Source organism: Erpetoichthys calabaricus, chromosome 4 (assembly GCF_900747795.2).
Source record: "Erpetoichthys calabaricus chromosome 4, fErpCal1.3, whole genome shotgun sequence".
Taxonomy (NCBI): Eukaryota; Metazoa; Chordata; class Cladistia; order Polypteriformes; family Polypteridae; genus Erpetoichthys; species Erpetoichthys calabaricus.
The window spans coordinates 36,092,560-36,164,648 of NC_041397.2; the positions used below are offsets into that span (position 1 = coordinate 36,092,560).

The 72,089-nt window shown below is 38.1% G+C and overlaps 1 protein-coding gene and 1 long non-coding RNA gene across 3 annotated transcripts; one reads left to right on the forward strand and one right to left on the reverse strand.

Annotated features, from left to right (window-relative positions):
- Positions 1–9,334: 9,334 nt before the first annotated feature.
- hmgb1b (high mobility group box 1b) lies at positions 9,335–14,862 on the forward strand. 2 transcript variants are annotated; one of them, XM_028799338.2, is made up of 5 exons: positions 9,335–9,492; positions 11,673–11,849; positions 12,941–13,086; positions 13,279–13,453; positions 14,200–14,862. In XM_028799338.2, the coding sequence occupies exons 2-5, from the start codon at positions 11,703–11,705 to the stop codon at positions 14,365–14,367; spliced, it is 636 nt and encodes a 211-aa protein (XP_028655171.1). In that variant the 5' UTR covers positions 9,335–9,492; positions 11,673–11,702; the 3' UTR covers positions 14,368–14,862. The 2 variants fall into 2 exon arrangements, with proteins under 2 accessions (XP_028655171.1, XP_028655170.1); XM_028799337.2 differs by lacking the exon at positions 9,335–9,492 and having other exon boundaries at positions 11,652–11,849.
- Positions 14,863–19,976: 5,114 nt separating this feature from the next.
- Positions 19,977–46,991, reverse strand: LOC114649948 (uncharacterized). The gene is made up of 5 exons (XR_003715934.2): positions 46,582–46,991; positions 45,136–45,290; positions 27,976–28,282; positions 24,716–24,862; positions 19,977–20,265 (listed from the first exon to the last, which is right to left on the reverse strand). It is a non-coding gene; the product is annotated as an uncharacterized LOC114649948 (long non-coding RNA).
- Between the last annotated feature and the right edge of the window lie 25,098 nt (positions 46,992–72,089).

The window sequence follows — 72,089 nt, forward strand, 5'->3', positions numbered from 1 at the left end:
CTTGGAAATGTTGCCTATCTATTTATCACAAATACAACAGTATAGAATAATTTCTACAGCAGACAGTGAAAGAAGGTTTTGGAAAGTGGGCCAGGTTAATTACAGCAAAGACCGACTTTTACTGGTATATAATAAATGTTTCCATTAAAGATTACATCTGAGGCACAGTTGCTCATTAAGACTCAAATATCAACACACACCTCTAAAGTTCCCAATACTAGCTACTATCCATACTGCAAATACTGTCCTTTTAACAGATTGTGGAAAAATGTGATTGTCTTGCATGGGTGCGATTGACATTAACATTTCAGTTTTCAGGGGGTCTTTTGCACTGGTTCTATAGCCTAAGTGAGATGACAGCTTTGATGGTAGCATACAGAAGATTACAACAATTTTCATAGAAAAGAGGCATTCATCCCCAAAAAGCTTTCCAATCCTACTTGTCTAATTTTTCCAAAATAACACCAAGTCAAGATCTGAAACTCCCTAAAGTACCACTTTCTACCCACCACCCTAATTTTTTTGTTAAATTCCTTAACAAGTTTTCATCTTTGCCAATAATGTCTCTCAAACTTGGTTTTCTTAAATTGAAATGATCCAACTCCTTTAATTTTATTTCATATCTCATACTTTGCAGTCCTGGAATCGGCCAAGTTGCACCTCCCTGGTCATTTCTAGCACTGCTAGGTCTTTTTTTTTGGTAATATGGAGACCAAAATGGGCACAGCACTCCAGCTGAAGCCTCATCAGTGTATTATAACATAAGCAGAACCTCCATTGACTTGAACCTTACACAAATATAACGTATCATATTATCAATTTTAAAAATATTAGGACATATCAATAAAATTATATTACATATGAGGTTAATGACGTTATGTGTACCTCCCCTGTCATTTGGTTTTGTTGCTACACCAAAAAATTCCAATATTCTACTGAAACACATCTGAATCCATGCTGACTGTTTACAAATACAGTGGTGTGAAAAACTATTTGCCCCCTTCCTGATTCCTTATTCTTTTGCATGTTTGTCACACAAAATGTTTCTGATCATCAAACACATTTAACCATTAGTCAAATATAACACAAGTAAACACAAAATGCAGTTTGTAAATGGTGGTTTTTATTATTTAGGGAGAAAAAAAATCCAAACCTACATGGCCCTGTGTGAAAAAGTAATTGCCCCCTTGTTAAAAAATAACCTAACTGTGGTGTATCACACCTGAGTTCAATTTCCGTAGCCACCCCCAGGCCTGATTACTGCCACACCTGTTTCAATCAAGAAATCACTTAAATAGGAGCTGCCTGACACAGAGAAGTAGACCAAAAGCACCTCAAAAGCTAGACATCATGCCAAGATCCAAAGAAATTCAGGAACAAATGAGAACAGAAGTAATTGAGATTTATCAGTCTGGTAAAGGTTATAAAGCCATTTCCCAAGCTTTGGGACTCCAGCGAACCACAGTGAGAGCCATTATCCACAAATGGCAAAAACATGGAACAGTGGTGAACCTTCCCAGGAGTGGCCGGCCGACCAAAATTACCCCAAGAGCGCAGAGACGACTCATCCGAGAGGTCACAAAAGACCCCAGGACAACGTCCAAAGAACTGCAGGCCTCACTTGCCTCAATTAAGGTCAGTGTTCACGACTCCACCATAAGAAAGAGACTGGGCAAAAAACGGCCTGCATGGCAGATTTCCAAGACGCAAACCACTGTTAAGCAAAAAGAACATTAGGGCTCGTCTCAATTTTGCTAAGAAACATCTCAATGATTGCCAAGACTTTTGGGAAAATACCTTGTGGACTGATGAGACAAAAGTTGAACTTTTTGGAAGTCAAATGTCCCGTTACATCTGGCGTAAAAGGAACACAGCATTTCAGAAAAAGAACATCATACCAACAGTAAAATATGGTGGTGGTAGTGTGATGGTCTGGGGTTGTTTTGCTGCTTCAGGACCTGGAAGGCTTGCTGTGATAGATGGAACCATGAATTCTACTGTCTACCAAAAAATCCTGAAGGAGAATGTCCGGCCATCTGTTCGTCAACTCAAGCTGAAGCGATCTTGGGTGCTGCAACAGGACAATGACCCAAAACACACCAGCAAATCCACCTCTGAATGGCTGAAGAAAAACAAAATGAAGACTTTGGAGTGGCCTAGTCAAAGTCCTGACCTGAATCCAATTGAGATGCTATGGCATGACCTTAAAAAGGCGGTTCATGCTAGAAAACCCTCAAATAAAGCTGAATTACAACAATTTTGCAAAGATGAGTGGGCCAAAATTCCTCCAGAGCGCTGTAAAAGACTCATTGCAAGTTATCGCAAACGCTTGATTGCAGTTATTGCTGCTAAGGGTGGCCCAACCAGTTATTAGGTTCAGGGGGCAATTACTTTTTCACACAGGGCCATGTAGGTTTGGATTTTTTTTTCTCCCTAAATAATAAAAACCACCATTTACAAACTGCATTTTGTGTTTACTTGTGTTATATTTGACTAATGGTTAAATGTGTTTGATGATCAGAAACATTTTGTGTGACAAACATGCAAAAGAATAAGAAATCAGGAAGGGGGCAAATAGTTTTTCACACCACTGTACACCTGTTCTTGACGTTGTGATGATCAATTTTTTTTTCTTAACAACTGCTTCCATCAATTTACCCATGATGCAGATTAAACTTGCTGTCAATAGTTAGTTAAAATCAGCCTGACCACCTATTTTTTTAATAATAGAAATAATACTTCCTAATTTCCAATCCTTAGTAAATGGTCACATCAATTTGTTAGATTTCAGCCTATTTAATCTATGAATTAATTCTCCCTCCACAGTTTTAGAATGCCAAAAAGGAAATTCCTGAAGAGATCAGAAAAGGCTGGTGATATCCATTTGTCTGGAAAGGGATACAAAGCCATTTCAAACACTCTGGGACTGCAATGAATCACTGAGAGAGCCATAGTCTTCAAATGGAAGACACTTGAAACATTACTAAATTTTCCCAGGAGTAGCTGGCTTGCCAAAATAACTTCAAGTGTGCAGTGAAAAATCATTCAGGATGACACATGGGATCCTACAAAAAAAAATCCAAAGAACAGCAAGATTTTCTTGCCTAAGCAAAGGTCAGTGTTCACGACTCCACAGTTCATTGATAGGAACCAATACTAATCAAAAATAACAAAATAAATGCTTGTCTCTCATTTTTCAGGGAACAAGCCATTTAACAGAATATTGTACAGCAAAAAAAAAATTATATTATATATATGTATATATATTCACGGCATTCGTAGTCTGTGTCACAATCTGATTGTATGGGTGGTTACCTACCAGGTAACGCTTGTGGTTGGCCAGCAATCTGTAAACTATTTTCAACCATTCTATGATCTGCTCCTCACAAACTGAGGGCACCGTGGCGGATGTTAGCAGATTGCTGGCCAATCACAAGCGTTACCTGGTAGGTAACCACCCATACAATCAGATTGTGACACAGACTACGAATGCCGTGAATGTAATTACCCCGATCTACATGCTGTCAAATAAACGAACCACACGCCGTGGCGCAACGTTAGGGGCATCGCCTCTGGCGCCGACGTCCGAGTTTCGATTCCCGAGAGGGAGTGCAGTGGAGTGTGTACGCCTGATGAGCCCAGAATGAGGGCGAAACACGTGTTGCGTACTCTTTGCATTTATTTGACAGTAAACTATTTTCAACCAAATAAATATTATATATATATATATATATATATATATATATATATACTGTGGTGGGTTGGCACCCTGCCCAGGATTGGTTCCCTGCCTTGTGCCCTGTGTTGGCTGGGTTTGGCTCCAGCAGACCCCCGTGACCCTGTGTTCGGATTCAGCGGGTTGGAAAATGGATGGATATATATATATATATATATATATATATATATATATATATATATATATATATATATATATATATATATATATATATATATATATATACACACACACACACACACACATATATATATATATATATACACACATACACACACACCTTGGGCGACACGGTGGCGCAGTGGTAGTTCGCTTCCCGCTTCCCTGCGTGGAGCTTGCATGTTCTCCCCGTGTCTGCGTGGGTTTCCTCCGGGCGCTCCGGTTTCCTCCCACAGTCCAAAGACATGCAGGTTAGGTGGATTGGCGATTCTAAATTGGCCCTAGTGTGTGCGTGTGTTTGTGTGTGTCCTGCAGTGGGTTGGCACCCTGCCCGGGATTGGTTCCTGCCTTGTGCCCTGTGTTGGCTGGGATTGGCTCCAGCAGACCCCCGTGACCCTGTGTTCGGATTCAGCGGGTTAGAAAACGGATGGATGGATGGATATACACACCTTTCCTGATTGTATGTGTCTGATGTAAAGCAAACAACATTTCAAAGTAAGAATATGATTTTAATCAGTGCTTGAAGTGGACTGCTACCCACCAATACTCTACACTAGCACTTTCCCATTCTGCCCTTACAAGTACTAGCATTTAACGTAACCGGCACATTGTTTTTTAAAAGATGGATTGATTTTGTGGCAATCTGTTCTTTTACAGAGTTTTCAGTTCCAAGCAGGATTACCAACCTTATAATGTTCCCCCTCCCCCCATACACCAGTACTCTTTCAGACCCCATAGGAGGGAAACCCCCCCTACTTACCTCACACGCTCTTATATTATTTCTTTAATAACCAAGATTCCTGTTGCAGAGACATTATACAACAATTTTAAAATGTTTTTTACAGTATCTCTTGCCTTATGTGAACTTTCAGTGAGTGAATGTGTCTTAACTGGCACTCCCTCTCCTGATCACGTTCCTGTAAAGCATGCGTCTCATAATCTGTCATTGTTGAGTTGCCTTTCTTGCCTCCTGCCTAATTTTATACTTTGTCTTTGGAGGCGACTCTCTCCGTGTGCCTCATACATCCTTACTCCTCTTTGTGCATCTCACTTCCTCTTTCCTCATGTCACCAGATCCAAACTGACCAATCAGATTGTTCAGAGAGACTGGACTCACAGACCTTACCCTTTTATTATATAGTTGATATCAGCACACTTTCAGACCTCCAAGGGTCCCTTCCCAGTCTCTTTCAAATATGAAGTACCTCCAGCTCCATTTTTCAACTATAAGCCACCAATTAGAACAGTTAAGTATAGTGGCGGCAGTGCAATGGCTTCGAAACAGTATGCTGCCTCAGAAACTGGACAACCTGCCACAACTGATGTAGTCTTGAATTCTGCTATGTATCAGAAAATTCTTATGGAAAATATATTGTCATCCATTCATGTGATAAATGTGAAGTTATCATTGGATCATGCAGCAAGACATCGTTCCATAACACATAAGCAAGTTCACACTAAAAGCTGAAAACAGTTAAACTTAAATTTCACACTGGCACTGTCATTCTGTGGACTCAATTCTTGGGTTACTGGAATCACAGTGGGTGAAAATGTACAGACGGACATGGACTCCAAATGTGTTAAAATGTTTAACTTCACTTATACCGATTCAAATATTTTTTCTTTTAGCCTTTTGGTAAAAATTTAGCCTTTGTAATTTTGTAAGTATTATTTAATACTTAGAGCATCTTAAAAGGTTATGGTGCTAAAAAGTAGTCTGATAATTCATGATGGCTCTGATGAAATTCCTTGTATCTTGAGCATTATGTGCTTTCAATCAACACAGTAAATATATTACTCTCTAATTACAAAAGACGGGATTGGTGGTACCATAAATTGAGGAGTCCGAGTTGAAGGTTTTATAGAATGATATGGCCTAGGGCTGTGGAGTCAAGGTCCAGACCTAAATCCAAAACAGCTTATGCAGTTCGACATTAAAAAGTCAGCTAAAAATTCCTCCACAGAGATGTGAATGGTAGTCCATCCATCCATCCATTTTCCAACCCGCTGAATCCGAACACAGGGTCACGGGGGTCTGCTGGAGCCAATCCCAGCCAACACAGGGCACAAGGCAGGAACCAATCCTGGGCAGGGTGCCAACCCACCGCAGGACACGTGAATGGTAGTCGTTGCAGCTAAAAGGAGCAAAACAATTTGTTAAAGGAATACTCCACTCAAAATTATTTTTAAATCTATTACTTATTACATATTGTTAGTAGCAATGACCAAAATAAATGTTCAACCTCATGTTTTCATGGAGATAGGAAATAAAGTTTCTGATATAATGGGTTTCAATAGGGACCTCCAGCTGAACAGGAAACAATATAAAAGTGGCCACTAAGAAAATCTCAACTTGTGTTGTATAATCCTCACATTTAGTAATCATGCTGCTCAACACACCTGAAAATGAGAATAATGCAAAAGCGAATTTAAGCTTTTTTTTCATATGGGAGTTATTTACTTAGATTGTATCCATATTTGTCTACACAGAACACTCTGGAAGGAAATTGTGGATATCACATAATTGTTAATTGGCCTTATTATCCTATATTACAATGAGTATAAAATGGCTGAAACAAGAGTTACCCATTTGCCATAAACCTGCATTAAGTCCACCGTTAGGAGTTAAGACTATACTTCCAAAAGCGAGGTCAAAAAAACGACTTAATGCATGTTTCCTTTGGGTTATATTTCAGTTATTAAAATGACCAAATAAATATCTTTCTCAGCTTTTCTGTGAAGTAGGCACTGAATAATATAGCATCTTATCGATATAAATGCAGATATGACTTGAATGGGCGTATAATATCAAATCTGTTCTTAATGGCCAATTCAAGGTCACACATTGACTGGCACATCAGAACGTTCAAACCCAGCTCCATAACCATGGGATTTATGGATCTTTATTCAATACGAAATTTTATAAAATAGCTATGCACTAGATGACGAAATTGTACGTTGATATACTGTACTATTGAATAGATGATAAAAAAATAACCGAATACCAAGCAAAACCTGTTTTATGAGCACTCATGTCCTAAATCCATCAAATTACGTGAAATCGTTCAGAGAATGAGTGGTTTCCTTCAGTGAGGTGAGACGTATAAGATGTAAAGGTTGTCCGAGATCTGTAAAGGATAAATAGTGAGGACCCGGGTTTGCTTCCCGGGTCCTCCCCGCGTGGAGTTTCATGTTCTCCCCGTGTCTGCGTGGGTTTCCTCCGGGCGCTCCGGTTTTCTCCCACAGTCCAAAGACATGTAGGTTAGGTGGACTGGCGATTCTAAATTGGCCCTAGTGTGTGCTTGGTGTGTGGGTTGGAAAATGGATGGATGGATAAATAGCGAGGATACTTGGAAGGCTATTAAGATTAACGGTGTTTTCACCCCAAGACGTGCATATTTGAAAAAGAGGCTTGAAAGCTTTGCTGAAAATAGTTTCATATAGTTGATCCAAATGAATTTAATATATCATTTAATATATCAATCCATAGCAACAAATCTACAGTCAAAATTTACGAGCCCGTCAAGTAAATTCGCAACACGTTATAAGTGAGTAATAGTCGTTAAGATGCATAACTCATTAAAGTGCACTGTATAAAATACTTTTGTATTTATGGCGTGGTGCGTACATTTTATCAACTGGAAAGATTTTGTACTTCCCTCTTTCTAAACACTACGTTTTAAATGGGTTGGATATTGGGGGGGGGGGGGTTCATCACAATAGCGTCCACCTGTGGGCCGTCACTCATTCATCGTACTTTTGCCTCGAGACCCAACCATGATCTGCTTCACTAACAAATGTGCTAAGCTTTCGAATCATATCGTAACATACACTATGTAAAAACAGCCGACAACAATAAAGAAACAGCTTTGGAAACAACTTCAGTACTTTTTAGAAGTGCATTGTACAATGAAATCGTGTCGTGTGTAGCAGTACGCCTTGTACACTAACCGATAAAAGCAGCTGTTCATGTAGTCCGTCCAGCTCACTCAGGACAAAAGAGACAGCTGGTGAAGCGCAACACCACACTCCTAACGCTGATTGCTTCTTTGCAGTGGCAAAAACTAAGTTATCAGGCATATTTCTCACCTACCAATCGATATCTAGCCAAGTTTTTAATCTCACAAACACATTCCTTATGAATCTATGTGTATGAAAAGTACTGTTTAATTGCGGATTACTGTATAGTAGGTCTATTGGCTACTCTACTTTTTAACCAATATGAGAAAGTATCGTCGTGGTCGTGAGTGTGCCCTGCAATGAACCAGTGTCCCTTTTGGAATCTCTTCCTACTTTGTAGACGATTAGGTCAGGATATGCTGTGGCCCACCATACCCATTTACGGGAACAGAGGAGTTTGGGAGGTTAATGAATACATCCGTTCACATCGTTCTTATTTTGACATTAGCTAATACTGCTGTAAATGGTTGCGCCTGCTTTGTTTAGTAACTGACTCACGTAAATATCTATATGTGAATGTCTCCATTTTCTATTCTGTAACAATAATGACAGTGAATAGAGAATGCTAGTTTTGCTTAAACAGTACAGTCAAGTACTCAAGTTGCTTTCTTTTATGCAGTTTTCACTGGGCAGCACGTTATTAGTGTTAACTTTTAGGAGTTATAAATCTTTGCAAACAGTACATTTTAAAAAAAGTCTTGTTATATAAACCGTTCACCATAGTGGTGAATGCATTACGATGGCGAATCAAAGTGAAATTGAAAACATTACATACATTAGAATTTAAGGATGCACCGGAAAGTACAAATAGGTGTAGGGAAATGCGGTTTAGAGACATGTCTAACTAAGCAATTCTGTGCCAGACAAATCACGTAACAAAATCTTGATTGTGAAAAAATTAAAATAAGATTGATAAAATTCCATAATATCGAATCGACAGTTTCGTTTTGGGACTCACAGTGTGCATGTTTTATTCCTTTAAATAAACTGGGGATTTACTAAAGCAACAGTTTAAAAACAAACCTTTAAAATCGATCCTTGGAGTTTTCCGAAGCGTAAATGTACGTTCAGGATGCAGCTGGCACTTCTTTTGGAATAAATAAAGCGACTGCTACTTTCATCATAAATACCAAAAGAGCTAATTGACCAATTACCCCATTTATAGAAGCGCCTCTGGGTGTATGGGGGTGACGGGGTAGGTAGTCAGAAAAGGCCCATATCTCCATGTTCACGCTACAAGAGCCGCCACTTTTTGATCTTGAAGTTTTAAAACTCCCAACTGGTTTAAAAGCGAACGCCTTGTACACATATACTCCAGCATAGCAAACACAATTACAATGTCTCAGACAGCAGCCCGCCTGCAGCCTGACTCGACTCAGAAACTTTTTTTTTTCATATAAACGCGCCGTTTAAAAGTTTGATGACGTTTCAGCATTGATAGCCAATCCACATTCGCCTCTGATTAGGACAATGGAAAGCAGTAGCCCAATCAATTGAACAGAAGAGTTGGCGGTAGCCAATAGGGAAGCAGCTCCACTGAGAGTAATGTTACAGAGCTGAACGCTGAGGAGACTGCGTATCCCTAGCGCTCCCACATACAGCCATTGCAGTGCATTGAGATAGAGTGACAGCTTTGGGTAAGTATCGCATATAGAAATTTAAAAGTGTAGGGCAAGTGAGATACCGGCGTGCGAAGAAACAAAAAGGCGGCAGAAAAATGGTACAAAATATTTGCTTTAAGTCATTATATATTTTATAATAAATATTAAATATTTGTTTTCGGAAACGGTAAAAACAAGATCCCTTTATTAGCCTGTCTGGTTCATTGTAAAAGAATCTTTATATTTTAAGCGGAATGAAAAAGGGGAAAAATAGAATAAAATGTGCATGTATTTAAATATTTTCGCATTATTATTGAGAATTGCAAATATTAAAATGGGGAAAATTAAGTAGTGGAAATGCGTATAATCAGTACAAACAAGAGCACTAAGCATAGCCATTGCAGTATATAGAGCCAGAACGGAGAAGGCTGTCAAGTAGAGAGCAAGAAGCAGACAACTAGCAGAATCAATGACAATGCGAGGAAAAGCTCGAGCGAGATGAAAACCGAAGAAAACAAAAATGGTTAAGTCAAATGGGCCTGTCGGGCTGGGTTGTTGTGTCGGTATTGCAGGATCCGAAAAAAAATAACATAAATTACCTCAGGATCTGCGCTCTACTGTAATATGGCTGACTGTACTTGTAATAGAAAACAAGGCAGAGAGACACTGTAGGGGGAGCTGATGGCGAGAGCGCAGTTCGCTTCAACTTTTTTAAACCGTGTTTTTGGCCGAAATATCCGGTCAACTCGGAGTTTTGAGGGGCGTTAAGGAAAATTTCACCTTTTTCTGGTTAAATGACCGCTTTCGTGGGCTTGTTATTTGGTGGCGAAGGGTCGTATTTGCCGCTAGAAGTGAGGCGGGTAGCCGCGCCGCTGAGCTCTCAATTGCCTTGTAATGGCTGTGTATTGACACAAAGAGAAGGAGCCATATTCTCTGTGCGAGCAGACGAAGACAAGCGGCCATTCCGAGCTCAATGGGAAACTAACTCCATACAAACCAAGCAGAGTACAGACCCAATGTATTACTATATACACCCCGACTAGTGCATAGGCATCGGCCGACAGTGAATAGGCACCGAACTCGCCGTCCCGAGCCCATTTCTCGTCGAGAAAAGCCCAGAGGAAGGCGGGTGGAGACATTTGAAGGGGACTTTCTTTCATGAAGAAACCTTTCACAAAATGGAAGAAGAAATATTGCTGTCGTTGCTGACCTCCTTTTTTCCCCTTCGAACAAGCAGGGACCGATACGCCATTGCTTTGCTATTTGTAAAGCGCATAGCCGTCTTCTTGTACTGAATGTCACCAATTTTAAAGTTTTTTTTCGTTTTTTTTGCATTTTCATATTTTTTATCAACTTGATATTTTTCGCTTTAATTTCAAAACAAGGGCGTGCGAGAATTCTCTTTTTCATTCGAACATTTTTTTACTTTAATATAAGTTGAGGCGCACTTTTATTTTAATAGCGAATACGTTATATATGTATATAATATACATATATTTAGCGTTTTTTTTTTAAATATGCGTTTTTCACACAAAACACCCGATTATGTGCCAAACCCATATTTTCTTCCTTATGCTAAAATATATTACTTTACAAGTTTTAAACCATAATTTTAAATTCCGTATTTTTGTCAAAGTTTGATAAAAAAATTTAATGTTTTATAAGAATTAAAAGACGAAACACTGGAGAGATCATTACAACTGAAATCTTGTAGTTTACGTGCAATGGTAAAAGAATACATACATGCACATATATATAAATATATACAGTATAAAAATAAAAAATGCAGTAAAGTGTCTATAGGGGTAGAGCGGCAGGAAAGTCTTCTTAGTAGCGCTCTCGCACTTCTTTGTCCTGCCAGTCTCGATTCGAACGGAGATGCGTTCGCTTATGTCATCGTTATTACACTCTTCTTATTGTTTACTTGAAGTTTCAAAACCGGACGTATTGGGAAAGGAGGGGGAGGTGAGAAGCCGAAGTTTTGTTTTTATCCAAGCGTCAACAGATAGGAAACGGAGCCTAGCCAGTGTACATGGAGCTTAAGACAGAGTGCAACCAAGGGTTTCCACACTTGACATTTGTTTGTTTCTTTTTTTTTTTTTAATGATGGTTTAAATGTTTACATATTTTTGCATTACTTAACCATGTTAATATTTTAATTTTTTTTTGTACAAAATTTGTTTGTGTAATAGGTAATGATTTTTACTTGTCTTAAGGAAAGGAAAACAAAAAACCCAACAAGCAAGATGGGCAGAGATCCTAAAAAGCCAAGGGGCAAAATGTCCTCGTATGCCTACTTTGTTCAGACTTGCAGAGAGGAGCACAAGAAGAAGCACCCAGATGCATCTGTCAACTTCTCTGAGTTTTCAAAGAAATGCTCAGAAAGGTGGAAGGTAGGCTTTTCTACCAAAAGAAGGGATACCCTCATCCAACCGCTTGTTTTTTGGATTTAATTTAATGTTTATTCTGCTCAAACATCTCCGAAAAGCAGCTTAAAAATCTATCAAAAACCTTGCTTTTTCTTGTACTGCTCACAGAATAAGGCTACTTGAATTGATGCCTTTATCAACTAAGGTCTATTAGCAAACCTACTCCCTTTACAGTAATTTTACATTGTTCATTATTACAGTAAAAACATTTTAAAGAGATCTTTATATGAATTTTATTTTTTAAGAATGAGCGCCTGTAGTTTTAAGTGAATTTCGAAGTGAGTTGCACAAATGGCAACCTTCCAGTTTACACTCAAAAGCCATTGCTGCTACAACATGCCAGGAAGACAGAACGATGAATTTACCATTTTATTCACCAATGTTTTTCCCTGAAATGTCCCTCTTCATTTGAGATATTTTTTTTGTAGGATCTCTAGGTGCCACTCAATTGAAGGTCAATATATGACAAATGTGGAATTGCCAGTTAACATTTAAATCTTCAAGAATGTGAGAGGAAGCTAATAATCACAAAGAGAGAATATGCAAACTTTATACAGGTCATGAATAGACTAGAGATGGATCCAAGGTCCCAGAAAATGTGAGATGGCAGCATTTGTAAATCCAAGTATGGGTATTGTTAAAAACAATCACACATGCACATAAGTAGTAGGCATTACTTGTCAAGACGAAATCAACTATTAACAAGATACCAGCTTTAGGTTGTTCACTCTAAGCTGTTGTGCAACAGAATGTATTTCTAGCAGTGATCATATTTGAGCTAGAATTTTATTTTCACCGCACATTGTAGATATTGACTGTTTTTTATTTTAATGGAAAGCAAAGAAACATTACATTATGAAATCAAGTGTCTTGCATGTTTTTTCATATACTACTAAATTACCCTATTTTACAACATCTTGAATTGAAAAAGGAATACTCTTATTTGTTTTTTGCCATGGTAAGTTTTCAGAATACAAATGTTTCTTTGTTCAGAGAAACATCAGAATGCAAGCTGTTGAGCTGACACTGTCTTCCAACTCTCATATGATTTGCAGACGATGTCCGCCAAGGAAAAAGGAAAGTTTGAGGATCTAGCGAAACAGGACAAACTACGCTATGAAAGAGAGATGAAGACTTATGTTCCACCAAAAGGTGAAAAGAAGAAGAGAGCTAAAGACCCAAATGCACCAAAGAGGCCCCCGTAAGCATTATACCTTAATATTGAGTAATATATAAACAGATGTATCTAAGGAATGATTTATAATTCTGAGGTTTTTCCCATTACACATCACATTTAAAACTGTATGTCTTTTTATAAACAGGAAAACGGTTAACACCAGCATACTGTGTAAATGTGGTTATGTTTACAATTGTTTTATTCTTTTTCCTATAGATCTGCTTTTTTTATCTTCTGCTCTGACTATCGTCCTAAAATTAAAGCAGAATCCCCAGGCTTGTCCATTGGCGATGTTGCCAAGAAGCTGGGAGAGATGTGGAACAGCACTAGTGCTGAAGACAAACAGCCTTATGAAAAGAAAGCCGCAAAACTGAAGGAAAAGTATGAGAAGGTGAGTTTTTAAAGTACATTTTTTGAATATGCAGCCAATAATTCCTGATAGCAAGCGGATATGATGTGCTTCAGAATGTGTGGTGTTTTTTTTTTTCTTCTCTTTTTTTCCTTTCTCTGGAGTAGTCACTATAGAAGTTATGTGTAATAGTAAGGTGAGCTGATTTTGGTTTAGGGGCTCCAAAGGCGTTTCCTTGTATTTTTAGTAAACTTGGTGGGAACACATAATGTAGCATACATGCATACACTTGTCACATTGAAGGTTTCTCTTGCCATGCGTTTAGGTGGTTCGATATAGAATAATTATTTACCACATTAGCAATCATGTATTTGTACATTAAATCATCATTTAGTAAAACCTGAAAGCACCAATCAGTGTAACAGTTAATTATTCTAAACACAGTATTCAACTTTCTGACTATAGTTATGGGCATTTAGTTTCATTTTTTTAATAACATAAATATTAAGCTAATTTCAGTTGACGTGAAGAGAGCAAAGCCTATTTCCAGCCTACACAGATTTTGGAGAAAATAAACTTCTGTAGCTAGGAGGCATTAGTGTAAAGTCCAGATCCGCCTTTGAGGTAGTTGTGCCTATGAAAAGGACAGGCAGACTATTTTTAATGTATTATTGTACACACTGCTGTTGAAGAATATGGTAGATATTGTGAAGCTGTCGCACCAGGTCTTGCATTACAGTTTAAGGAGAAAATATACACTGAAATGAATACCAGTTTTGCTTTTGCAGGATGTTGCTGCCTATCGTGCAAAGGGCAAACCTGAATCTGCTAAGAAGGGACCTGGTAAGGCAGAGAAGACCAAGAAAAAGAGAGAGGAGGAAGAGGACGACGAAGATGAAGAGGACGAGGAAGAAGACGAGGAGGAAGAGGAGGAGGAAGATGAGGATGATGAATAGATCCGCTTTTCTTAAAGCATATTTCTTGTTTATAAAGCATTTAACCCCCCTGTACACACTTCACTCCTTTAAAAGAAAACAAAAAAATCCCAAACAATTGTAAGGCTGTGTATATGAGAATGTTTTTAAACTGTACAGTGTATTTGTATAGTTAACACACTACGAAAGTGTCTTTAGATAACCGTGTTTTCAGTGGTGTAGTTCATAGACCACTAATTCCGCCTCAGTACAGTTTAGGGGGTTGTAAAATGGCATGGAAATTGCAGTTCTTTCTGGTGGTGCACAGCACAAATCTAGTTTTACGTGGGGTTGTAGTTTGTTTCCAGTCGTCTTTGTGTTTTTATTATTTTTTTTTTTTTCCTTTTTTATTTCTCTTGGCGCATTATTGAATAATTGTTCTTTTACTCTGAAAACCACTCTGTAATTGCACAAAGTTGCAGCTGTTTATGTTGACATTCTGAATGCTTCTGAAGTTAATAAATTTTTTTTAAATAATGGTTTTGTGTTAATTGAAGGAACGTTTTATATGTCCTTTTTTGCTGAAACTTGTAGCAAATAATGCTCAATTAATCTACAAGTTTGAGACAGTTATGTCTGGTTAAATCCAATGTGTTCCACATGATGAGTACAAGGTAGACCAAATATGTACTATACTTACAAAAATCAATGCTAACCAAACCAATAATAACTTGCCATTTTTGGTAAAATTCAGCAAGGTGTATTTTGATAATTTAATTTTCAACATAAATGTGAACGTGATTACAGTTTTGATGGAGTAGAATCGACCATGGTTCCGCACAAATAAAACTGCATTTTGTGGAGGCACTATTTTGACTGCAAGAAGTAGGTAAGAAGTCTTTCTTGGCTTTTTTTTTTTTTTTTTGGGTGTTATACAAGTATTCAATTTTATTATTGACCATGTATACAACTGGTTAAAAGGTAAACCAATAATTAATTCAAGTCTTTCTTATGGCTACATCATTTCAGCTGCCTAAGTTTTCGGCATTGTTTTTAAATTAACCAGGGACTTGGTTATGTGGTTAGCCAGCAAATAAAATATACTAATGGGTTTTTCACAAATCCAAAATGCTTAAAAAAAATCTTTGCTCATTTGACTCAAGGTGCATACTTTTTTTTTTTTTTCTCTCTCTCGTCCTACTAGTGTTCTAAGGAAGGTGACAAGATGTATATAAATGAAAATTAAAGACTCATTAAATCCTTCAAGTATGATTTTAATGTGTTAGGATATCCTGTTTTGCACTGGTATCCAAACAAACGCTGAACATATATGTGAAGGTTTTCTTAACCCATTACTGTACTGTGGAAGACTTGGGGTTCCACCGTTCCTTCACATAAAATTTTGTTGAACTAATTAATTCAAGTAAAAACAGATTTGCAAATACTGGTAACCTGTTTAGCCCTTGTAAATATGGTCAGTCCATTCATTAGAATATTACAATTAAAGCTTAAAGGCAGCCCGTAATATTCTTCTATATGAGACATTTTGTAAATTCATTTAGTAGTTAGAACTGTTGCTTTATAGCTTCAGGGGCCTGGGTTTGAACTTTGCCTGGGCATTACCTGATACGTGCCCCATTGTCTGTGGAATTTTATCTTGGCTCACCAGTTTTCCACTCAGATCTCAAAGATGTACATGTTTGGTAAATTGGCCCAGTATAAGTGAGAGTGCTGTGTGAGGGATAGGCACGCAATGCTACTGGGATAAAAGTATCTATCTATCTCTAAAGGCGTTATGTAACCTTTAACTGGATAAATAAATTAGAAAATGGATGGGTGAGTATTTGGAATCATTGGTATTGTCATATCCACCTGAATCTGGTCTATTGGCAGCCTGTCATTCTTAACATAGCTCTAGTGCCTAGATTTGGGTATAGGCTGGGATTATGGTTTATATATAATGTTGAGCAAATGGTTATTTTTTTCACAGAACAGAGAAGACAAAAAAAGGACAATTTCTTAAGTGTTTTCCGTTCTGCATTTACATAAAGATTATGCATATAGACACACACACTACCAGTCAGACATTTTAGAACACCCCCAATTTTCCGCTTTCCTCCTCAGTGTAAGCAGTTACAAGTTCAGTGAATATTCTCAAATGGTATAAAGGTAATTGAGAAATTGCTGAAGGTTTAAACAAAAACTTTAGGTTACCAAAAATTGTTACACAAACGTGCCTTTTCAGAAAGCAAGTAATGGTTAACAATATTTAGTTTGACTGTGGCAATTGATGTAAATAAGCCTTGAAAGTTGGTGCAAAAAGTTCCTATAGGTGTCCCAACTTTTGTTGACAACTTCCAAACCCACTCTCTGTATAAATGCTGTGTTGGAACAAATTGTCTTGCTGCTCTCTATGAAGTATTATCTTGGCAATACTATACTGTATAATGCTTTCAAAATGGTGCAAAAAAAAAAAACAAAGGAAGATGGACAAATTTTTACAACTCTTGAATGTGTTGGTTTTTCCTTTAGAGAAACTGCAATGAAATCCAAGGTTTCCGTCAATACAGTTTCCTACACCATCAGAAGGAACTTGGAAACTAGAGGAAACTCGACAGAATCAGAAAACACATTTCTGAGAGTCAACTGTTTGTGACAAGTGCCTAACAGTACAAAAGTTTGAAGCATAATTTAACAGCTGTGCGCTATCCATATTGGCAATTGTTTATTTGGTTTGTGCTTTAATTTCAGAGTATATTGAGACTAGCAGTGGTTAATGGCCCGGACAAGCTTTTTTCCTGATTTTAGCAATGGTTTTCATGCTACTACTCAACCTGTCCAACCTGCACCACCAAATCCTATGTTCATAGCTGAAAATGAGACTTGCTTACTTTGACCAGAATATATACATTCAGGTGATGCTAAATTGGAACTTGTGTGGGGTTATGTGTGTTCATCCTGTGATGGACTGGCATCATGTGATTTCTGCAATAAGCTTGTGATACCCTATGCCCCTGCCCTGCATAAGTGGGTTAGGGAAATGGAGGGAGATTTTATATATATTACATATAAACAGTATATATATAGAGAGAGGTACACATTAGTTGCACTAAAATGGGTTGAAAACTAAGTAATCAACATAGACAACAGCATTAACGTTTGAAGTGCGTCATTTTATATATTGTAAAAGCAGTGCTAATGTTTGTGATGCACCATATATTGGAATAACAAATTCAAAGGAATTCAAGAAACCGAAAGGAGATATACATATAGTACTGAATATATACATATATCCACCCATCCATCATCCAACCTGCTATATCCTAACTACAGGGTCACGGGGGTCTGCTGGAGCCAATCCCAGCCAACACAGGGCACCAGCCCACCGCAGGGCACACACACACACACACACCAAGCAAACACGGGACAATTTCAGATTGCCAATGCACCTAGCCTGCATGTCCTTGGACTGTGGGAGGAAACCGGAGCACCCGGAGGAAACCCACGCAGACACGGGGAGAACATGCAAACTCCACACAGGGAGGACCTGGGAAGTGAATCCAGGTCTCCTTACTGTGAGGGCACAGCTTTACCACTGCGCCTCCGTGCCGCGCTATATACATATATTTACAGTATATATATGTTGGAACAGAAAATGGCCTTCAGCAAACTTCTATTGCCTCAAAATTGGAGGTGTACAACTGTCTAAAATGTCTTTGTACGCTGTAGCACTAAAAGTACCCTTCACTAGAAACCAAGGGGCCTAGCCCAGACCCTGAAAAACAGCCCAGAGTATTTTCTTTCTTTCAGAAAACTTTACAGTAGGTACTATGCAGTCCGGAAGGTAGCATTCTCCTTTCTCTGCTAAACCCAGATTTGTCCATCACACTGTCAGATGGTGAAGCATGACTCTTCAATCCAGAGAACATGTTTCCACTGCTCCGGAGTCCACTGGTGGCATGCTTTACACCACTACAGTTGATGCTTGGAATTATGCATCGTGATCTTAGGCTTGTGTGCAGTTGTCCAGCAATGGAAATCCATTTTATGAAGCTCCTGGCATATAGATCTTTTGCTCATGTTGCTTCCAGATGCAGTTCTGAACTCTGTCGTGAGTGATGGAAAAAGGGATAAGTGATTTTTACAATGCTATATGTTGCTGTTTGAGTTTGCATGGTCTACCACTTCATGTCTGAGCTGTTGTTGCTTCTAGATGCTCCCCCTTCATATTAGCAGCACTTAAATTTTACCAGGGCACATCCAGCAGAGCAGAAGTTTCATGTATTGACTTTGACAGGTAAAAGTGCCATGTTTAAACTAACTGAGCTCTGCAGTACAACCCATTCTACTGCCGATGTTGGTCAATTGAGATTGCATGATGGAGTGTTTGATTTTATCTACCTGTTAAGAAATGGGGCTGTTGAAATACAAACTCAATAATTTGCAGGGGTGTGCACATACGTTTGGACATATGGGGTATGCTTATAAGGGGTGCAAGGGGATAACGTTCAATCTCAAAGGAAGTATCAGCAGCTTGAAATGTGGTTCAAGGACTTGAAAAAACAGTAATAACTACTATGCCACTCTGAAACCCATTGAATCTAATTAAACTTTTTCAAAAGTAGTTTTAATCTTTACTTGTATACCATGAAGTACTTGGCTACTTGGGCATGAGTCACTATAAGTATTTATTTACCGGTCTATCTTATAAATATGTTTTGATGTAACTATATACAGTATATACAGTATATAAAAATCAGAATAAAAAAAGTTTTGGGGTTAAGCTGGCAACATGGTAATTAACATTCTACTGTATATAAAAACATAAATGTCACCTAAACCCCTCTTTTACTAAATTAAAGAAAAATAGACAAAGAATAATTACATTTCTTTGCAGGTATGAATTCTGTTTTTTGTAATTTCTTTCCTTCACGGACTCTAATTTTAAATCTCATTATTTGCCTTGAGTTTATGTTTGTGTTGTACACCTTTCACTTACAAAAATGACAATCAATTTATCTAAGGAGTTTTACTGTATGCTTATCTTAAGTTTTTGAGCACTGCACTACTTTTGCACAAACTGTTAGGTATATGATATATAGATTAATCCGTTTTAAGAATGCATTTGGTAAGACTAAATTGGCCCAGTGACAGGGTGTGTGTGTGTCAGTGTGCCCTGTGTCAGACTGACAGAGTACCTTGGATTGGTTCTTGCTTTGTGACCAGTGCTTCCAAGGTAGGCACAAGCACCCCCATAGCTGTGAACACAAGTGGGTTAACTGCATAATTCAGTTTTTCTCTTGAAAAACTGGAAGGAATTTGAACCAGGAAACCTGCAAGGTGGTATTTGATACCAATCACTGCATACGCTTTAGTTGCAATCTGATCAGTTCACATCTGGAAGAAATATTACATTAATTACTGAAGGCCAATTTAGACATGTCAGTTAATTTTAATTCAGACATAAAAAGGGACTGGAGCATCCAGAGAAAAATCGCATGGACATAAGGAAATATGCACATTATTGTTCAGAGGTGATTTTAAGAAGATGAAGCCACAGATACAGTTCACAATTTTCTGCTTCTCCGTTAAAATATTCTTATCAAAAACTAGCAAAATTCTGAAAGAATTACCCTTAATAAAGCATTCAGTATTTTTCATCTACCTTTATTGTACAGTATACAATGTATTTATTAAAAAAAGATACATTAACACTTATTGGAGTGAAAGTTCAACCTTCATTGCTGAAATGAGAATAATAGGAAAAAGAAAACAGCACAATAACAAAAAACAACAGAAAAACAATAACCATTAACATCTGTAGTCCTGCAGTTGTCAGTACTTTGTGTGACAACTTCTTTTTATCACCACTGCATGAAACCTCTTGCACATTGAGCCAGTGAACCTCTGAATCTGTAATTGTAGGATGTTAATGCATTCCTGAAAAAGGGAAGAATTATTTTGCTGGCTAATGGCAGTGCCAAAAGTGCCATATGGGTGTAGGGTCAGAACAGAAAGGCAGCCTAAGACAGCACCTGTACACCAGCATTCCTCAGAACAGTTGTGACAAAAACAGTGGTGTGTTTGGCCTGTCATTAAACTGCTGCATGGTTAAATATCTAACAAGTGTGAACAGAATGCCTCTAATATTTCACCTTGTTCTAAGGCCAGTAGCAGGCTATTGTCCCTCAGTGTACTGTCACAGATGAGGGCATCTATTCTCCTGGCAGTTTAAGCACTAGTATGAATGGTAGACCTGGAAAAAGCTCATTCTTGTAATTTGGTCTTACTCTGGTGTTATATCAGGACTGGTCCTGCTGGTCTGCCAAAACCATGTCTGCAGTCAATCCACAATGGAGTAGCTTAATTCATAGTGCCTGGGAACATTGGCATGACATGCCTGTGTGCACCATGCTAACATCCCACTCCCTTGTTTAAGGGAACATAAAACACATAATGTCAGACTGCTCAGAAAACTGATTAAGTAGATCCTTTGTCTTGCACTGACCCTAGGTTTGATCTAAGGCCTTTTTAAAGATAACCTAATCAGACACTGTTCCACCTGGTCTATGTCGGGTAAAAACACACCCAAGACTCTTCTGTGAGACTGGCAAGTTGCAATGCCTCACTGGAAAAGCTGCATTTTTGTCATAAGGTTTATACAAGCTACAACTACAGTTTTCCTATTTCACATATATATGAGTATACATGCACAAAATAGTATTTGCTTAAGTATTTATTGACATTTCTTGACTACACAATAGATAAGCATAATTTGGTGAGATGGCATTTTTTCAGATGTTGATATTCCAAATTAATGTATATTCATTTTATATATTAAACATTTATGCATTTTGTATTGTTAAATGTACATTTTATTTACTCCAAAATATGCAGTAAGAGATTTAAAAGTCTGTTCAATCAAAAACATAATCAATCCCATATATTGACAAAAAAATTAAGATTTAAGTATACACTGTGCAGAGGACAGAAACCAGGTGCATGTCAGGAATTAAGGACATGTCCTGCACTGATAGTCAGACAATTAAACCTGTTTAGTGTCGAACAGAGGAGACTGCATGTATGACCCAATCCAGATCTTCAAAACTCTCAATGGCAGGTAAAACCAGCCAAATTCCTTTGACTAAATGTTAAATTATGTAAATGAGGACACCAGTGGAAATTAAGGGGGAAGTGCGTTTAAGCATGAAAGCAGTTTTTTATGCAAAGTTGTGGGAATTTGGAACAAACTACTGACACATTAGTTGTAGCAGTACACCTGACAACCTTTAAGAAGTATCTGGCTAAACAAACAAGCCTGATGGACTAAGCAGTCTCTTCTCATTTGTCTAATTTCTTATGGTCTATGTATCTATTTGTAATCATAAACCACACAAAAAATAGGCCCTAATCCAAAAAAAGAGAGCTAATTAGTAATGAAAAGGGGTGTGCTGTGTTATAGTCTCATATTAACTAAAAGAATAAGAAACTTAAACTCACAGACCACTTTATTAGATACACCTGTTCAACTGCTTGTTAATGCAAATATCTAATCAACCAATCACATGGCAGCAACTCAATGCTTTTAGGCATGTAGACAGTGTCAAGACAACTTGCTAAAATTCAAGCCGAGCATTAGAATGGGGAACAAAGGTGATTTAAGTGACTTTGAACATGGCATGGTTGTTGGTGCCAGAAGGGCTGGTCTGAGTATTTCAGATTTCATGCACAACCATCTCTAGGGTTTACAGAGAATGGTCCAAAAAAGGGTCTACTGTATATCCAGTGAGCAAAAGTTCTCTGTATGAAAATGCTTTTCTGATGCCAGAGGTCGGAGGAAAATGGCAAGACTGGTTTGAGCTGATAGAAGGGCAACAGTAAATCAAATAACCACTTGTTACAATCAAGGTATGCAGAAGAGCATCTCTGAATGGACAGCATATCAAACCTTGAAGCAGATGGGCTACAGCAGCAGGAGGCCACACTGGGTGCCACTCCTGTAAGCAAAGAACAGGCAACTGCGGCTATAATTCGAACTGGCTCAACAAAATTGGAAAATTGAAGATTGGAAAAACAATGCCTGGTATGATGACTCTTGATTTCTTCTGTGACGTTTGGACTGATGTTTAAGAAATGCATAATGGCATGGGTCCATCCTGGCTTGTATCAATGGTTCAGGATGGTGGTTGTTGTGTCATGGTGTAGGGTGTATTTTCTTGGCACGCTTTGGGTTCCTAGGTACCAAATGAGCATTGTTTAAATGCCACAGCCTACCTGACTATTGTTGCTGGTCATGTAAATTCTTTTACAACAGAATTGCACCCATCTTCTGATGGCTACTTCCAGTAGGATAGTGTGCCATGTCACAAAGCTCAAATCATCGCAAACTGGTTTCTTGAACATGACAATGAGTTCACTGTACTCAAAATGGCCTCCGCAGTCACCAGTTCTCAATCCAATAGAGCACCTTTGGGATGTTGTGGAATGGGAGATTCACATCATGGATGTGCAGCCGACAAAGAACCATGCAATTGCTGCAGATATCATGTCAATATGGCCTAAAATCCCTGAGGAATGTTTCCAGCACTTAGTTGAATCTGTGCCATGGAGAATTCCAGCACTTCTGAAGGCAAAAGGGAGTCCAACCTGATAAGAGCAAAGTGTACCTAATAAAGTGGCCGGCGAGTGTATAGGAATTCCTGGCAGATACCAAAACAATCTCTGCACAATTCCATGCAATTACATTTTTTTCTATATTTAGATTATATACAGTACCATTTTCCCATTGAGGTATGGAAGATACATTAGGATTCTTTCAACTGAACAGAATTAGTCAACATGATAACAATGTGGTGTAGGAAATAATAGTTTATCACCAGTCTAAACTTATCTGAAATAACTCCAAACACTGCTGTAAGAGGATTTTCAATGATTGTAAATTCTACACTATCTGATAGATAAGAAAAAATCTTTTCCCAAAAGAGTTTTAATTTTGGACAGTCCAAAAACATAATGGATCATTCACAAGTGCAAAGTTGTTTCTGTAAAGGACCAGCAGACAGCAGTGTCTTTTATGTTGGTTCCATATTTTGAGTGAATGAAGAACAATTTGATTACTACTAAACTGAACAAATGAGCACAGCACAGAGAAAAACATGTAGAGAGGACTTCTTATTTCGTTTCTTTCTCTGCTTCCAACCAAGCAGGTGCATATTCAATACTTTCTTCTTCTTTCCATTGTCTCAGATTATTAAAACTTTCAACTCAGTACTACAGCTGAAAGTCAGGTAGCAATATGCTACTTCTGCTTTTAAATATTTGTAGTGCTGATTTTTGAATATGTGGTCTTTTCTTCTAAATGAACAATGTAGAAAAGCATGGTGACCAACACTAATGCCTCATAGGCAGGCAGGTTAAAATCTGATGCTTAATCACTGTCCATATGGAGTTTGTATGTTCTCCCTGTGTCTGTATGGGTTTTACCTCCTACGTTCCAAAACACATATATGTTAGGTTAGTTGGTTACTCTAAATTGGCCAGAGCGTGAAGTGCATGTTCGTGTGTGGACCCTGTGATGGACTGGCACCTTTTTCAAGGCTCTTTCCTGCCTTGTGTCCAGTGCTTATAGAATAGGCTCCAGTCTTCATGATCCTGACTTTGGGTATGTAAGTTTAAAAATGTTATGCAATATAATAGATAATTTACTACAATTAAAAATGGCACATATGTATGGTGAAAAGTCTTGTGCTTTGGACTTTTCTGAACGCAAATCTTTCAGCTTTATACTATGGCAAGTCCAAATAACAACCATGGTACATAGCCACCATTCACTAAGAACTTCTATAATATTGTGTCCTAAATGTGCCTTTTGAGTTGGAGTGTGGAAGATGTGACAGTCTTAGACTGTCTGTGTAATGCACTTTTCCTGATTTATCACAAAACGCATATGCACCTGAGACTTGTTAAACACCACAAATTTAGTATTTAAGTAATTCAGCTTATGTCAGTAGAATAACTTGGTGCATTTCAATAGTGATTATGTAATATCCTTTTATAAATGACTTGTAAAACACTACTTAGTCTATAAATTAAGAAAAAAAATTATGCATTTTAGCAATGTGGTAATGCCTAAAATGGACCAATATACTTGCTGGCTATTGTGAAAGCTGCTGCTATTGTGATCTGCTATCTGTGAAAGCAGATGTTCTAACATGTAAGTATGCTGAGCAATAAAATTCCAAAAAATAAGTTTTTAGCACAATTTCAAATATCAGATACTCCGAATTTCCAGATTTTTTCCTAGCACTTTAAATGATCATCATTTCTTACAAATAAATGAAATTGCTTCAAGTTTCTCATAATTGTATACAAATATATTAAATCCACTCACAATTCAGTACCTGGCCTGGTCCAATGTCAAAGCGCAGTTCCTGTGTCCTTTCCAAAGACATGACTCTTAGGTTGAATGGTGACTGTTAATTAACCTGGTGTACCTTGTACCTGATGCTGCTATAGTAGGATCCAAATCACTATGATTCTGTAATGGAAAAAGCAGGTTCAGAAAAGGGATTCATGGACTTTCAATATATTGGAATCATTTATACGAGTATAGTACAGTAACTGGCTTGGAAGCTACAGCATACATTTATTCTTATATATTGAATGATTGATAGGTATGGCCAGAAGGAATAACAGTTGACTGTTATTGAAAATGCATATATGTCCATATTGTTCAACAAGAAGGTCAGAATTCACATCTTGGGTCTCCCCAGTATACAATTTTGTATGGTCTCCTTGTATTTGGGTGGGTTTCCTCACACAGTCCAACCACATGAAGTTTAGGTGAATTGGTGATAGTAAACTGGCTGTAGTGTGTGTATGTTCACTCTGTAATGGGTTGGTGCCCTGTCCAGGGAATGTCCCTGCCTTGTGCCCTAATGCTTGCCGGGACATTCTTCAGCTGTCCTGAAACCCTGTTCAGGGTGAAAAAGGTTTGGAAGTTAAGACAGATAAACAATAAGAGTTGCAGGTTAAACTGAATGCCAGAATGTTTATTTTATACTGTATAAATATTTTTGTCATCTTGATATAACTTTCAGTTTAGCTTTTTGATTTTTAGTGCAACTAGCCAATAATCATTTTGTATTTTTTCCGCATTAGGAAAGTCTATCAAGAAGATGGATAAAGCTTTTCTACTCTTATTTGGTTGAGAGTTGGAATGAACCGGGACCTTGTTCAGGACTGGTTCCTGCAAATGACAGGATGGTCTTTGGTCTCTTGTCATCATTTAAATGTAGTGAGCAGATTCTTGAATGCTGGATGGTGGTCTCAATATTACAACTTTAGAAACACTTTGCAATAAACTTAAAATTTGACACTGAATCATTAGGTGACTACTGTAAGGTTATTAAAATACTATCATGACATATTATGAAATGGCTGAAACTAGGGTTACATCTTCTGCCTAGAAGTTCCAGAAAACCGGGATTAAACCACAGGCTTTTTAAATACCTGTTTAGAGTTTGTATGTTTTTTGGTTGTGCTGATTCTTCTCCTGTTTTACTTTTTCTTCTCAAAGTTATGTTTATTAGTTTAACTTACACCTCAGACCTAGCCCAGAATATGTATTAGTTTGTGCTTGAAGGTGCCCTATGATGACGGACATTCAATCCAGGGATGACTCCTGCCTTGTGCCTGATGCTATTCACAAAGGGTTTAGGCCCAACAACTGAATTGAAAAAGAAAAACATACAGATTATAAATGGTCACGTGAAACATTGTTTTTTTAATTTATTATTATTTTCTGTTTTCGAAATCCACTATCTTTTATTGGCTTTAGAGTCTGTTCACACCATGTGGTTTTGAAGTACTGTACACCAAAGTCATTTTTAAAATGCAGTACACGGCAGTGCTTTTTTCTTGTGGTTTACTACTGAAAAACATGCCCTCTGATGCCCTACCGTTTATATCACAATGTAAATACTCAGACTTGGTGCAGAGAGACTGCTTTGGGCAATGTTTAGTTCAATCCTTTCCTCAACTGGAAGACTTCAAGGGAACAGGAAGTCAAAGTAAAAAAGTCTGTATTATGTTAATTTTCCTTTGTATTAATGAACCTTTTTATAGTTTTATTCCTTGTTTTTATTTTTTTAAATTAGACAATTAAAAAACAAATACATGGTCAATAGTTAAAGTCTGACATACTGAGGCACATCCTAATCAATGATATTTGAATATACAATATTCATAATGTTGAAAAAAGAAAATCTGTTAATGCCATATAAATAAATGCTTTCTGGTAAATGAAAGAAATCTTTGCAAAAAACAAGAAAAACATTAGTTTTCAAAATAAACATATTAAACAGGAATATAGTACTTTTAATTCAATTAAAGAAACGATATATTTCAGTACATGGAATTTGTTGTAATACACATGAGCTGGTATGAGGTATAACAAAATCCCTACCTTGTGGTCAAATATAAAAAACATTAGATGGTAGCAACATGTTAGTACATACAAAAGGGAAATTAAGAAATTGTACTTAAGTATTTCATCTCAAAGTGGGCTAAATGTTAGCACAGTGGTTAGGGTGACTACTTGAGTGGTGTTTGCACATTCTTCCTGTGCCTTTACAAGAGCCTTTCCTTACTAATTAACACACTATCACTTTCACACTGAAGCTGCTGCTCTGTTTTAGCAATCAGTGTCATTTGCATGCATTTCTGCATGACTAATCAATAATTGTTAGTATTTAGATACTACCAAGGAAGCAACATTCACAGAAAAAGATTAATTAAAAAGAAAGTTAAAACTTAAAGCTTTGGCAAAGAGTACACTTTTCTGAATTTAATTTGCATGTAAATATGAACGCAAAATCATTGACTGAAACATGTTCTCCTCTTTATGCAATAGTATGAAGAAGAATATTGGAGGCTATCTGACCAAAATTTAAAGCTTGACTGAAACTGGATCATGCAAGAGAAAAAGGATTCCAAGCACATCTACTGAAATTGTGAAAAGAATCTGGGTTTTTGAATGAGCCCAGAACTCAACCCCCAATTATGAAATCTTAAAAAATGCAGATAAACATATCCTTAAATATCAATAAAATGAAGTATTCTAATAAAATGTGAAAATCCCTCCAATATGACGTAAGAAACGGAGAAGCTCATAAAGAAAACCTAGAAGTGATTCTATCAGCTGCTGACTTTTTCATACATAGCTTAACCATGTTGATACATTTTTAATGATTAAAAATGATTAAGCAAAGCCTGTGTTTGTCACCTTACTGTACATTAACTTAATTTTAGTACTAAATGATTATTGGTTATGTTCTGATCTGTAAAAACAATATACAATTAGAGGACATTTGTACTTTTGTATAACTATTTTTGCCTTCTTAACACTAGGGTGTTGTACCGTGTTAGCCATTATGAATGTAGAGAAAAGCCAAGCAAAATGACACCTTTTATTGGCTAACCAATAAAAGGTGTCATTTTGCTTGGCTTTTCTCTGCCTTCTTAACATAAATTCCAAACTATTCAAAAAAATTGCTACTTTTGAATGTCAATGTAATAAATTATATTTTGACAATTTAAATAATGAGTAGTTTTAAACTATGATGTGAAAAAGGTACATTCATTACCCACAAAAGATTCTAAGCAAAATCAGCATGCAGTTACATAAATGAGAGTGCTAAAGTAAACCATTTCCAGTCTGATTGCTGTCTCTTTGGAGTTTTCACACTTTCTTGTGTTGAGTTTTCATCAGATACTCCAGTCTCATCCCATGCTCCAAAATGGGACATGTAAGGTTAACAGGCATCTCTGAATAAGCCCAGTATTACTGGACATATTATGCAGATTATTGTTCTCTGTAAAACACCAACATTCCTTTCAGAGTTTTATTTTCATCCTGGACTCAATGTTGCCAGGATAGACTCTGGATTCCCATGACCTGTAATAAAAAAGTAGGTTCAGCAAAGACATAGATGGATGACTTGTATGAAACGCAATGTATAAGCATTTGAAGAGCTTACACTGAAAGAAAATCTTAAACCTTTTTATATCTTCACCATCTTACTAAAATGTTTTCTTCAGCAATAACTGCAATCTACAAAAAAATTCTTCACACTTGGGCCAAATTAATTTGTTTAATCAAACCTGAATGACATGTGCCAAATGATTCTTAATTAAAGTTATCTGTCACAAAATAGTTTTATGAATATTTTCATATTAATTTGTTATTTGCAGACTCAAAAAACTACGATATGTGGCCAAATGTTTGTGGACACCTGACCATCATACCCATATGTGCTTTTAGGATGTCTCCTTCCAAAACTATGGGCATTAATACAGAATTGGCTCCCAGGGCTCTGTGCAGGGTACTAGAGTTTCTAAACCCCAAATTCATCAAACCATGTCTTTATGAGCCTGATTTTGTACATTGGGGCAAATGATGGAAGAGAAAGATGTCTATGCAAGCTGGAAGGTAGTGGTAGGCAGTATACCAGTAGAAACAAGAAATTTGTCATCCACTAAAAATTTTTGTATATCATTTATATTGTGGTTGAATAAATCAGGAAGCTGCCTTTGTAACTTGTTGTAATAGAGATGGTCCATTGTGGGTAGTGGGCGTTCCATTAACTTCTGACATATCCAACATAACCCTTGCCCTTCCCCTCTTGCATCTAAAACGATTTACAACTGCATCTTCGGATTCTGAAGAGAACTCCTCTCACTCCCCCCAATCACCCTACCCCCACACCCTTACAAAATTAATTTTCATTTGATCACATCTTCGGATTTTAAAGAGGGCCATTCCCTCACCCCTATGATCTTTGAAAAAGCAGATAAAACAGTACAGTTATTTATTGGACTTCAAGTACTGTAAATAATGATAATAAAGTAGCCCTGGATTAACCATTAAGCACTATAAGCACATGTTTAGGGCATCAAGGGAAACGGAGCAGCAGAGTATTTGAAAAAAGTAGGAGAAAACTAAGTATAAATAAAGTTATAAAAACGCAACAAAAAGTATCTTTTTACATCATTTGATGTTGAAATGATGTGTACCTTCAAATATAAAAAGAAATGGAATAGGAGACATTGTGTTTCATGCAAATAATGATGTTTCTTCATTAGAATATATTTTTAAAAGATTTTCCACCACCATCACTTTCTGTAGAAACAGAATTCAGAAAATCAATCATGTGACAAGTGTGAAAGCTTTCTTTAGTAGTCTAAATGTATTGTAGGGCTTGGTTTGATAAAATCTGCTGAATCAGTATTCAGTCAACATAGATCTAAATATTCTTTGGGAATGGGAGATGTTTTGTTTCAAACAAAAATTATTTTTATTCATTAGAATACCATTTTAAAACATTTTCCAGCAACATCGATTTCTGTAGAAAGAGAATTTAGAAAATTGATAATGTGACAAGTATGAAAGCTTTATTTAGTTGACTGTATGTAATGTAGGGCTTGGGTTGATAGCCTCAGTACAGTCAGTATTCAGTCAACGTAGATGTAAATTTTTTTGGTTTGTCTTTACATAAATTTTTCTTTATAAAGATGTTTTGAAAGGCGATATTAAAATCTAATTATGCTTGCTTGTTGTTCCTGTTCAATGGGGATCCAAAGGAATAGTGAAGAAAACGTTTTTGGACATTTTTTATTATTAGTCTTGTTTCATTTTTTTCAACTGTATACAGTCCACTTTTTCAAACATGCTGTGTCTTTTCAATGGTATGTGTAATATATGTTTATTTCTTGTTCATTTTCATAATTTAGTTTTGCAAAATAAAGACATCTAATAAATAAGCAAGAAAGTCTGTCTTTACTGATGTTCGTCACAACACAATCACCAAGTAAAAGGAAGAGTAAATATCCAAAAACTACAGTTTCAGCGATTAATAAAAAAAATGAAATGTGTGAACATGATTAAAAAAATTAAGGAAAGCTCTAAAACAGTAAATTCTAATTGTGAGAAAAGTGTCAACACTGTCACATCATCCACACCTAATCAAAGCTACAATTCTAACTGGTATCAGAAAGGGAGAGAATGTTTTCATTCCACATATAACTATGATTTCCAATTAACTCCCTTTCAGATTCAAACAACTTCCATTTCCAATATATCTTGCATTTGCAATGTCCACAAATAAAGCGCAAGGACAATCACTTAAAGTTACTGGAGTTTACTTCAAAGAACCATGCTTTTCACACAGCCAGCTATACATCACCTGTTCAAGAGTAGGATTGGGAAAGAATTTAAATGTTTTTACTCCTAATGACGAAACGAAAAATGACATTTATCATAAGGCAATCTAAATGACTTGTAGCAACTATAATGCGCTATTTGTTAATAATGGTAGTCTGAATTTTGAACAATATTCAAATAATAAATGAACTGCCAAATAATGAATGGATTCAATTTCACTTTTTTCAAACCATGTAATAACTGGACATCCCCGCTTAGTTTTGAATATAAATTAGACCAACTGACTCAAATCTTTCTTTTAAGAACAAACTTAAAACATTTGTTCAGGAAAGCATTTAATTTAGTTTACTTCTCTGTTCAGGGGCCTTGCAAATGTGCAAAAAGAAGCTTAAAATGTAAATATGCAAATTCATTGCAAATGTTGGGATTTATAAAAGAAAACTTGATGAAGGAAATGTGCATATATTTACGGCAACACTGACCCTTACGTACGCAACAGTTCAGATATTCTGGTAAATAATCCGGAAGGGAAATGCAGCCAAACCAGCTAAATCACGGCTCACATGTATAATTCATATCACTGAGCCATTTTTGTAATCAGTGTTGACATGATAAACATAGTACACATCAAAAACAATTATTATGATGCACAGACTATATTTTGGTTCCCTTTTAAGATGGCAATGCATAGGTATTTGCACTGAAGAACTTGGATTTGCTTTTAGTCAGTTTATATTGGCTACCTGTTGTCACTTCCCAGGGAACTGGACAACAGGTCAGGAATATCTCAGTCAAGATTCACTTCATCAAGCCTGCTATGCATCAAGCCAACACTAGAACAAATGTATGTGTGTACTGTATAATATTAACAATATAAGAGCAGCTCACTACTGAAAATGGCAGATATAGGAGGCAGTTGGGCTCGAACTGGGGACTCTTGATTACAAGTCAGCAAATCTTACCGTTACGCCACGGAAACTGTTGTTTTATCCTTGAACCTTTTGTGAAAGTGTTTATTTGATCTTTGGACTTCAGACTTCACACATTATATAGTTTATGCCAACATTTTGTCATTTACTAATAAAATATGAAAATTGTTTCTGTTTTAACAATGTGTTTACACAGATTATTGTAGAAATGGAACACACATGCAATGCATGTGTTCCAAATAACGATCTATTATTTCCACTCTAAAACTCCAGCACTTCACTCCCAGATAAAGGCATGAGCTGGGAGAAATTTGTGCACGTTCTGCAGCTGTTGGGGGATGGAATAGTAGGCTGCTTGCTGCTTGTCTTTATCGCCACATTTACAGGACAAAAGACACTGACGGAGGTGCGAACTGATTTAAGGTGGGCCGGATCTACGAGTTTGTTCGATGGCTCTGGTAATTCTAGTGTTAACTGACCTGCAAGGCACTACATTCAGTTCTCATATTGTGTAGGTGTACATACATAAAAAATGTTTTTGCCAACATAAAAAAAAGCAATCTGCAACATTGTCTGGTTCTCTTCAACACAATCAAAGCAATTCACTGCACTAATATTGCAATAACCTAGAGAGAACGGAGCTGTTAAATTTGCTAACGATTGCACATGTACTTTGTCAGCGTGCCCATATCGATCAAACACATGAAGCTCTGCAGTCTACTTGTGACTTTACACTGTAGGAAGATAAATAAATAAATATAGGTAAACAATATTTGATGTGGGTTTTATATAAGTAACATATATATGTTTTTCATATAACGACCATCAAAAACATAATCACAAACAGAACTTTGCACGATACCGTGAAGAACTCTGTAGGCCCTGCTGTTTCATTGAAGGACATATGTTTGGCAGATTCACTTGCAGGATGACCCCCTAACCTCTTGCTGCATCCAAAAGGTGCTACCTTTTGCCATTATGCCTGGTGCAGCTGCGTTTTCTTATGTGTGACTGGGCATTTCTTGCAGGTAGGGCTTCTGTTCTCTTTCTCTGATGTAGAACCCTCATCCTCATCTAAGTTCACCTCTGTTATACAAAGTCTTTATTTCAAAACTAACGTGTCAGATCGGGGAGAGCATGAAAGTGACTGTAAACTAACCTTTACAAGTACCATAAATTTACACAAGCTGTTACAGACTAAAATCAAATGAATGTTTTTATTCTATAATAGTAACAATACGAGCAGCAACCAACATTTGCCCAGATCGTTGTAGACACGGAACACAAATGAAGTGCATGTATTCCAAATAACAATATACAGTATTATTTACCCTATAAAACTCCAGGCACCTCACATCCAGATAAAGAGCCTTTAGCTGGAAGAACTTCAGCTGTGTCGGTGGGGAATGGGATAGCAGGCTGCTTAGAAGCCAGTGCTGATCAACACATTTGCAAAACAAAGATGCTGATGAGGAGGTGCGAAGGAATTTAAAGTGGCCCAGGATTACAACTTTTTTTGTAGGCTTCAGGGATTCTAGTTTTAATGCAAAAGTCAGCCAAGATATTACTGGAAAACATTGTGTCTCAGTGGCTGGGTAACGATTAATTTACTTTGAGGCAAAGCAGCTTTGACAGACATGATGGTGCTGTACATTTTGGCTAGCTTGCTGGTAAGATAACTGGCTGAACCCTCAGTGTTTCATATGGCCTGTACTATTCATTGTAACAGCAATTACGTCATTAAGTTTGTCAGGTGATAGTGGCTACCCACACAGACGATGGTGCCTTATGCATGCCTTACACAAAAGAGAGGTATTATAATGCCATGCATGATCTTGCACTTTCAGTTCTGGAGCACTGCCAGATACTCTTGAATGCATGTTGTGAGGTCTCAATGTGTCAGGAGGGAGCTGCTTTACCAGCCATTGAAGTTCTGCAACATTGCGATTGCATATGTATGAGGCTGATTAATATGGTCCTTAAGAAAAGAAACACCCAATGTTAAAATCAGGCCAATAGAAACAAATAAACTGAATTCAGTCTGAAAAGTATATACACATAGATTATACAGAGAAATATACCATAACCACGATCATTTTTAATTATATTGTGATATAACTCTTTGGCCATACTGCCCACTCCTACTGGAAGGTGGTGTTCTTCTGGCATACTCCAAACTCAGATATGTCCATCAGAGTGCTAGATAGTGGGGTATAATTCATCAAACCAGAGAACACGTTTCCACTGCTCCAGTGTCCAATGGCAACGTAATCAGGTTAGGGTTAACTCTTGTATTACACATAGTAATCATAGTTTTGTATGTATGCGCCTGTTCAGTAATGTAAACTTGTTTTATGAAGCTCATAAAGCACAGTTTTTGTGCAGCCGTTGCTTCCAGTGGTAGTTTGGAAGTCTGTTGTGTCTGATGCAACAGAGGTAGGTGATTTTTTTATTTGCTAGTCTTCAGCACTTGGCAGCCCTGATATGTGAGAGTGCACGTTAGGGATGCTCCAATTAAGTTTTTAATGCCGATACCGATTTCATGTTACTTGATCAGCCGATCCCAATACCATTTCTGATTTTTTTTTCCCTTAAAAAACTTTTTACACTAAGCTCCTATGTCATAGAAGCCTTATGTCCTAAATTAAAGAGTACTTTTAAAATTAAAGTATTGATCACAGGTGTTAACTGTTCACTTTTTTATTAATAAAATTAAATCCTGTAGTTTTATTACTCAGTGACCATAAAAATATTAAAATAAAATTTCCTTAAAATTCATACAAATAAAAATGTACAAAAATATTTCAGTGTATCAGCTAGACATTCATAATTCTTGAGATGTAATTATAAATATCGATACCAGTTTAATAATGCAGTACTTGTTTCACACCAAAACGTATACTTAAAAAAAGCTGCAAATGTATCAAATGTTCATAAGTTCTTTATCAAGAAGAAGCTAACAAACTTAACAGGTTTACAAATAAAAGCCAGTTTTCTGTTACAATAACAAGACTATTGTTATTTAAGCAGCAATTACAAATTCATCATTATTTTTTTTTCCAATTGATAATGTAAACTGCTGCACTTAAACAAGCTCACTGTCGAAACTCAAATGGTGTCAGTTTTGAAGGACAAAAAAAAAAGTTCTGAATTCTTTAAAGTAGGTTTTCTTGCCATTTGTCTAACTGCACAAGACGACTTCTCCGATTCCTTTTTCTCACTTTATTATCACTTTTTTTTAACTTAAATGTAATATTCCAATCGTGTCTCTTGCTCTCTCTGTATTGTAAAACAAGCCTTGACCTGCTTTGTTTAAAGGAGCACTGCAACTAAATTACCATAAAGCCTAGAAAAGCAGGAGCTGAAAAAGATCTGTTTTTGTGATTGGCCAATTTACCGATCACACACTGAGTCTTTTTTAGTGAAAGTTGGATGATTTCGAATTGGCAGCATCTCTAGTGTCATGGCTGAATTCCCCATACTTTTGGCCATATACAGTATTTTCAATCACACGCAAATTCAGAGTTTTTATTGTCTATTGTGTAGACAATATTCTGTCCATAGGTAAATGATATCATAAACGAAGCAACTATCTAAATTGTTTTAACAGGATTTTTGATCATCGGGGCTAATGGTTCAAATGTATGAATTCTTTCTCAATGCAGAGTATGTAATGAGCCCTATAAGTTGTTGTGGATTTATCAAACAGTATGTGAAATTTAATAAGTGTGTATTAGAAATAAACAGTTTGATTATATATGTATGTATATTTACAATTCTGAGACCTATATACATGTGTGGAGATATGTTCTACGTACACATGACAATATTATTGCTACTAATAATTCTAGTACAAATGGTGATAACACTGCGGTGGGCTGGCACCCTGCCCGGGGTTTGTTTCCTGCCTTGCTCCCTGTGTTGGCTGGGATTGGCCCCAGCAGACCCCCGTGACCTTGTAGTTAGGATATATTGGGTTGGATAATGGCTGGATGGATGGTGATAACAGGTCAATGGATTACTCATCTGACCAGATTATCTTTTTTATTGAACCTTTATTTAACATTTCTTGTGTTTTTGACACTACCATTCATCCTCAATACATATTATAGGTTTAAAAAGAGATTTATCTGTTTCTGCAAAATTCTTGACAAATTGCTTTTGATAAACATATGTCAACAAATGCAGGACAATGATTCAGAGTTGATTGTCTGTTGTTGCTAACATCTTGAATAATGAAATACCATCATGGTGATGTCCATAATTTCTCTGTAGACACTGATCCCTTCCCATCGAACTCCATGCAAACATCATATTAGCTAAAATCACTTATGGAACATCCAACGTTGAATAATCCTAGTCGCTACAGGGATCTTGCTCAAAGTCAAAGAAAGCTCATCTTCAAATCACACTAGCTAATATAACAAGTTACTGGGATTTCTACTGTATACATGATAAGTATAATGGGGTATAAGTATAAGAGGTGTTCAATAATTTATCTACCCGAGTAAGAAAGAAAGTAGTAAGCATGTTGAAACAAGTCTGGGCATGTTGTGACATGTCATGTCACAGTGTGGCTCACTGCAAGTCTAACATTCAAAGAGACAGGATGTCAGGACAGTCCTCATGTGAATCAAGTAAGAAAGTGCAAGATTTGGAGCAACGTTCAGTGATAAAATTTCTCAGAAAAGAATGGAAAAGGCCAAAGGAGATCCATGAACACATGACTGCAGTTTAAGGTGAGTCTGCTCCATCATCCTACAAAATAAAATTCTGGAGCAAGCAATTTAAGGGGGAGTAGAGAATCCACCGAAGATGACCCTCGCACTGGACGGCCTGTGGAAGCAACTTCCACAGAAATGTGCAAGAAGGTTGAGTATTTAATTTTGTCAGACAGATGAATTAAGGATTCCTAAATAGCTGAAGAATTGGGCATCTCGGAAGGTATAGTTTGTAAAATAATTCATGAAAAGTTGAGCATGTCAAAGGTCAGTACAAGATGGGTTCCAAGAATGCACACACCATGTCAGAAGGCCACGAGGCTACAGTGCTGTCAGGAGATGCTTGAGATGCTCCGTGAAGAGCAAGTGAATTTCTTTCATTGTTTGGAGTCAACGCAGTGGAAGCACAAGTCACTAAACAAACACAAAAAGTTCAAGACATAAAAATCTGCATGCAAAGTCATGGCAACTGTCTTCTATGATATTGAAGGACTTTGGCTTCTGGAGTTTATGCCACACAAGACAGCCATAACTGGGGAGAGTTACTCCAACACAACGATCGCTTTACAGGAGTCAATCAAGGAGAAAAGACAAGGAAAACTCACAGCAGGCATGCTGCTTCTTCACGACAATGTGCAGGTTCACATGTCACGTCAATCACAGGCTGCCATCCGAGAATGTGGGTGCCAGCAGCTGAACCATCCACCCTACAGTCCTGACCTGGCTCCCTCAGATCAATTCCTGTTCCGAGTTTTGAAGAAATCTACCTGTGAATAGCAGTTTTCAAGTGATGAAGATGTCAAGGCAGCTGTGACGTCCTGGTTTGAAGGTCAAACAGAAGATTTTTTTTTTTTCAAAGGGGTTTAAGTCATTGCAGGAAAAGTGGATGAAGTGTATGGAGTTATCAGGGGCGTACATTGAAAAAAAAACATTTTTGAAAACTCTTTTCTTTCCTACTTAGGTAAATAAATTATTGAATGCCCCTCATAACTGTCTCAGTGATCTTACCTGCAAAAAGTCCCTAAAACAAAACTGCATCTCTTAATTACCATGCTACCTTTGTCAGTTTCCTGTTGCAAATATCTTTGCTAAAAAAGGTGTACCTGTAAAACCAAAACTGTGCAAAATTCCATAATATATACAGATATAACTACAATGAAAAAAATATAAAATCCCATTTTAGTCATGTGGTGGTCACAATCAGTGGTCAGTGAATTTCTGAAATATTAAAGCATTAAATTAGATGCTAGATGTGAAAGTACTGCTCCTTAACTTCACCACTGCACTTGATATTACTTAAGGGCTTCGCTGTGTTATATTCAGTAATCTAAGTTTACTTGACCTCAAACACTGTGGTGGGCTGGCGCCCTGCCCAGAGTTTGTTTCCTGCCTTGCGCCCTGTGTTGGCTGGGATTGGCTCCAGCAGACCCCCATGACCCTGTAGTTAGGATATAACATTCAACTGGTTTGTAATAAAGTAGTGGATCATCTCTCTCCAGTTGGCAATAATAGATTTTTGATAATTATCAAATATTTTAAACATCTCAATAATCATGTGATGGTTCACTTTTGCATAGTGTTATTTCTATGCTAGTGGGCTGCATATTTATCTTATTTGATCTTAACTTAATTCCACCTGCAGTGTAAAGGTTTCATCCTGCCTGCTTAAACACTTCATTCCAACCTGCAGCACCAATGTTACATCTAGGTGACTGAGGTATTAAGTATTGATGTGACAATTTACTGGCAATAGATCCGGACATTTTTTACTGTAAATATGCAACTGGCAAGTCAGCATATAATTTACTGATTGCAAGTTGGTTTTATGATTTGGGGAAGAAAAAAAAATATACATGTATACACACTTAACTTCTACGTCTACACTTCTGTTAGTAAAGCAAATTAAGTGAGGTGTGTGTGTGAATCCGCTTTAAATTATCAAAAGATGAAAAATTTTCCAGCTGCAAAATACAGCAGAAAAGTCAGCTGTAGTGAAACTAAAGTAAAAACAGTTGGCATTACTAATTTCATAAGGCATTTAAGAGTACATTATGGAGCAGAATATGCATATTTTCGACAACTGTGTGCTGCAAATATGGCATACAGGAGTGCAAAATTTGCTACATTTTGCTGATGAACCAAAAGCTGTGAAGACGTCATCTCGCATGTGTATTTGACCACATTAAAAACTATCAAAAAGCACTCTCAGATACAATAAGAATGTGCAAACTCTGCATACACCACAGTCTAGAATTATGAAATTTTTAATTTACAGGGAGATTTTATCAGAATGCACATTTTATAAGTACTTTAATAAGTATACCTTTGACTTTATTTTACTAAATAAAATCTGTTGTGTAGAACTGGATGTTAAAATTCCTTAATAACATACCTGAGACTCTATGAGATGGTCAAGTAAGTGTACCTTCTTCCACTTTGCTGTAGTTGCTTATGATCCAACCAGCAAAAGTCTTCTGTTTTAATGTGTCCTTTGATGATCCAATCTGCAATTAATCCATGGCTGCTCCCACCTTAAGATTGCTCTTTTGACATAGCAAGATGGTTTAGTTAGTGGACATTCTTTTGCTATGTTGTGACTGTTTATGATCCAATCAGCAAAAATCTTCTGTACTGTTTTGGCCTTTGATGATCCAAACAGCAACAGTTCCAGTGTTGTTCTTTGGTGGGATCACTTCATCAAGATATGGACTCTGCTGGATGGTCAAGTAAGTGGTGGCATTTTCTAAGTTTTAAAGTTTTAACCCTAACCTTCTTTCCTCAATGATTTGCTGATAGGCCTGTAATTCCACCAGTTCAGTAGTAAATCCCAGCATCCTGGTCTCACCCCCTAAATGCCATACACTCACTTGAAGGAACAGGTGTAGTTCTTCCTCTTTATCCAAAGCCACTGACTACCCTGCCCCACAGCTCTGGAAAGGTATTTGACAGCTTGCTGGTGGACCTTTCCTAACACCCTCATTGCCCGGAGCAGCCTTGATGCTGATATGGCTTTGAACCCTCTACAGCCTGCTTCCATTCCATGCACACACTGGTGTGCATCGTCTTCAAGTTTAGCATACCTCAGCCTCTTCTATTCATAGACTTCCACCACTGTATCCTCCTAGAGCACTGTGAGCTTGAAGATGTAAACGAACTGGGGTGTGACTGACCATAACGGACTGGTTTAAGGTTGGCTGACACGATTTCAGGTGGGGAAGCAGAGACTCTGGCCTAAGTCCGCCACCATCTTCCAATCACGTGCCCCACTTAGCTGCTCAGTGTCTAGTCTTGATGTGACGAGTCTGTCTTGACTTTTCTTTAGTATGCCTTTTATTATGTTATTTTAATTTTTATTAAGTTAGACAGTTATTGAGTGAGCTTACAGAGATGAAGGGCAATGCTAATTATTGAACCACAGGTGACTTTCCATATATGTTGGTTTGATTTTGTGGAGTAGCTTTTACGCATGTGTTGGTTATGGCGAAGATGAAGCATTGACTGAATTATGTTAAAAATTACTGTTTTTATTATTTCTGTAGACTTCCCCTTCAATGCTGAAGCATTTTACAAACATGTAAACTGTATTGAGATATGAATCAACTTTGCAGTGTCTTGCAGTGTACCTGCAGTTTAGAAGTTGCCCCCTGCCTGATGTTGTACCAAACAGGAAAAACTTTTCATTTTGTTGGGTTTGGAGTCCAATTACTGAAGCCAGCTCTGGTAACTAAATCTTAATCAAGTAGTTCAGTTTAATTTGCTGGTGGACAGTGATACATGAAAGAAGGATTATAAAATGGATATCTGGATGGAATCATATTCAACGAATTTTAATAAAATGAAAAATCTAGCAAATTGCCATACATCTTTTGAAAATAACAGTCTTACAGTACACTTGAAAGTTCAGCTGTTAATAAAGAAATGCTATCAAAAGTTGTTTCAATACTTGTTAAATAAACTGAATACTATTGCCCCAGTCCTTGTGGACTATGTTTGAACAGACCACGTGACACAAGGAATTTTCAAAAATTTTCAAAAAAAAAAAACCACACACACTTGGAATCAACTAGGAAAAACCACATTGATGCAACTCTGGTAGGCAGGTTGTGCAAGGCCCTCAGGATCATTTAGAATACATGCCTGTAAATATCAATCAATTTCTGCACAAATTCTGTCAAATATTTTCTAGGAAATGGTTATCCTATGGTCAAATATCATAACAAAGAAAATCCATGCATTTATTTTTTGGTATATTTTTAAGACACCTGTCACACTTGTGTTTATTGTAAATGTAAGTTTAGTTTGTTCTCTTACAGCGGCTGAGGTGTGAGGATGGTAATTTATGGCTTATTGCATGCTAAAACTTAAAACACAGCTTTTGGTTCAACACCACTCAATTCCAACTGTTTTCTTATTTTATCAATAATTATTGAAAAATACTATTATATAATCAATTACACTTTATTCTAATGAAATGCAAGTAAGCTTTACTAAAAGTCATTGCAACAAGGGACACTTTCTTTTTTAGCTGCCTTTGCCACTACACACTTCTCATTACTCCAGGTATAGCTTTTAGCATGTATTACTGTTTCATCGTTTTTGGCTTAAGTGTTTGTAGAGACCAATCAAAACAGCAATTAGTAGTTTAAAAAAAAGTTAAGAATTATGTTTAAGAATTATGCATTAAATGGAAAAAATAAAGACTAAAATAATTTTAAACCCACAATTTATTCCTCAAGCACCCATGCCCTGCACTTCAAAGAATGAAGTTGGGTTTTGTGAGAAAGCAAGCCATATTTTGGTCAGCTGTTGCAGTCTGTGTGCAAACACACACACACAAACATCACCAAATAACTGAATGGCTAACACGTGATCTTGTTGGCAAACTAGCAACATAGCAAAACACAAATTTAAGTATTATGACATACTGAGTATTTAGTAAAAAGGAAAGTTTAGGTTATGTACTGCAACGGATAAATATGTATGCATATGAATTTCAATGTATTTTGGGATTATATTTTGTTAGTCCATGTGTGTATTAATTTTCATTTTCTTGCTGAAAATAAAGTAAAAGCCTAGGTGCATCCTTCTGACACTTTGGTCATTCTCTTGGATTGTATTTTAATTGAAACATTACCTTTCTTTGTAGAATACATTACTTACTGTAATTTTACAACAATTATCACTATTGTCCAAAATATTTTTTTCTCATTAACTGTTTAGTCTAAATCACCGATCTAAATCAACCGTTCCATGAATTACTTTCTGCTAAAATTGATCTTGCACATACCTGACACAAGCCGCCCCCAAGAAAGTGTTTTCTGGACAGGTGGCAACATTATAACCTGTCACAGACCATCCCAAATCCATAGCCAGTAGACAGACTATTATTTCTAGCCAAAAATGAATCAATAAAATCTAACATTGTTGCTCATTATATGAGGCTAATAAGCTGTAACTCTATTACTTGTTTATACTCAATTAAATGACACTGTTTTATTGTTGTTTTAGTTAACATATACAGTATAATAGTGTTAAAGGTGATGCCTTGAAGGCTGTTAAATCTCTTACTACAGGTTTGCATTCATGCAACTCTCAGTTGTTACTGCAAAAATATGTTCAAAATCTAGATTTTGGTTTATTTATGTCATTTATACTCAATAATGTTCAATTTTGATAATAAATGACTTAGTACTATATGTTGCACCATAATAATAAACCTTCCTTCTTAGTTTAAAATACTATTTAAGCTTAAAACAGCATCAGGAAATTAATACAATAATTACACAGGTACATGCTGAAAAGATTGCTTTATTTCATGTGATTTTTAAATATTTTTGGGCACTGAATTCAAAAATTAAAACCGTTTTTTCTCCATCACATAACATTTTTTTTTAAAAAACATGTTTTTTAGCAGTTGTTTAGTTTAGTTTTTAGTTGTGTAGTTTCCTTTTTTATCTGCACACTTAATTTAAAAAACAACATTTTCTTTTAATGATAGTTTGGTTGAATTTGGTATTTTCAATATTAAAATGTGTATTTAAACCAAATTTTAAATAGACCTTTATAGATTTATACAATAATCAAAGTTGGTTTATATGTGGGGACCTGAAAGTTCTGTGTACTTTACTGGGTCAGAAATCAAGGAATACAGAATTCTCATGTTTACTCTGTGAGTTGGGTTAAGAAGGAGTGGCCAGCTAGAAAACGGCTACAGCATGGTGCAAAAAACATCATCAGAACTAGGGTTGTGGATCCAGATAAAGTGCTGCTACAACCACTTCAAATTAAACTTGGTTTAATGAAGCAGTTAGACAAAGCTCTATCAAAAGATGTTTTATGTTTTATGTACGCCCTCGGTAATATCACAAGATCAAACTGGATTTATTAAAGGCCGACATCTATCTTCAAATCTCCAACGCTTGTTTAATGTTATATATTCACCAGCAAAATCAAACACCCCAGAGATATTACTATCATTAGATGCAGAAAAGGCATTTGACATGATCGAATGGAATTACCTTTTCACTGCATTGGAGAAATTTGGGTTTGGCCCGAATATTTGTGCTTGGATTAAACTACTGTATACCAGTCCAGAAGCTTCAGTTTGTATTAATAAAATTTGCTCAGACTACTTTAAACTAGAACGTGGTACCAGACAAGGATGTCCCTTGTCGCCACTGTTGTTTGCAATCGCTATTGAACCACTGGCGGTTCACTGCCGAAATTCTCATCAGATAAAGGGGATTGTCAGAGAAGGACTGGAACAGAAAATTTCTCTATATGCAGATGATATGGTCTTATATATATCGGACCCAGAAAACACTGTCCCTGCTGTTTTAACAGCACTAACAGAATTTCAAAAGATATCTGGTCTTAGAATTAATCTGAATAAAAGTATACTCTTTCCAGTGAACTCACAAGCATATAATATTAAATTAGACACCCTACCTTTTACCATAGCAGATCAGTTTAAATACCTAGGGGTAAATATCACAAGTAAACATAAAGCTCTTTATCAACAAAATTTTGGGGTCTGTATGGAAAAAATTAAGCAAGACTTGCATAGATGGTCAACCCTTCATCTCACTCTAGCCGGAAGAATTAACATTGTTAAGATGAATATCCTTCCTAAACTTCTCTTTTTATTTCAAAACATTTCAATATATATCAATAAATCGTTTTTTAAACAGTTAGATTCAATAATAACCTCATTCATTTGGAACTCAAAACACCCACGTATCCGAAGAGCGACCCTACAAAGACCTCAGGCAGAAGGTGGCATGGCTTTACCTAATTTTCAGTTTTATTACTGGGCAGCAAACATACAAGCCATAAAAACCTGGACACAAATAAATACACATACACAGGCTTGGTCTGCAATAGAAGTAAAATCCTGTAGTACTTCTTTATATTCCCTGCTCTGCTCTCCAATAAATGAAAGTTATCGCAAATATACTAATAACCCAATTGTGCTTTACTCACTCAGAATATGGAACCAAATTAGGAAGCATTTTAAGATGGAAAATCTTTTATCAGTGGCACCTCTGCAAGGGAACCACCTCTTTCAACCTTCGCAAGTATATCCAGTTTTTAATACCTGGAAAAGTTTTGGGATTAAAATGCTCAGAGATCTTTATATAGACAACATATTTACATCTTTTGAACAAAATTTAACCTCCCAGCTACACATTTCTTTTACTATCTTCAAATTAGAAATTTTGTTAAACAGAAATGGCCCGATTTCCCCCACCTTGCACCCTCCACAATGCTGGAAAAAATACTGCTCAATTCCGAGGAAACAAACACTATTTCCGCAATATATAAAATCTTATTAAGAGTCCCTACCTTTCAAAGATCCAAGAGGACATTGGGAAGAAGATCTCTTAATCAATATATCAGAAAAGGAGTGGAAGGTAGCAAAGCAGAGAATTCACTCGAGTTCTATATGCGCAAAGCATAGAATTATTCAACTAAAAATTATATATCGAGCTCATCTGTCTCGCTTAAAACTGTCCAAAATGTTTCCAGGCCAGGATCCAACCTGCGAGTGCTGCAACCAAGCTCCTGCCTCACTGGGTCACATGTTCTGGGCCTGCACCAAACTAACATCATTTTGGACAAAAATTTTTAAGTGCCTCTCAGACAGCCTTAGTATCACAATCCCTCCTAACCCACTAACAGCTGTGTTTGGTGTCCTTCCAGATGGACTTGAATTGGAGAAGGACAAACAAACGGTGATTGCATTCACTACACTCTTGGCACGCAGACTTATTTTGTTAAATTGGAAGAATCCTAATTCTCCTCTTATAAGTCAGTGGGAAACTGATGTTTTATATTATTTGAAATTGGAAAAAATCAAATTTTCAGTTAGAGGATCTGTACAAAATTTTTTCAAAACTTGGCAGGATTTAATCAATATTATTTTAGAATAAGAGAATTAACTATTATTGCATTTAACTCCCTTCTCCATCTCTTATTTATATAGATATTTACTTCTCCCCTTCTTTTGTCTAATGTTGCCTTATTAAAAAGCTTAAAGAAATTTTCCTTTAGCTAAGCTCTCCTTCTCAGGGGTGGGGTTTGATTTGTTTTCAAATTTGTTGGGTTATAAATTGATCTGTTTGTATGGAATGATTACAATGAAAATTAATAAAATAAAAATATTTAAAAAAAAAAAAAAAAGATGTTTTATGTATTTATGACAAATGTTTCTGGGTCTCTTTCAGGCTAAAGTAAAAAAATGGACCTGATATTATAATATTGATTTCAGATGCAGAATTTGATGAACAACCTGCAATGAGAGGGTTTTGGTATAATTCAAGGTAAAAATAAAGATCCAACTTAAAAAGAAATTGGGAAAAAAAAGTTATATTTAAGGAATTAGGTTGCAAAATGAGCATCAAAGTTCACTTTTTACATTCACATTTGGAATTTTTACCTGAAAATCTTGGAGTGCTGAGTGAAGAGCAGGGTGAAAGGATATCTAGAACGTTTAAAGTAAGTACCAGGAACTTTGGGATGTCAGTATGATGGTGGACCTCTGCTGGATGATTCATTGGGAAGGACAGGAAAAAGTGAACAAATGATGGGCCACTAATCCAAATTTTAAGATTAAAAAAAAAGAAAGTGAGAAAAAGCAGAGAAGTTATATGTAAGTCAAGAAAAAGGTATTGTTTTCTTTACATATATGTTTAAAAATATTACATTTACTAACATTATTGATTTAGAACAAAATTATATACATACATTATGTAATGTTACATTTTAACTACGTTTCTTTTCAGTTTTATACTTAAAAGTGATGTCATTGAAACATTCTAAGTATATTTTTTACTGTTTATGTATACAATCAAAAAAACTTCATAGTTAAAACAGTTTTTATGTGTTTAATTTTATACTTGTATTATCAATATTGAATGAGATTGAATATATATATATATATATATATATATATATAATATGGCCATATTGGCCAGCCCTGGTTTTTGGCATTATTCTACCCAATACCATTAAAGGTTCTGCCCCCTTCTCCCATTCACAAATTAAACGATTCCATTTTAAAAGACACTAATGCATACTTGTACTGGTTAAAAATAAGTTCTGCAGTTCCCTTCATCCATTTGCTTTGCCAAACATAACGTTCTCAAAACCATTTAATCCAGTTTACAAGGGGATCAGGTCCGGTCCTGGACAGGCTGCCAGCCTACTGCAGGCTAATTTCTGCAAGTACTCTCCCCTCCTTCTCTCATGCAATGCAATTATGCCCACCTAAATAACATCGCATGCACACCTTTGTAACTTGGGAGGAAACAAAACCACGTACATAAAAAGCATACGGTCCTGATGAGTTAACGGCCAATTGAGGGAACGGAACACGGGGCCCAGAGCTGCAAATAGAAATGCTAACCACTGTGCCAAAATCCCAACCAATCGCATTTAGACCTGGGTTTACTAATACAAAAGATAAATTGGAAATCTGCATAGATTTTAAGCAATATATGGACGAGACGGCAGGACAACTGTAAAATTTCCAATACTATGAAATTTTCAGCCTTTTAGTATTTCCAGTTCATGCACACTTGCATATGACAACTAACTGTTAAAAAATGTAGGGTACTGAGTAATAATTACGAAAAGCTGCTAAGTTAGATATGTAGAGAAAAGCCAAGCAAAATGACACCTTTTATTGGCTAACTAGAAATTGGCTAAGTTAGATATGAAAAGAACGCAATGTGTTATTTGAATGCCATTAAATATTATAATAAAACAAAAACAGTAATAAAAATACATGTATGCTTCATTTAAAAACGGAGATGGTAACTATTTGAAATTCCAAAAACTGCCAGGCAAAAAATCTTTAAATCACCATCAAATAATTTCTTACCTGGTGACTTAAGAATGATAATTTGAATGTCTCCCACTTTCCAAAGTTAAAACTGTCATTTTTGTACCACTCGTGGTAAAACAAAGTCCAAAATATACTCAAACTGGCTAAAAAAATCACAAAGTCAAGTATTAACACCGGTAAGGCAAATAATTTCACAAAAAAAAAACGTTCTGCTAGTCTGGAAAGGTGCGAAAGAAACGCTACACGTGACGGTAAGCGGCAGTGTGTCTTCCCAGCTACGCCCCGACGCGAAGGATCATGGGTATCCAAGGACTTTCGCGGCCACAACTGACTACGCGATTAAATCGGGCAAGCTACCTATTCATAAGGCGTGTTGTGCCATCTAGCGGGCAAAACTCAGAGGCGGTACATTTATTATCTGAATGTGACTTTGCTTCCATTGATGAAGACGTTGTTGTGCCACATTATTCTAAGAACAGTGTTAAAAGTGACCGAAATTTACTCCGATCGAGACACGCCTCAATAAGATCACTGGCACTTTTTTTCGAGGCGGTAATGTCTATTTTATTAACATGCTATTTTTTGACAAACTATATTAATCCCAGAGGAAAAAAAATCACTTGACTTTTGGGGGTTCAGAGCACAGGTTCAGCGATTGTACAGCACCCGTGTAACATTTTTCAGGTAAAGGGCCTTGGTCTAGGGACAAATAGAGTAGGATCCCTGCTGGGAGTAATGGAACTTGAACCAGTAATCTTCCAGATACCAGCGCAGATTAGCCTCACACGGCCAGAGTTGTAAAGAGGAGGGGTTTATCCCAGAATCACAGACACAAGCTACTGACACCTTGCTAATTTAGAAAACTCAACTGATCTTATCCTTGTTCTGGGGACACAGTGGCTACTCCTTTGAAATTTGAACATTTTTTAATTTAAGGTAAAACCCGTCTTTACCTGGTATTTTCAGCAAACGGCATAGTGACCACTTCACAGATGGACTGATACCTGGTTACTTTTAGTGTTTGCAAGTTCTTAACTTTGCATGTGTGTTATAAACCAAAGAGTATGTGGGAAGTAACTGGATGGGGTGGCTGTCATTTTAAAGCACAGTTATTGGCTCACCAGTTAACCTTCTCAACAGGTCTTTGGTATTTGGAGGGTGTGTGGAGACCACATAAAGTTTTCACAGGTAGTGACAGGATTGGGATTCAATCAAACTCTACTAAAGCCAGTGTGCTATTGTGTTCTTAAATAGTCCTGGGGTGGTTTCCTCATTCCTGCATTAGGTGGGCTCAATATAAAGGAGATGGGGTGGAAAGCTTGTAAAACATACCTATAGAACAGTAGAAATAATGAACAACACAACATTCAGCATATATTACACAAGGAATGAAATCAAAAGCTTAATAAATAACAATGTATTCAAAAAATAATAAAAATATTGAATAAAAACATACATTTGAGCCAGGGATGAGACCCTGGGTGAAATATAACACCATCAAAGCAAATTCAAGAATGAGGATGGTAAATGATAGGAGAATGAAGTATTAGTGGGCTGTCTGAATAAAGTGTGTGATAGAACAGTAAAAGAGACATGATTTTATTGAAGAAGATTACTACACAAGCAATGAATAAGTATAGGGTGAGCTAACACACTGCCCCAGTCCGAGAAAGACAATTATTCATCAATCACAAAAAAATCTGCACACTGATGAGATGCTTTCCATAAATGGCATTGTACTCTTTATATACAAATAGCTCTAACAAAGTAATATCCAATAGATTTCCTAATGGATTTTCAGGAAAGAATTACAGGTGAAGAGTCCTCAGAGTGTTCATTTCTGATTTTGAATGGTAATGTGTATTCTGTACTTCACGCTCCAAGGAAAAGGTTAAATAAAGCAGCTGTGATTTTGCAAGAGTGTGTACAAAACCTCCTATGATGGAAAACAATTTTGGACGGCGTTTTCCCTTGCCCGGACGCGGGTCACCGGGGCCCCACTCTGGAGCCAGGCCTGGAGGTGGGGCTCGATGGCGAGCGCCTGGTGGCCGGGCCTGCACCCATGGGGCTCACCACCTATGGGATGGGCCAAGGAGGTCGGGTGCAGTGTGAGTTGGGTGGTGGCCGAAGGCGGGGACCTTGGCAGTCCGATCCTCGGCTACAAAAGCTGGCTCTTGGGACATGGAATGTCACCTCTCTGAAGGGGAAGGAGCCTGAGCTAGTGCGCGAGGTTGAGAGGTTCCGGCTAGATATAGTCGGACTCATCTCGACGCACAGCTTGGACTCTGGAACCAATCTCCTTGAGAGGGGCTGGACTCTCTACCACTCTGGAGTTGCCCCCGGTGAGAGGCGCCGAGCGGGTGTGGGTATACTTATTGCCCCCCGACTTGGAGCCTGTACATTGGGGTTTACCCCGGTGGACGAGAGGGTAGCCTCCCTTCGCCTTCGGGTGGGGGGACGGGTCCTAACTGTTGGATGGGGTGCTAGAGGGCATACCTTCTGGGGACTCCCTCGTTCTGCTGGGAGACTTCAATGCTCACGTGGGCAATGACAGTGAGACCTGGAAGGGCGTGATTGGGAGGAATGGCCCCCCCGATCTGAACCCGAGCGGTGTTTTGTTATTGGACTTCTGTGCTCGTCACGGATTGTCCATAACGAACACCATGTTCAAGCATAGGGGTGTTCATATGTGCACTTGGCACCAGGACACCCTAGGCCTCAGTTCGATGATCGACTTTGTGGTTGTGCCGTTGGACTTGCGGCCACATGTCTTGGACACTCGGGTGAAGAGAGGGGCGGAGCTGTCAACTGATCAACTGGTGGTGAGTTGGCTTCGATGGTGGGGGAGGATGCCGGTCAGGCGTGGTAGGCCCAAACGTGTTGTGAGAGTCTGCTGGGAACGTCTGGCAGAGCCCCCTGTCAGAAGTAGCTTCAACTCCCACCTCCGGCAGAACTTCGACCACATCCCGAGGGAGGTGGGGGACATTGAGTCCGAATGGGCCATGTTCCGTGCCTCTATTGTTGAGGCAGCTGACCAGAGCTGTGGCTGTAAGGTGGTCGGTGCCTGTCGTGGCGGCAATCCCCGAACCCGTTGGTGGACACCGGCGGTGAAGGATGCCGTCAAGCTGAAGAAGGAGTCCTACAGGACCCTTTTGTCCTGTGGGACCCCGGAGGCAGCTGATAGGTACTGGCAGGCCAAGCGGAATGTGGCTTTGGTGGTTGCTGAGGCAAAAACTCGGGCGTGGGAGGAGTTTGGGGAGGCCATGGTGAACGACTTTCGGACAGCTTCGAAGAGATTCTGGTCCACCATCCGGCGTCTCAGGAAGGGGAAGCAGTGCAGTGTCAACACTGTATATGGTGGGGATGGTGCGCTGCTGACCTCAACTCGGGACGTTGTGGGTCGGTGGGGGGAGTACTTCGAAGACCTCCTCAATCCCATTAACATGCCTTCCAATGAGGAAGCAGAGCCTGGGGACTCAGAGGTGGGCTCCCCCATCTCTGGGACTGAGGTCACCGAGGTGGTCAAAAAACTCCTTGGTGGCAGGGCCCCGGGGGTGGATGAGATACGCCCGGAGTTCCTCAAGGCTCTGGATGTTGCAGGACTGTCTTGGTTGACACGCCTCTGCAACATCGCATGGACATCAGGGACAGTGCCTCTGGATTGGCAGACCGGGGTGGTGGTCCCCCTCTTTAAGAAGGGGGATCGGAGGGTGTGTTCCAACTACAGAGGGATCACACTCCTCAGCCTCCCTGGAAAAGTCTATTCAGGGGTCCTGGAGAGGAGGGTCTGTCGGATAGTCGAGCCTCGGATTCAGGAGGAACAGTGTGGTTTTCGTCCTGGTCACGGAACAGTGGACCAGCTCTATACCCTTAGCAGGGTCCTGGAGGGTGCATGGGAGTTTGCCCAACCAGTCTACATGTGTTTTGTGGACTTGGAAAAGGCATTCGACCGTGTCCCTCGGGGAATCCTGTGGGGGGTACTCCGAGAGTATGGGGTACCGGCCCCCCTGATAAGGGCTGTTCAGTCCCTGTACAATCGGTGCCAGAGCCTGGTCCGCATTGCCGGCAGTAAGTCGAACCCGTTTCCAGTGAGAGTTGGACTCCGCCAGGGCTGCCCTTTGTCACCGATTCTGTTCATAACTTTTATGGACAGAATTTCTAGGCGCAGCCAGGGCATTGAGGGGGTCCGGTTTGGTGGGCTCAGGTTTGGGTCACTGCTTTTTGCAGATGATGTTGTCCTGTTTGCTTCATCAGGCCGTGATCTTCAGCTCTCTCTGGATCGGTTCGCAGCCGAGTGTGAAGCAGCTGGGATGGGAATCAGCACCTCCAAATCCGAGACCATGGTCCTCAGCCAGAAAAGGGTGGAGTGCCCTCTCAGGGTTGGGAGCGAGATCCTGCCCCAAGTGGAGGAGTTCAAGTATCTCGGGGTCTTGTTCACGAGTGAGGGAAGAATGGAGTGTGAGATCGACAGGCGGATCGGTGCGGCATCTGCAGTAATGCGGGCGCTGCATCGGTCTGTCGTGGTGAAAAAGGAGCTGAGCCGCAAGGCGAAGCTCTCAATTTACCAGTCGATCTATGTTCCTACCCTCACCTATGGTCATGAACTATGGGTAGTGACCGAAAGAACGAGATCGCGAATACAAGCGGCTGAAATGAGTTTCCTCCGCAGGGTGTCTGGGCTTTCCCTTAAAGATAGGGTGAGAAGCTCAGTCATCCGGGAGGGGCTCAGAGTAGAGCCGCTGCTCCTCCGCATCGAGAGGAGTCAGATGAGGTGGCTCGGGCATCTGATCAGGATGCCTCCTGGATGCCTCCCTGATGAGGTGTTCCGGGCACGTCTAACCGGGAGGAGGCCCCGGGGAAGACCCAGGACACGTTGGAGGGACTATGTCTCTCGACTGGCCTGGGAACGCCTTGGGATTCTCCCGGAAGAGCTAGAAGAAGTGGCCGGGGAGAGGGAAGTCTGGGCATCTCTGCTCAAGCTGCTGCCCCCGCGACCCAACCTCGGATAAGCGGGAGATAATGGATGGATGGATGGATGGTGTACAATTTGACGTTATGCATTATTTGAGACCAGGGAAGATAAGATATTATTATTCTATTATGGTTAACCCTTGAGAAACTGAGAGAAGAGCCAAAGTGAATCATGCTGTTCATTTGCCTACTGATTGGTCTCTTATTGATAGGATGATAGAAAAATGATTATTCCAAATAAAATACAAAAGTTATTTTGTTAAATGTTTTTCTTTTCAGCAAAATGTATACATTAAGCTTCTGATTATACTAGCAGATGACGTAATGAACAAGTGCCCAGATGGACAAGTGGTACGGCCATACTGTTAGTAACTATGACAAATTGATAGAAGCTTTTCTTTGGTCTCTTTCTAAATTATGTGCAAGATAGGCCATTTTTTAATTTATTTTCAAATGTTCATGCATGTTTTGTAGTTTAGGTGAATAAAAGGATGGAGAAGATGAGCCTAGCTGTGTTGGACTCAAGGAAGAAAATGAGCACAGAGGGAACAGTGGTCTACTGCAGGATACATTTGCATTTACAATGGGCCAGTTTAGAGTTACAAATCAATCTAACACAATGAACTTTGAGATTAAACTGTTTGGAGAAAAATGGTAGCCCTCCAGGAATTGAGTTTAAGACCCAGAACTAGCAAGCTTGCATCCCATGAAAGACTGCATCAAGTAAAATACAGAAATACAGTCTTGTATGTTTGTTTATTCCTATTGTTGTGAAGCAGAATTCACAAAGCTATAGACTGTTCACCTATTAATAGTGAGTTGTTGTGATACAGGTATTTTTTTACTCTAGTTGCAGTAGCAATCCTGTTCACTCCAACAGAAATCCATTTGAACACATTAATTAATTATTATTTACTTATTTGGCAGATGCCTTTAGCCAAAGTGACTTATAACATTTGAGAAATAATTGGTTATATTTCTTTTACTCTTCTAATTGGAGCACAGGCAGGTGAAGTGACTTTCTTATGGTCAAACAGTATCAGCAGCAGGATGCTAAGGTTGCAATCTTGCCTCAAGTTTAATTCTTGTTTGTTTAATCCTTCGGATTTTTTAAAATAATTTTGTGCATTGTGTTATAAATTATGCTTTTGATTTTGTTTCTTCTGTGTTTTTTTATTTATTTACTTTGTTTATTAATTATTTTTCAATTTTGCATTGTTAGGTTTCTTTATTTTAGTTTTGTTTGTCTGCCCTGTCTCCTGCAGGTTGAGCCACTTCATTAGACCATTGAGGTACTTCCCCACTTAGTATTTAAATTGAAGTTTCAGCATTGCATTGTGTTTCTGAATTCCTGTTTTATGATTTCTTGCTTTTTTGGCTTTGTTGCTTTGACCTCTGCTTTGCTCTGTACGTAAGACTGCACAGGTCCAGTTTTTAAGAACTGTATCCAGAAGAACTTGCCGATTCCAGAAGGTTCACTGAAACTGAAAATGGCCTTACCTTCCGCCATGTCAACTACCACCAGCGAGCCAGCAACACCGTTTCCAACAGGGCTTTCTACTCCACCTGCTGAGCACAGAGAAGACCAAAACAAAGTCTTTGAGCTGAAGGTAATGATCACCGCAATGATCATTGCTCTCGGGGGGTCATAAAGGACCTAAAGAATAATATAAAGAAGGTTACAAATGATATAAGGAAAGAAATACACGACATACACAAGACAAATGAGAAGCTGGTTCAAGATATTAAAGACCAGGAGAAACACTTAAGTAATCAATTTGAAGCAACCTTTAAAGGTATGCTAGAAAAAATTGAGAAAAACATTGAAGAAAAAATACTGGAAAATGCAGCAAAGTTTGAGAATATATTTAGAGCACTTGGTGCTCAGTTTAAAGATGTTAAGCAAACGTTCATGACTTGTATTGAAATAGTTGAACAACTGGCATCTACGGATGATGGAAAAGCAATGGCTGCAAATTCCAAATGCAAAGTGCTCGGAGACATAGTATCTGCGCTGGGAGATGAATACATATGGAATTATATCAGAATCGAAAGTCTCCCTGAAAACCATGAAAGTTTAAACCTAGTGAAATTCATAGCTGAACTATTCTGTAAAATAATTGGAGAGGACTTCAAATCAGACACAGAGATAGCAGCAGCTTACTGCATAAGTGGATTGAATGCCTCAAAACCTAGAAGCCTCATTGTGCATTTTGACAAATTACAATGTAAATTAAATATAATGCTACTTCTCAGATAGAACCAAGAGATTATATTTGAAAATAACCACATTCATATTTTCCCTGATTTCTCACCTTCATCAGCCACTAAACATGTTGCATTTTACAGAATTAAACAGCCCTTACGGAAAGCCGAGATCAGATACAGCCTCTTTTATCCTGCTAAATTGAAAGTGGACATTCAAGGCAAGTTATACATTTTTACTTTTCCGGAGCAGGAAAAATAGCTAAGAAAATTGATCCCTACACTTTTGGAAATACAATCATGAGTCTCATCGTGTCCTGGGCAAAGCAAAGAAGATCTTACCTGCTGTTTGATCCACTCGCAATGAGACTCATACCATAATTATACATCCTCTTTCCTTCTCAGCCATTTTTTGTTTACATTCTAATTACATGCATGTATATATATATATATATATATATATATACATACATATATATATATATATATATATATATATATATATATATATATGTGTGTGTGTGTGTGTGTGTATGTATATGTATGTATGTGTATATCCTTACAATTGTAAGTGCCAACGTAACAATAGACTTCATGGCAATAACTCCTGGCAAAATTGGAAATTAAGATCAAAGCTATCTTATGTAGTAATGTACTATCTTAAATTAAGACTACAAAATGCCAACATAAGTTCAGAAGCAATGTTTCCATGAGCAAGCAGTTAACTTTGTGAACTGGAATGTTAAAGGTCTCAATCAAGAATTAAACGAGAAAGAAAGTATTCTCTCACCTAAGAGATCTAAACACTAAAATAGTATTTTTACAGGAGACTCACTTCTTAAGCAAGGATCAGTTTTGGTTGCACAGAGATTGGACTTGCCAAATATTCCACTCAAGCTATACAAAGAAAACTAGAGGTGTGGGAATTCTTATACATAGAACAATTTCATTTATAGTATCAGATGTAGTATCATGGATGGGGGTTGATTTGAAGTTAGTTTTGTCAAGTTTGTTACTTGTTTGGAATGTTACTCGCTTTTAATAAATTGAATAAAATGTTAAAAAAAAAATTCATTTGACCTGACCCGCATCTATTAAATTGCAATTGAACTGTGGCCTGCAAGTAAGAGCTCATTGAAACTGCAAACCGGATCTGTACATGCTACAAGATAAAAACTGGTATTTGTATTTTAAACTGCTGAGTATTGTTCATCAAGAAAATAACACAAATATGTAAACAATTATCTATCAAAACAAATTATTCATGTATATACATGACCATAAACAGTGGCTTTTAATTTCAAACATACAGAGGCAATTCCAATATACGGCCCTCTGTATGATTTGAATTTAAAAGTTATTAAACAATTCTTGTTACAAGCCTATACTGTAAGTGCTGCTCTCTTCGCAGCTCGCATATTGTTAAATACATGTTGGAAGGATCTGCACCGCCAATTTGAAGGTTGCCAGTTCGAATCCTGTAAATACCAGAAGTGATTTCACTTTGTTGGGCAATTGAGCAAGGCCCTTAACCTGTAAAATCTTACACTGTCCTGGGTATCACGTTAACCTTCATCCAGCCCTGCAAGCAGGTCCTCCAACCTGCAAGGAAAATTTGGGGGTTAATGACAGGATTTGCACTCTAGCCACTATAAATAAAAACCTCACACTGTTCCACTTGAGTGAGTGTGGTGCTGAAGTGGTCACCCACTGCACTCAGGCTCTAATCTGGAATCCCTTGGTGGGTGCGGCAACCTGCTGTATCAGTGCAGGCTCCCAGCCTCTGTCTGTCTTTGTGTCTTTTGGAAATTTCTCCCTTTGCACCAATTGCTTTCTTCAGACACTACTGTACTCAGGACTCTGTTTCCAGCAAAACTTTAGTTTGAACTCACATGCATCTGTGTTCCTCCATGAAACATCAATAATGCATCTTCAGCATTGCTCTGGAGAATCATCCAAGTTCTTAGTGCTGCCACCTCAGGCAAGTATATTACTTAAAATGACTAAAGTAAGCCCTACCCGTCTGCTTCGGGGTATCTCTATGACTTGAACTCTCTTCCTATCTGACATTATTGAGAACAAAGTCTGTCGTAGGTTTCGACTTTATCTTTTATAACAATAAACTTTATTTACAAACTAACATTTCACTTTCCCATGTTTTCCTCAGGTTCCAAAGATATGCCTTGGTTGGTCATTAAGGGGTTTTACTTTTCTTTCAGCATATTACAGCTTACTGACATCAGATAAAACATTGCACAGTACAAGTAATGGTCTAACATTTATCAATGTATCCTTACCTATGACACTCTTCCAGTTCACATTATCTGGGCAGCAGTAGGTGAAAAAAGGCAACCAATTTTCAGTTATTTCCAGTAGAAAAATGTAAAATCACTATGTTTTAGTGGCACTGAAGAATTCTTCATTGGTGTTACTGTTGAAACGACAAGTTTAAATCAGTTTTGCGGGGCTACGGTAACACAGCGGTTACCGCTGTTGCTTCATGGGTCAAGTTTACTGAGTTCAAATCGCTGTCCACGTAGAGTTTCCACCAGTGTCTGCATGGGTACTTCATTTTATATCTCCAACATCTCCACATAAGTGTTGCATAATGATAAGCACATTATTTCATTGCTAAAGGTTTTGGATGAAGTTTTTCAACAGGATGCCGTTATTGACACTAAAGCTGTCTATTTACATAGGTTTGGAGACAGAAGCTTTCACTGCACCAGCAACAAGTTGGACTGGTGTGCTCCCCATATACAAGGAAGAGTTTAAGTGTGTTCCGTACGTGACAATAATGACCCTATAAAACTAGAAATTGACCCCGATGTATGATCGTATGTGTGAGTGGGACTTTGTCCTTATTTGGCAGTTTAAGTATTAGCCGGCACTGTATGTTTTTTTTGTTGTTGTTTTTAAATCACCTATATATTTACTCAGTGGCTGTCATAAACTAACACCTTTCGACTCTTTTGGCAAGCATCATATCCTTTTTATTTTTGTTTTCTTTTACAGTAACGCAACTCAAGTTTCTCCATTTATAGGACTTAACGCAAGAATAAGTTTTAGTTATTTGATATTCTCCTGTGGCTATTTTTGATTTATTCCATTCAACTGCAACTGGATAATATTAGATGCCAGGAGCAGGTGATTGGCCTTGCTATTGCAGACTAGGCACAAGGGTGTTTCTTTGGTGGGGCAAGCTATGCATGGCACCTCCCAGTATTGAGTAAACTTGAGCAGGCAGTACGGAGAGAGATAACCAAGAAAAACGGCACATTACAGAAAACAGCAATACATTGATAGCTTATTGTTTGTATTAAAAAAAAAATTGGGCATTGCCTGTCCCATAAAAAGTAACAAGTCCTAAAATTACATGAAAATCCTTATTTTTTGTAGGTACCCAATGGTAACCATGGGTACCCAATCAAATACAGTACTCTACTGTATGTCTACTGTCTCTACTGTCTTTTACTGTAGTTACTGTTTATTGGTTTCTGATTTAAATTTGTTTGATTTAGATTTTTGTCTTTTAGACAAAACCTGTTTGCCTTTTTGATACTTATTTTTCCACCATAATAAAATGATGAGTGTGTCAGCCTGTGTGTCCCTTCAGTTTCTATGTCTATTATTTCAAACAATGGTGCTTCACAAACTTTTTCAGTAAAACAATGCATTTTACTTTTTAAGGAATAAAATGCATTGCGTTTGTCATGCCAGCAGTTGCATGTTTGCATATTTGTAGCAATGCATTTTATTACTATAAATGTTTGTGATGCACCATCTGTTGGAATGATACATGCAATGCATTTTATTACAATAGGCATTGGAAAATACATTCCAATAAATGGTAATGGAAATGTTAATGCTGAGGTCTACATTGCTTATTTAGATTTTGATCTATTTTAGAATGGCAGCACAGTGAGTATGTAATAGATTAATAAATATGAAGGACATTTGTTTTTGTTTTCCTGGGAACAGAGGTTTTATCATTTTACACTCTGCATTATTGTGGTCATTTTGTTAACTTTAAATGCCTTAGCCCCATTTTTGGGGCTGTATAGGCAGGGAGCCTGTAATTTCAGTTTGAATGAATACTGTATACCAAAAAGAGAAAAAAATCATATTAATGATATAATGTATTATTGAATCTATTATTGTAATACATTGTTAACTGAAACCCAATACATAAATGTATAAAGAAAAAATCAATTAGATAAAGTATTTAATGTAATCGTATGGATGGATACTGGTAAGATGTGTGTTGCAGCTAAGAGCAGAAAGCACAGAGGCACAAGTATAAACAGCATAATGGAATGTAACTAGTACAACCTGAAGTGCAGAAACACCTTTACCCTCAAGACTGAGTACAGCCCCATGCACAAACAAAACTTGAGTATAAGAAATACACTTATAAAAATTCCCACCATTGTCTGTTATTTTATAACAAGGTGAATATATTAGGACTTTAAAGAAACAAAACATTGTTTGTTAGAAGGCACAATATTATTTTGAAGGTTCCTTCTCTAAAGTACAGAGTACACATTTTGCTAACCTTTATGCTCCAGTAACAAATGACAGAACCTGTTCTAGTTCATTTTATGTCTGTAAATAGACATTTGCTAATGGAGATGTAACATGCCTGGATTAAGATCACTTAGTTATGAAAAGTGAAATGCAACTTCTTTGCTGATTATTCTAACAGTGCCACTCTGTCATTTACCAGGAAGTAGAACAACATGAGGTGCTAGATCTGGGAACAGATTTAAACAGAAAATACAGGGAAATACAAACATATATACTTACTCTACATTCTCAAACTTACTTAATCCAATATAGGATCACAGAGGGTTGGTGTTTATCTCAGCACATGGTAATCAAGGAAGGAAACAATGCTGAAGATGGTGCCAGTCAAGCACAGAGCACATACACTTACATTCAATGTGGGATTTCCCTAACCTGCATGTTGTTTAGTGATGTGGGAGGAACATGCAAATAAAGGGACAATGTGCAAACCCGAGACCAATAAGGACTGGGTGTTGGATTCATATCCCGGATCTGTGAGTCAACAGCACTAACCAATACCTCACCTTGGCACCCTACAAGGAAACTATTATACTGGAAGTTTAAGTAAAGATTTCAAAAACATACTGAAATTCATGATTTTGGATCTAGAGAGTCAAAAAGCATGGTGAACTCTGTATTAAATGTTCATTCATACATTTCTTACCTGTTTGTGCTTTCATCCATTATTTGTAACTGATTTGTCCAATGTAGCAGGTCAGAGTCCATAAACCTATTGGAGATTCACAGAGGATGCAAAATGTCTACTACTGTTTGATCACAGAGCCGGTAACAGTGGAGGAAGGCTTTACAGGGGTCTGCAACTGTGATCTTTGAGAGCCACAGTGGCCACATGTTTTCATTCTAACCATTTTCATAATTACGGACCAGTTTTTGGAGCTAATTAACTTCATTTAATTGATTTGTTATTTAAGGCTCAGACCCTTTAAATCAGACATTTAGCAATGAACCTGCAAAAAAAGCCACTGTAGCCTTCCAGGACCAGCATGAATCACCCGTGGTTTAGAAAATGAGTCTTTGCATTGTATGTTGACTGTTTTCAGCATTCCAAAAGAAGAATGCTCTGGGATTTTAATCCAGTGTTTTGGAATTGTAAAACAGAATTTATCACTGTACCACCATTATGATGAATATCTTAATTGGTTAATACTGAAACCATGTTTAAATACACCAATGAATTTCAAGACAAATAGTTTATAATACAGAAAAAAATATAAAATAATAAAATATAGGGATGTACTTTGTGCATTGTAACATGCATAATCTAAGTTTAGGGTAATGTAGAATTGACTTGACAGCATTGGGTGCTCACTCAACCCCGAATCACCAATTTATTGCAGGGCACACTTACTCACACCAGGTTAGTTAAGACTCAGTTAGGTAACCCCTTTAGATATTATTCTATCAAAACAGGCAAAGTTGCCTCCAATTACCATCACTTAGTAGCTTTAGCACAACTGGCCAGGGCATCTTTGACCTCTGCCTTAAAACAGGCCTGGTGCATGCTCATGACACACAGATTATGCCATATTTCATAACCACTGATAGCCTGCAAAGACTTAAAGTAATCAGAGGTGAGTGACATTGTTAGCAATTATTATGGTTTGTGGATAGTAATTCTTCAGATTTATGTTTCTACAACGGGATTGGTAGTAAGTTGTAGTGGCTTGGACTGATTTCAAATTAACAATGCTAAAAGCATTTCGTTTGTCTAAATTAGATGTTTGTATAAAATGTCATTTCATCCTATTGCATGCTATTTTATGTAGCATGATTTTTCCTTCCATATTTTTGCTGCATTGCCAGACAATTATTTGTAGCTGCTTAGCATTTTACTGGAATGACTTCCTGTGAATGATGGATATCATGAATTCACCTTCAGCTGCTCTACTATTTTTGCCTTCTGTATGTTGCAACCTTTAAAGGTCCACTGATAATCTCTTTAGGACATGTATGAGTTCGAAGGGCACAAAGCATGTATGACTCTGCTTGAAGGTGCCCAGGTGCCTCCCTGCTAAAACTAGGAAACTGCTGCAGTGGCACAACTGGAAGGATGTAATGGCAGTTAATGTGATGAATGGCTCGCATTGTAGCAGTTGCTGTGGTACAAGATTGACAGTCGCCAAGTTACTGTGTGGTGTCAGTGCAGTAGAGTTAAGGGTGGACATGCAGTTAACTTGTTGGAGCTACAGTAAGTAAACAAATTCACTTTAGTTTGGCATAATGGATGACCATTGGCCTATACATACATTCTCTGCATCATCGTCATATAAATCTCACCAGCCATGGTCATTATTTTCTGTCATACAATTTTTTGCTGCAGTACCCCAACTATACTTCAAAGCACACAAACACTTAATTTCCTCCCAGAACTTTAGGTTGTAGCAACTATAGGGTTAACTATAAGGTAACGAGCTGTCCTGTTTTTTTGTAGCTGAGCTTCTTTTAGAGGGGTTGATGAACATTCATTTTTTTGCCACTCTCTTGTTCCAGGAATTCCCAAAGCAGATCTTCATACTTGAAGCTTGACAAAAGTCTTCAAAGGTCTCCTTGAACTGTCACCAGTTACTGCACTGAGAAGGGATTGGTAATGTAATTACAAGTAGGACAAGCACATGGCCTCTTGGCTCTCTGGTCCCAGTACAGTGATCCCTCTCATCTCTGGAGTCTATACAAGAGACAAAATACAAGAAGTGAGACAGGGCAGCCTTAACTGAACCCCAGGAAGACAGGGAAGGGTTAGTTTTCTGGTCATCTAATACCACACAGAATATGTCAAAATCATCAAACTAACATACTGTATAACCAAAACATTGCTCTTATCACAAACAGCCACAAGAGACCCTAATCATAAAGGCACTCTTCTGGTCCAGGCTGACCAAGAACAAATGGGTACAGCAAATACTTGCTTATTTGTGACAGATGTGTATCAGCAAGAGTGAAAGGGAAGGTCTACAGAATGGTAGTGAGACCAGCTATGTTATATGAGACCAGAAAGCAGGAGACTGAACTGGAGGTGGCAGAATTAAAGATGCTAAGATTTGCATTGGCTGTGACCAGGATGGATAGGATTAGAAATGAGTACATTACAGGGTCAGCTCAGGTGGGATGGTTGGGTGATAAAGTCAGAGAGGCGAGATTCCGTTGGTTTGGACATGTGCAGAGGAGAGGTGTTGGGTATATTAGGAGAAGGAGCTGCCAGGAAAAAGGGAAAGAGGAAGGCCTAAGAGGATGTTTATGGATGTGGTGAGAGAACATGCAGATGGTGGCTGTAAAAGAGCAAGATGCAGAGGACAGAAAGCTATGGAAGAAGATGATCCGCTGTGGCAACCCCTAATGGGAGCAGCTGAAAGAAGAAGAATAATGTCCCACTCTTTAGATATACAAAACACTATAAGATTGAGAAATAATGAAACTGGACATGAAACAGGATACATAGGCTAGAATTCATTGCAAAGAGTCTGAATTGGTTAACAGCATGGTAGATGTTATTCACAAGAAACAGATGGCACAAGCATGGATTCACAAAGACAAAACATGTCCAAACCTTATAACCAGAAAGCCTAAATAGTACATCACTGCTTCAGAAGAACATAAAGATCTCATTTAGGAACTCCAAAAAGCATAACACACTATAGGGATGTAGTAGGAAAAATCGGCACACATGTAGGGGAAATGTACAAACTTCATAGAAACAGTGAGTTGAGTGCAAAATTCAAACTTTATGTTCCATAGCAACCATGAACAACAAGGTAATATTAAAATTATACTCTGGCTAAACTATTTCATTTCAGACAACACCATGTAAACTGGTAGTAATCTCATTATGTTGTGTCCTTACTGCTTTTGGAATTCCAAACTGAGGGCTGGTGAATGCAGTCATGTGCCGGTCCAGAACTAATAATATTTGATTCTTTTCACAGCTTCCATCCAGAAGACCAGGGATAATAACAGTGTTTTCCAGACTTGAACCCCAACACTCTCTGATCATTACATGACAAATGCCAGAAATAAGCTATATCTGGGGCATTGAAAGGCATGACTACAGATTGCTACAGATTGCTTCACCATCACTGCCAGAAAAGCTTGTTCATAATGAGCCATGAAAAAGTAGATTTTTATAATGTAACATTCCTAAACTTCTGCGGTGGGTTGGCACCCTGCCCGGGATTGGTTCCTGCCTCCAGAAAACCCCCGTGATCCTGTGTTCGGAATTAAGCGGGTTGGAACATGGATGGATGGATGGATGGATGGATTCCTAAACTTACATAATCAAATTCAAGGGTGATAATCAAAGAAACAGCAGATACAAGACAGGAACCTTCCCTGAACACTACAATAGGACAACACAGTGTAATTCACATATGCTGATGTTTTACAGTCACATTACGTTTTTGCATGTTGTAAGAAAAGTCCAAACAGAAACCTGCACAGACAACAGTCAGAGGATTTGAACTCAGGATGCTAGATTTATGGAGAGGGAACACTAGTCACTACCCCAAACATTAACCCCTTTATTGATTTTCATCAAATCCAACACAGGGCTGTGGGGTTATATTTAGTTTTACACCCAGAGTACAGACATGTTAAGTGGATTGCTTTTTGTCAAGTTGTGAGATGATAGGAGATTAAAATAGCAGTCTGGTGATTCACAATGAACTGCTGTAGTGACTAGGCCACTGCCTGCAAAAATCCTTAAATGCTCTCTGGCTGTACTCAAGCATATCCGACCTACTGCCATCTACTTACCATTTACCACTGGCATTCAGCAGAATCAGTGGCATTAATATGTAACTGTTCAGTTTTCTATTTTAATTTCCAAATGTTGAAGCGGAACAGTTTAAAATACCCATGCACACAGTAAGAGGATCATATACCATTAGCTGCAACCCCCCTCCAAATAAATAAGTGAATGTAAAAGAGCACCACATAGTAGGCAAAGGAAGTAAAGTATTCAGCTGTAAAGCTGACACTGGGGGTGGGTTGCCTGTTCAACTCACTGGCAAACCACTATCCAAAAAAATAAATAAATAAAAATAAAAATAGTCATCACAGGCAGCTTGGCCACAGATGTTTTTTCTGACTTGTGCTTGAAATATTTCTGAGGTTCTCAAAAATGTCATACTGTTTTTTTGTTAAATTTCTGCTCAGTTCAAAGTAACCATGCTACATGTCTAATCAGCTGAGGTAACGTAATCGTGTAGAAGCAGACCAGGTTAAAAAAGGCAACTTCTTGTCAAGAAACTGAATAATAAAGAGCTGAGCTACAAGGTGGCGATGACCTTTTCTCATATTCATCACAAGGAAGATTTTTTATAAAGTTGTCACCACATGGTCATTAAAGAATAAATAATATCCTATATTTTAGGTGCCTTTCACAATCATTGTCCAGAGCAAAACCAACTGGTAGAAAAATCCAGGACATGCTGCTGGGCTTTTGTCTCTTTCATTTACTTGGGAATTCTCAGAAACGATTTAAGCTCTGTCTGGGTCTGTCCAGTTTAGTTGTGCTACTACTTCATCTGGAAAAGCAAATGAAGAGTGAAAGTCAATGAGTAACTGATACTCAGTTTTGTATTGAATGTTGTGATGACCTATTCCCACAATACCCTAATGCTTTTATTAAATCTAATTTATTGGCATTTGGGTGGCACAATGGAAACAAGATAGCATTGCTGTTTCATAGCAAGGAGACCTGGGTTTGTGTCCTGGGCCCACTCTGAGTGGATTTTGCATGTTGTCCCTGTGTCTGCGTGGGTTTCCTCCTACAGTCCAAAGACATGTATGTTAGGTGGATTAGTGATACTAAATTGGTCCTAATATGTGGTTGAGGTATTTTTGTGTTCTCCTTGTGATAGACTGGCACCTTATCCAGGGTTTGTTCTTGCCTTGCACCTCATGATAGCTGGGGCAGGCTCTGGCTCACCCTCGGTTGACCCTGTTCAGGACTAAGTGGGTAAGAAAATGACTGACTTATTGGAATTTGTCATTAAAGCATTATGTGCTTTGGGGGAGCTTTGCTTTCTTCGCCTATAAAGAAGAGACTGTTGGTCACCAGATCAGCAGCTTCCTTGAGTTAAAGGGGTGTAGGAGCACTTGGACTGTATTCAGTTTTTGATAGACATAATAGTTTCTCTGTTAGTTCATAATAATCATGATAATGAGGATGAGGATAATGATTTTTTTTATAGTAGGGAGGAGATCATTATAATGATAATGAGCTTTGATTCTGCTAGGAAAACAAAAATACCACAAAGGAAATTTTAGACAGCTCCTTTTCATCATATCAAGTCAAGACAAGTCAAATGGATTTCATTGTCATATCATTTATACATAAGTGTGTACAGTGATATGAAACAGTATTTTCCAGGACCACAGAAGAATGACTGTATACATAAGAAGGACTATACATACATAAGTTAAATAAAGCACTATATATTCGGTATATATACTGTATATTAAAAATGAACACACATTGTCAGAATAAGAGTTGGTGCCCCTGACATTGATCCTTGTGTATTGTGAAGTTTCAATAATACGTTTAAGCAATTAGCTGAAAAGTTCATCTATTGAACTGCATCTGTGATGGCAAGTGAAGAATTTTATGTCTTCAGGATGTGAAGAGGTGGTTCTGATTGGTAGAACTAAAAATTACCTCATAGGTCAGGGGTGGGTAAAGTCAGTCCTGGAGGACCACAGTGGTTGCAGGTTTTTGTTGCAACCCAGTTGCTTAATTAGAAAACAATCCTTGTCAATAATTTAATTTCACGGCTTGTTAGTGCTTTAACTCTGCCATATCAGGTCATTCTCATATACTAGATTTTTTTTTCTTTTCTAAGGATATCATAAAAATGATTTGGACTTTTTTCTCTTCACTTTCTGTCCAAGTATTTAATTAAACCAAATAGTGCACGATAAATACACACAAGTATAAATGGAAACAAGCTAAATGGAGAAATGCTAGTTTCATTTGTCATTTGATTCTTATTGCTAATAAGGAGCAATTAAAAACCGAAATACAGCTATTTAAGACTAAAATAAGCAATAATGTTTCAAAATGTTAACGAGCGAGACAACTAAAATGAAGCAGAAGTGTTACTTGAGCAATAAGTGCTTCTTATTAAGCAATTGGGTGGGAACAAAAACCTGCAACCACTGAGGTCCTCCAGGAACGACTTTGCCCACCCCTGTCATAGATCCTGCGAAACAGGATATGAATACCAGCGCCCTCTCTTGACTCAGGGTGGAGATAACAACACCAAACAAGCTCTTTGAATGCCTCCTACTCGAATGTGTGTGACAATATAAGAGCATGGGAAAGGTGCTATATAAATAAAATATATCATTATTTTATTATTATAACTACTGTAAATATATGTACATATATATATATATATATATATATATATATATATATATATATATACTGCTGAAAAAAATTAAAGGAACACTTATAGCATCAAGTCAGTGAAACTTCTGGGATATTGATGTGGTCAGTTAAGTAGCAGAGGGGGTTGTTAATCAGTTTCAGCTGCTTTGGTGTTAATGAAATTAACAACAGGTGCACTAGAAGGGCAACAATGAGACGACCCACAAAACAGGAATGAATGGTTTAACAGGTGGAGGCCACTGACATTTTTCAAACTGTTCTGAGGAAGCTCTAGACACTGTTGTGCTTGAAAATCCCTGGGGATCAGCAGTTATAAAAATACTTAAACCATCCCGTCTGGCACCAACAATCTTGCCACAGTTGAAACCACTGTGATCACATTTTTCTCCCTTCTGTGTGTTTGATATGAACATTAATTGAAGCTCCTGACCTCTGTCTTAATTATTTTATATATTACACTGCTGCCACATGACTGGCTGATTAGTTAATTGCATGGATAAGCAGGTGTTCAGATGTTCCAAATAATACAGAGTTGAACCAATACGACTGCTGAAGGTCTGTGCATTGGAGCTGGGGGGTCCTCTACAGTGCATCTTCAACCTGAGCCTGGAACAGGGGAGAGTCCTGAGGCTTTGGAAAACATCTTGCATCACCCCATTCCCTAAGGAATCACATCCTAGTGAGCTGAATGACTTCCGGCCTGTTGCTCTGACATCACATGTGATGAAGACCATGGAGAGGCTGCTGCTTCACCACCTGAGGCCACAGGTTCAACATGCCCTCGACCCTCTGCAGTTTGCATATCAGGAGAAGGTGGGAGCGGAGGATGCCATCATCTATATGCTACATCGATCCCTCTCTCACTTGGACAGAGGCAGTGGTGCTGTAAGAATTATGTTTCTAGACTTCTCTAGTGCCTTCAACACAATCCAACCTCTGCTCCTTAAGGACAAGGTGACAGAGATGGGAGTAGATTCATACCTGGTGGCATGGATCGTGGACTATCTTAAAGACAGACCTCAGTATGTGCGTCTTGGGAACTGCACGTCTGACATTGTGGTCAGCAACACAGGAGCGCCACAGGGGACTGTACTTTCTCCGATCCTGTTCAGCCTATATACATCGGACTTCCAACACAACTCGGAGTCCTGCCACATGCAAAAGTTCGCTGATGACACTGCTATTGTGGGCTGCATCAGGAGTGGGCAGGAGGAGGAGTATAGGGACCTAATCAATGACTTTGTTAAATGGTGCGACTCAAACCACCTAGACCTGAACACCAGCAAAACCAAGGAGCTGGTGGTGGATTTTAGGAAGCCCAGACCCCTCATGGACCCCGTGATCATCAGAGGTGACTGTGTGCAGATGGTGCAGACCTATAAATACCTGGGAGTGCAGCTGGATGATAAATTAGACTGGACTGCCAATACTGATGCTCTGTGTAAGAAAGGACAGAGCCGGCTATACTTCCTTAGAAGGCTGGTGTCCTTCAACATCTGCAATAAGATGCTGCAGATGTTCTATCAGACGGTTGTGGCGAGCGCCCTCTTCTACGCGGTGGTGTGCTGGGGAGGCAGCATTAAGAAGAAAGACGCCGCACGCCTGGACAAACTGGTGAGGAAGGCAGGCTCTATTGTTGGCATGGAGCTAGACAGTTTGACATCTGTGGCAGAGAGACGGGCGCTCAGCAGGCTCCTGTCAATCATGGAGAATCCACTGCATCCACTAAACGGTGTCATCTCTAGACAGAGGAGCAGCTTCAGTGACAGACTGCTGTCACTGTCCTGCTCCACTGACAGACTGAGAAAATCGTTCCTCCCCCAAACTATGCGATTCTTTAATTCCACCCGGGGGGTTAAACGTTAACATTATATAAAGTTATTGTCTGTTTTTTTACCTGCATTATTATCAATCTTTAATTTAATATTGTTTTTTGTATCAGTAAGGTGCTGCTGGAGTATGTGAATTTCCCCTTGGGATTAATAAAGTATCTATCTATCTATCTATCTATCTATCTATCTATCTATCTATCTATCTATCTATCTATCTATCTATCTATCTATCTATCTATCTATCTATCTATCTATCTATCTATCTATCTATCTATCTATCTATCTATCTATCTATCTATCTATCTATCTATCTCAATAGGACACTGCAAATAAAGAACACATAGGCATAGCATTTTAAGCACTGGAACTTCTGACATCAGGATATTATAACATTTTTAAGACTAGAGTGAATGGTGCAATAGGGAATGCAATTACATTGCCTGTTTAAATAAAAGTGCCTATTCCCTGTAAAAAAATGGTGTGAAATTATGATCTTAGGTCTGGTTGTCCCCAGGCAACTGGCTGAAAAACGATATTACATCATTGCAAAAAATGTAATGAAATGGGTCACTTGTTATGCGAAAAATACAAGCAACAGTTCATTAATCAGTCTTTACATTAAATAGAGCCATTTGTAGTATTCATTCACACTTTACAAACAAGAAAGTAGTCCAAATAAATACAAAAATCCTGTGTACCTAAAGAGCACCCTAAACCCCCTTTAGCTGACTTTGCCATGTTGCACCCTGCATGGCTCCTCTGTTGCTTCCTGCTGCTGTCAAAATGAGTTCACGTTTCTTACATGGCCTTGAATCATATATTAACTACCATGAACCATTTGGTTTTAGTTAAGTCTTATAAGTAATCTTTTCCATCCCAATATGCTTTGTGGATGGGGTTTGGGAAGTTACAGTATGTTGACTAACGTTAAATTTTAATTAAGTGCATTTGTGGAAAATTATATGTAATGCATTTTTATAGACAGGAAGCAATACATCCATTAAGAAAAGGCCATTATTTAGAATAACAAAAGAATCTGCATACCAAAATGAAATCTAATAGTATCTTAAAATCTCTTTTGTAGCTAGTGAGTGTGCCACTGTATGAAGCAAAAGAGAATTTGAGTCTTTTGATTTGAACAGCGTCCAAACCACAATGGAACTGTGGCTGTGAAATGTGTACATTCCTTTTTGAAATGAATAGGAATGATTATAACCACTATGAGTCAAGGGAGCTCTGAAAGATGTTGAAATACAGAGTGCAACTTGCAATCTCTAACATGCATTATATGGAAAAATATGCAGTGACCTTTAAGTATTATGCATGTCATGAATAGTGCTAGTCACAAGGAAAATACAGTAGTCCCACTAATGTATCTATTAGTTCAATTAGCCAAAAGGCCAGTTGTTTGTAATAACTGCAAAATCACATACTATATTAATCAAATTGAGTTAGGTCACAACTATACATAAAACACAAGTAAAGACATACTGTACCATTTTAATATTATTACTATTTCATTTAATTGAAGTATAACTTACTACAAAAATCCACTTTAGAAATATTGCTAAGTAAAATAGATTTAGTATATGGATGTGCAAACTTGCATTTCCCAAACTGGCTTAAAGTCATTGGTGCTCAAATATATTTTGTCGACAAGTGGTTTAGCTTCAGCAAGACCTAACCCTGTGATAATCTCCAATCAACCTAAGGTCATGTGTTTGGATATTAGATGAGAAATTGAGGATAAATTCCACATAAAAGGTACCACCTACTCAAGTATCAAATGAAAGCTGAAGCATTGTGAAATTTGGAAGTTCTACCCATTGCTTTACCCTGCTACTTAAACCATATTACAAGAAGTGCTCAAATTTCCATAAGATTTAGTGTGGGATATAAAATATACAAACTTTTGCATATTGATTATGTTTTTAATTACCAGAAGATGGTCTGTGCATTAGGCTATTCGTGTAAAAAAGTAGGGCTGAGAATCGATTAAAAAATATTATGTAATCACATCATTGTATGCAATTAATCGCATCTAAAATTAAAACCTAATCATAAGTACTTAAATCATGAAGTAAATACACAATCAGGTTTAGGTTCAGGTTCAGGATCAGGTTGGGGAGCATGCACTAGTACAGTGTGTTGCAGCATCCACTACACGATGAAACAGCTCAGAATCCTGGTTGGCAACTCCCCAGGCAGACATGTGTTACAGTCCCACCATCTGGAAAGTAACATCTATCTGCTGCAGCCAGGTGTTACACGGGCATTTCCTTGGCCTGGTCTAGCTGCTCAGGTCCTCAACAATGAGGATCCTATGAGCCGGGTCACCCTCAGGGAATCGTGCCACATGGCCATAGTGCCGTAACTGACACTCCCTTACAATGCATGTAATGTACCACATTCGGGACTCCATGAGCAATCACTCATTCGACACAAAGTCAAATCAGCATTACCCAAGGATTGTCTGAGGAGACACAGTACCGAAGGAGTCCAGTTTTCATCTCAGGTCACTGGATAGTGTCTATGCCTTGCAACCATATAGCAAGACAGGAAGCACCAGGACTCTAAAGATTTGGACCTTCGTCCTTTTGCATAGATATCCAGCAACCTAATGACTCCCCTTGTTCTCCCAATACATCTACTGACTTCATAGGAAGAGTCTCCAGAGACATGAATGTTACTGCTGAGGTAAGCAAACCTCTCAACAAGGTCAACACTCTCTCCACAGACAGACACACTGCTGATGGCTTTGCCCAAAAGGTCATTAAAGGCCTACATCTTGGTTTTTATCCAGGGCACTCACAAGCCCAGACACTCAGACTCCTCACTCAGTCTCTCGAGAACACTGATCAGAGCCTCCATTGACTCTGAAAAAGATCACAGCATCGTCGGCAAAGTCAAGATCAGTGAATCTTTCTTCCCCAACAGATGACCAACAGCAGCTGGACACCACAACCTTGCCCAACAGCCAGTTTCAGAATAAACTGGGAAAAACACAGAAGTTCTGCCTCTGTTTTGTCCAGCACTCACAGTAACAGTGTACAGACCGGCCATGATATCCAGTAACTTTAAGGGGATACTGTGAAATCTCAGGATGTCCCACAGGACAGCTCAATCAACTGAGTCGAACGCTTTGCAAAAATCAACAAAGAATGCAAAGAAACTCTGACAATATTCACATTTGCGCTCCATGAGAACCCTCCATGTCAGGATGCGGTCGATGGTAGACTTCTTAGGCATAAAATCGGACTGCTCTGGTCACTGGTAGGTGAGCAAGTAATCACAAATTTTATTGAAGATGACCCTAGCATGGACCTTACATTGCACCAAAAGCGTAATAGTTGCTACAGTCCAGGTGATCACCCTTCCCTTTCCAAATAGGGATGACAAATCCCGTTTTCCAGTCAATTGGGATGAAGCCCGTCTCACAAATGAAAACAAAGATTGCTTGCAATGCCAGATGGACAGCCTTACCACTAGCCTGGTGATGCTCTCCCTGGATAACATAGATCCTTGCAGCCTTTCCTACCCTCAGGTGGTTCATCACCTAAATCACAAAAATAATGTAGAATCAACAGAAAGGAAATAAAAAAAAATTAATGGTATAGCTTAAATTTAAACAATTAACTGAAACCTGAGCTTTTAACAAAGTACTTTTAACTTTAACTGTTGGCCTTTGGCACCTCAAATGACAGCCTCGGTTCAGTGCTCTCTAGTATTTTGTCTGTTTTTATTTATTTGTTCTGTTGTTTGGTGTCCAGCTGTAATCAAGTATCCCCTTGAAGAATTGTTGAATATTCGGCAATTCACTATGTGTGATTTGACACTAGATTTTTCACAATTAAGAATTTTACTGGATATCTTAGCTCATGAGGACCTTTCACTTTCTTCTGCTTTGTGTTTCACTGAAACTTGGTTAAATGAATCCATCCCAGACTCAGCATTACACCTGCTCTGCTTTCAACTTTATAGAGAAGACCGCACATCGGAGACATCAGGGAAAAGAAAAGGAGGCAGAATCTGGTTTTATATCAATGAAGGCTGGTGTACTGAAGTTAAGCAAATTGTGCTGTCCTGACTTTTTGTTCACTGTAGGCCTTTTTATTCACTGCAGGAGTTTTCCAAATTTATTCTGGTTAGTGTCTATGTTCCATCTCACACCTGCACTACAACCACTGGCTGATCAGATAACGAGAACAGAGCCAAATTATACGAACTCCCTTCTTATAATTCTAGGGGATTTTAATAAGGCAAGTCTGAGCCAGGAACTTCACAGATTTATACGGCACGTAAAGTGCCCTGAGATAGTTAACACTGGATCATTGCTATATAGTGTTAAAGCATACCTATCGCGCTATCCCCCGTGCAACTTAGGGTTTCTCTGATCACTGTTTGATTCATTTGCTCCCAACCTATAGGAGTAAGTTAAAATTAGCTAAACCTGTGATTATTACAGTGAGAAGGTGGACTAATGAGGATAAGTGGAACTGCAAGCCTACTTTGACTGTACGGAATGGCAGGGCCAGACTGGAAAGCTTATTCAGGCTGGGAAT

Coding starts and splice junctions, on each gene's coding strand:
- hmgb1b (XM_028799337.2), top strand. CDS start 11,652: ATGATTTTTACTTGTCTTAAGGAAAGGAAAACAAAAAACCCAACAAGC. Junction 13,087..13,278: donor AATGCACCAAAGAGGCCCCC/GTAAGCATTATA, acceptor TTTTTCCTATAG/ATCTGCTTTTTTTATCTTCT. Junction 13,454..14,199: donor TGAAGGAAAAGTATGAGAAG/GTGAGTTTTTAA, acceptor TTGCTTTTGCAG/GATGTTGCTGCCTATCGTGC.